The following is a 60948-nucleotide window of genomic DNA, read 5'->3' on the forward strand; positions in this document are numbered from 1 at the left end:
CAGAAACATTTATCTCTGTTTTATAGAACCCTAAGGTCCTGTGTGATTAGGTCAGCAGGAGCACATTTCCTGCAGGCCTGTTTGTTGGATTTGGGGGAGCCCTTGTGGGTTCCCAAATATTTTCTTTTCTCTGCTGACTTATGCAAGAAACTCAGGAGTTCAAGTGTCATCCTATTAACTAGAGACTTTTAGAGTATGCAAAGGAAAAATGGCTCCATCTTTTTGACTCATTGGAAAGTAACCTTTGCAACTGAGTGTCTTATCAACCAGCAGGCCCTGTGGGGACAGAGGACACATTGCTGAGAGACAGCCAGGCCCTTCTATTGCTGATGCATGCACTCACAGTCTCAGCTGAGTGGTCTTGTTCAGTGGGTCTAGGACTCTGTATGGAACTTGTTCAAATGCCAGCTCCTGGAATAAGGGGTATAGCTCATTGATAGAGGGTATGCTTTGTGTATATGAGGCTCTGGGTTCAATCCCTGGTTCAGAACATACAAACAAACAAGATGCAGAGTCCTGAACTTCTAGGAGATTCTTATTTGACCAGGATGTTATTTTATCACTATTGTTTTTTTTTTAATTTTATTATTTTTGAATTTTATTTTAATTAGAGGAAAATAAAGAGAGGGGAAGGGAGGCTGAGGGAGAGGGAGAGGCGCCAGGCAGTGGTGCACCTGGTTAAGTGCACACACTATAGTGCGCAAGGACCCGGGTGCAAGCCCTTGGTCCCAACCTACAGGGGGGAAGCTTCACAAGTGGTGAAGCAGATCTGCAAGTGTCTCTCTGTTTCACTCCCTCTCTATCTCCCTCCCCCTCTCAATTTCTCTGTTTTTCTTCAATAATAAATAAATAAATTTTAAAAAGAGAGGTAGAGAGTGGGAGGGAGAGAGGTAGTGGGGGAGGGGAGAGTGGCGAGCACTCCTCAGCTCTGGCTTATTTTGGTGCTAGGAATTGAATCTGGGACTTCAGAGCCTCAGGCATGAAAGTTTTTTGCAGGACCCAGCAGTAGCACATCTAACAGAGTGCATGTTACAGTGAACAAAGATCTGAGTTCAGTCTCCTTTTTCCCATTTACAAGGAGGAAGCTTCTGAGCACTGAAGCAGTGCTGTGGGTGCCTCTCTGACTCTCTTCCTCTCTGTCTCCCCTTTCCCTTTCATTTGCTCTTCATCTCTATCCAAAATAGATAAATAAATAAATAAATAAATAAACAAGTCATTAAAATAAGTCCAGGTGGTGATGCATCTGGTTAAGTATTCACATTACAGTGCACAAGGACCCAGGTTGAAGCCCCTGGCCCCTACCTGTAGAGGGAAAGCTTCACAAGTGGTAAAGCAGGGCTGCAGGTGTCTCTCTGTCTCTTTCTCTCTCTACCTCCTCCTCCCCTCTTAATTTCTCTCTGTCTCTATCCAATACTAAATACATTTTTAAAAATTAAAATATTTTGGGGGTTGGGTGGTAGCGTAGCGTATTAAGCGCACGTGGCACAAAGCGCAAAGACCAACTCCCCACCTGCAGGGGAGCTGCTTCACAGGCGGTGAAGCAGGTCTACAGGTGTCTGTCTTTCTCTCCCCCTCTCTGTTTTCATCTCCTCTCTCCATTTCTCCCTGTCCTATCCAACCAAAGTAACAACTGTTGTTGGCAACAAGGGCAACAAAAATGGGAAAAAACGGCCTCCAGGGGCAGTGGACTCTCGGTGCAGGCACAGAGCCCCAGTGATAACCCTGGAGGCAAAATGAACGAATAAATAAAGAAGATATTTTAAAAGACTTTTGCATAGCCATTATGCTGTCTACCCTCTCCATTATGTTTATTATATATATATAATTTTTACCAGAGCACCGCTTAGCTCTGGCTGGAGAATGAACCTGAGATTTCAGAGTCTCAGGCATGAAAGTCTTTTGTATAATCATTATGCTGTCTCCCCAGCCCTGGCCAGGATGTTATTAACAAATGCCCCAGTGGTTTCATGCAGGCCATCTTTAAGAAAGAGTGGTTTGAACAGAAGGAACATTGAAGTCATTTTAAATAAATAATGGCTGAAATTGTTCCAGATTAAACAAATGGATCCTAAGCAGGATAAACCTGAAGGAAGTCTCACCAAAGCACATCATAATAAAATTGTTAAAGTGAAGAAGCAAAAAGAGAAGTTTTGATAAAAAGCAACTAAAGGAATGTAAGAGAAAGCTTTTACAACATGGAGGGTGGGTTGAGAGGAAGTCCTGGATTTAGGTAAGAAGGCCCAGATAGGAGAAGGTGAACTTCAAGTTCAAAGACAATCATCAAGGCCTTGATGGTGTCCTAAGGAGCAACCCACAAAGCCCAACACTGGGCAGGAGCCCAGGCCCTGTTTCATAAACTAATCTCCTCCCCACCTGCTCCTTCAAGAGAAGCCAGATTGGCATCCCAACCCAGCCTAGTTCTCAGAAATCTCCGGGCTGTCACTGCATAGCTGAATGCTATGCTCTCCCTGCTGGGAAATATCTCACAGGTATTTCCCAAGCCTGGCTACTATTAGTGCTGTGAGCTGGCTGCCTCTGGGGAGACACAGAGGCACCATGGCTGACTGTCCAGGGACATAGCTCTGGTGTCTGAAACCTGGCTGACCCTTCAGTTAAAGCTGGTCGTGTGACCCGTATGCTCCCAGAAAGTATTGACTCAGGTTTCATGGCTGCTTTTGTTCCTCCGGCTGGGCTCCACAGACACAAAGCAAATTTAATTTTATTCTAAGAAGCCAGTATATCAGTAGAGTAGGGAGAAAGAGCACAGGGGAAAAAAGGAGGGAGTGCCTTATAAGGAGGATATTGCTCAGGCTAACAAGAAATGCACCTCTGGGGACTAGAGAGAGCTGGCAGCAAAGGTCAAAGCCTGAGGCCTCAAAGAGGGATTGCCCTATAGAGTTATATCATTATCAAGTCCCTAGGGCATAGCAACAATATTAGCCAATGTCCACCAGACACTTATTGGAAGCCGAATCATAGTCTAGGTGCTTCTTCTTCTTCTAGCGTTTGCCCTTCTTCCAGTAGCCAGTCAACAGCGTCAGGTTGAGCCTGATGTAAAGTTTCGAGACCTCCTTTGAATCTGGAGCGGTGGCAGTCATTGACTATGTGGGTCATAGTCTGTCTGGAGCCGCAGGGGCAGTTCGGGTCGTCTCTGGCTCCCCAGCGATGGAACATAGCGGCGCACCGGCCATGGCCTGTTTGATAGCCATTGAGGAGGGCCCAATCATAACGTGCTAGGTCAAAGCCGGGTTGACGCTTGCAGGGGTCTGTGATGAGGTGTTTGTTCTTTACCTCAGCTGACTGCCAACTCTGTTTCCAAGAGTCTGGAACAGAGAAGTTCAGTGTAGGCATAGGGGACCAGATTGGGTGACGAGACGTCAAGCGTTGGACAGGGTGGGCGAAGATATCCGCGTATATTGGCAGGTCCGGTCGAGCGTAGATGTGGGAAATGAACTCAGATAATGCCGCATCCTGACGAATATCTGGCGGGGCGATGTTGCTAAGAACTGGCAGCCATGGAACCGGGGTGGAACGGATGGTTCCAGAAATTATCCTCATGGAGGAATATAATTTGGAATCGACCAAGTGGACATGGGGGCTACGGAACCATACTGGGGCACAGTATTCTGCAGTGGAATAGCATAATACCAGAGATGATGATCGTAGTGTGGAAGCGCTCGCGCCCCATGAGGAGCTGGCCAGTCTTGCAATGATGTTATTCCTCGCGCCCACCTTTGCTGCAGTTTTTATGAGATGTTCGTGAAATGACAGGGTGCGATCGAGAGTAACGCCAAGATAGACTGGCTGGGCTTCATGCCGGATTCTCGTATCGCCAAGCTGCACATTAAGCTCACGCGAGGCTGAGGCATGGTGTAGATGGAAAACAGATGATACCGTTTTTGCAGTGCTAGGGATTAGTCGCCATTTTTTACAGTAATCAGATATCAGAGACATGTCTTTCGTGAGTGTTTCCTCGAGGATGCCGAACTTGGATGCCTGAGTTGCACAGCAGATGTCATCGGCGTAGATGAACTTCCTTGAAGCAGTTTCTGGGAGGTCATCTAGGTGCTCAAAGTGCCTCAACTAAGTTTTTTTGTTGTTGTTATTTTATTTTTCTCCAGGGTTATTACTGGGGCTCAGTGCCTGCACTACAAATCCACTGCTCCTGGAGGCCATTTTTCCCCCATTTATGTTGTCCTTGTTATTATTGTTATTTTTGTTATTGCTGCTGTTGTTGTTGGACAGGACAGTGAGAAATTGAGAGAGGAGAGAAGACAGAGAGGGGAAGAGAAAGACAGACACCTGCAGACCTGCTTCACCACCTGTAAAGCAACCCCCACCCCTGCAGGTGGGGAGCCCTGGCTTGAACTGGGATCCTTGTTCCAGTCCATGCACTTCGCTCCATGTGCACTTAACCCGCTGCGCTACCACCTGACCCCCACCTCATCTAAGTTTTTTAGATAGCATGATGGTTATGCGAACAGACTGTCATGCCTGAGGCTCCAAAGTCACAGGTTCAATCCCCTGCACCACCATAAGCCAGAGCTGATCATGCTCTGGTTAAAAGAGGGGGGGAGGGGAATGAGGGAGAGGGAGAGAGACCATAACAACAAAGCTTTCTCCAATGTAGTAGGGGCCAGACTTGAACCTGGACCACACATGGCAAAGCAGCACTTTATCCAAGTGACCTACTTTGCCAGCATTAACTAACATTTTAATTTTTTAACTTTATGTGATAGGACAGAGAAATTGAGAAAGAAGGAGGACAGGGAGGTAGACAGAGAGAGAGAGAGAGAGAGAGAGAGAGAGAGAGAGAGAGAGACCTGCAGACCTATTTTACCACTTGTGAAGCTTTCCCCTTACAGTTGGGGAGCAGGAGCTTGAACCAAGGTCCTTGCCTGTGATAACATATGCATTTAACCAGATGCACCACTGCCTTCCCTCCCAACTAACTTTTTAAAAAAATTTTATTTATTGGATAGAGACAGCCAGAAATCGAGAGGGTGAGGGGAGATATCGAGGGAGAGAGACAGAGAGATACCTGCAGCCCTGCTTCACCACTTGCAAAGCTTTCCCCCTACAGGTGTGGACTGGGGGCTTGAACCTGGGTCCTTGTGCATTGTAACATGTGTGCTCAACCAGGTGCACCACTCCTCACCCCCCCAACTAACTTTTAATATTTATTTAGCTAGTTAGTTTTGGCCTCCAGAATTATCACTGGGGTTTAGTGCCAGCACTATGAACCCACCATTCCCAGTAGCCATTTTTTTCCTTTTCATTTAATAGGACAGAAAGAAATTGAGAGGGGAAGGGGAAATAGAGAGGGAGAGAGAGAGAAAGATAGATACCTGCAGACCTACCTCACCGATTTTGGAGCGACCCCCCTGCATGTGGGGAGCAGGGGCTCCAACACAGGTCCTTTCCCAGATGCTTGTGCTTAGTACTATGTGGTTAGTTTAAATGGGTGTGTCACCACTCGGCCCTCCCAACTAACTTTAAAAAATATTTATTTTAATTATTTCACAAGACGGAGATGAGAAAACCAAAGCACCTCTTTTATATATGATTTTGGGAATCAAACTCAGGACCTCATGCTTTTTAAAAAAATATATTTTATTTTTAATTTTAAAAAATTAGTAATTTAATATTGATTTACAAAATTATAAGATAATAGGGGTATAATTTCACTGTTCCCACCAACAGAGTTCGGTGTCCCCATTCCCTCCACTGGAAATTGCAGTAGTTCTCCCAAGGTCACAGATATGGGTTGACTATTATTTCTGTAAATATATATATATATATATATATATATATATATATATATATATATTCTTGCCTGTGTGTGTGTGTGTATATAATTCTGCCTTCTTTTTCCTTTCCTTTTTTCTTTTTTTTAAACCAGAGCACTGTTCAGCTCTGGCTTATGGTGGTGCGGGGGATTGAACCTGGGACTCTGGAGCCTCATGAGAGTCTGTTTGCATAACCATTATGCTATCTACCCACTGCCCTTCTTTTTCCTTTCTAAGTCACACCTACACCTATTACTGCTTCAGAGTGTCCTTTCTTGTTTCCTCTTCTCTCTTGGTCTTGATGGAATTGGAGTTCATCAGGTCATCTTCCCCTAACATTTCTCCCCCTATAAAAATAATTTATTTTAATGAGAGTATACAGAGGGAAAGATGATAGATACCAGAGCACTTTTCTGCTCTGGTTTATGGTGGGGTTGAACCTGGGGCCTCAGCCTCAGGCATGAAAACCTTCTAGATCTCATGTTTTTAAGTCTAGAATTCTATCACTTTGCCAATTCTAGGTTACATTCCATAACTACTTTAATCTCCCACAACAACCTAATGAAGATATGGCACAGAAAGGTTAGTGATCTACCAAGCTAGCAAGGGGCAGAGCCCTGGCTCATCTTCCAGAGGACATCACCTTTTCACAATGAGCAGGAAAAGACTGCCACTGTGGGTGGGTGGAGAAGCAGCTGTTGCACTAGGAGGACTGACAACCCCTCCTGCCCTGGGCATTTTCTTTTGAACATTTTTCTCAAGTTGAAATGTTCAATTTGCATACTAACAGAAAAAGAAACATCAGCTACTTGTTTAGATATGTCCAGGGTGGAAACAAAAGTGTTGTCAGCTCCTGCCATCCACCATGAACTAGGCCTGCCTGTCCCATTGCCATCACACACATGTTCTCTCAGTTATCTGCCTGCCCTGCCCTTCTCCCACCAAGCCCTGGGTTTCAACCCTTCTCTGGACTTCTCTTTTTTCTCCTTACTAAAATTTCTGAAGATTCAGCTCAAATCTCATGTCTTTCAGAAAGCCCTCCATGATTTTCTTGGTTGGAACAACCCTGTCCCTGACCTGTATAGAGACAGAATGCTGTCAGCATGGGTCATACTTCACTTTGGGTAAGATCACCTCTTATACACAAAGAAGACCAGACTCACATGCAATAGCAAGAGCCTTTATTAGCAAGCTTAAGCTTGGGCCGCTGACACCCTTCCACGCAAGGGGAGAGGGGAGAGTCTGCGACCCTGATCATTTTTCATCCCACCTTTTTAAAGTTATCACAGGGTGGGTAGAGGTGGAAATATTTATGCAGAACAAGGAACAGTTGGTTTCAGGTCAACGGCTGTTCTTATTTACCTCTTCATTCCCCCCCTTGTCTTTTATAACCTCTGGGGCCCAATCTTGGGCCAATCTCTGTTTCTGACTACTGTCTCAGTATCCAGGTGAGGAACAGTAGTAGCAGGAATGAAGATTAGAGTCGCCAGGAGAGAAAGTCTGCAGAATCACGAGCAGAGCAACCAGAGCTTTAGTGGGTGTTTGGGGACAGACTCGAGTCGCCATCTGGTCTTGAACTCTCCTGCCTCTGCTGCACGGACGTGGGAGTGGTGGATCCACGGGCCAATACCATCCACCTTCAGGGCTGTGGGGGTGGCAAGGATGACAGTATAAGGTCCTTTCCACTGTCTTTTCCACCAGGGCTCGAGTGTCTCTTTTTGGTGGCATCTCACCAAGACAGAGTCTCTGGGCTGGAAGAGATGAGGGTCTGGAGGGGGTGCAGCTTCATATATTGCTCTCATTCTTGGCCACACACACTTTTGGGCTTGAGCTATTTTCTGTAAAGAGGCAAGTAGGTCTTGATCATTAATATCAGCAAGCAAGTCTGATCTCAAGGCTGGGATTGGAGGGGGACGACCAAACATGATTTCGAATGGGGTCAGCTTTGCAGTATAGGATGTATTCCTTACTCTATAGAGGGCAAAGGGAAGGAGAGTTACCCAGTCTATGCCAGTCTCTCTAGTTAAGTTTGTTAAGGTCTCTTTTAGAGTTCTATTCATCCTTTCTTCCTGTCCTGAGCTTTGGGGCCTGTAGACACAAAGTAATTTCCATTTTGCTTGAAGGACACGTACCAAGTTCTTGTTTACCTGGGAAGTGAAGGCTGGACCATTATCTGAGCTTAATTAAAGGGGCATACCAAACCTGGGAAAAATCTCTTTGAGTAGCTTCTTCACGACTGTCTGGGCCGTCTCCCTCTTGGTCGGGAATGCTTCAGTCCATCCTGAAAAGGTATCTACAAACACTAACATATATTTATACCCATATTTTCCCAGTTTTACCTCAGTGAAGTCTATCTCCCACTAGGCGCCTGGTCTGGATCCCTTCTCACACACCCCGGGAGTTCTAGGTTGGTTGCTAGCATTTATAAGTCTGCAGGCTTTGCATTCTGCAACTATTTCCTTAATCAGTTGGCTCTTGTTGTGGATTCTCAGGCTGGCTTTTTGCAAAAGTTTGGCCATTTTTCTTCATCCCAGGTGGGTAGTTCTGTGTATATGCTGTAGCAGGTGTTTGGCCACGGCTTGGGATTAGATGAGTTCACCATCAGCTGTCACCCACCAGTTACCTCACTTGTCAGCAAGAGGTAACTTTTTTATCTGGAGCTCATACTTATCTTGCTGTGGTATCTGCTAGGAATTTCCATCTGTCTGATTTGGTGCTTAGTATAGGCATTATCAATCACAAAGGCAAAGTCGCCAATTTCTGGAGGGCACATCTCTTCATATTTGCTTGCAACTAACATAGCAGTAACAACCAGCTGCAGCATCTTCTTGGGCACAAGATTGTTCTGCATGAACCAATCAATAATAGAAACAATCATATACATAGTCTTCTGCAGCAACCTGAATTTCATTTGAACCTGCACTAGCCAGTCAATTAAGATGGCTCTCATGTTTTCAGTGACTTATCGACCCAGTAGGTATTTTGGCTTAACTGCTTGCTCTTCCTCAAGTTGTCTCAGGTAAACATAGATATCTTTCACACATTCACTACAGAGGTTTGGGTCAGCTCCATCTTCTGCATGCACATCACTCATAGCAAGAATTATATCAGAGAAAGCTTGGCACAGATCATCTTCTGCTGGAGCACACCCGGATGTCTCCATTGGAGCTTACAGAGGGAGCATCCACCAAAATAGGCTCAAGTGAGAGCTTTTCTTTTCTCAGAGGCTCAGGTTCTAGCTCAGGTTTGGACTCTCACTCCAAAGGCATGGGTTGCTTTTCCCTTTTCCCAGGTTCAGCCATATTTAAGGTAAGGATAGGAACTGGCATGGAGTTGGTGATCATAACTACTGGTCCTTGGGGAAAGTAATGGTTGCTCCCATCCCAGAAAGCAGGTCTCTCCCAAGAAGAGGGTAGGGGCATTCAGGAACAAGCATAAAAGAATGAGATACCTGTCCCCTCCCCAAGTCCACAGTCCTCCAGGTGGTCCAGGAATATTGTTTCATACCAGTCACTCCTTGTACCCAAGGTCTTTTGTACCCAAGGTCTTTTGTTTGGATAGTTTTCTCATGGTTTGGGTTAACACTGAATGTTGAGCCCCCATATCTACTAGGAAGCTAACAGGTTTCCCCTCTATTTTTAAAGTTACCCCTGGGTTTGGGGAGGGGTCCCGAACCCCATCAGCCCTAGTCACTGAGCTCGCCCAGTTCTAGGATTTTTGTCTTATTGCCCCCAGTGTCCTTTTGTCTCTCTTTTTTTTTTCTTGGACACTCTTTACAATATGCACATTGATCTTTAAGGAGCTTCTTTTCTCCCTCCCCATATGGACCTGTGCTCTTTTCAAACCTTTGGGGAGTATGGGCCTCTCGGCCTTCCCACCAAGGGCATTCTGCCATAGCTGTTAATACCTTAGTGGGGTTGCAAGTCTGTCACTCGTTAGCTGCTGTCATTATCCGTAATTGGCATTCTTCAGGGGTTTCTTGATAAAGACTTTCTCCACTACTGCCAGCAGTTCCTGTAAAGACTTATCTGTTTATCTATTTTCTGGAGTTTTTTCTGGATATCAGGGGCAGCCTGGTTTAAGGTTATAATTACTGCTGACTTATTCACTGGAGCTTCTGGATCTAGGGGAGTGAACATTCGATACACTTCCATGATTCTTTTATTTTCTTTTTTTAAAAAGATTTATTTATTTATTTATTAATGAGGAACATAGGGGGAGAGAGAAAGATCCAGACATCACTCTGGTACATGTGCTGCCAGGGATTGAACTCAAGGACCTCATGCTTGAGAGTCCAATGCTTTATTCACTGCGCTACCTCCCGGACCACTCCATAATTCTTTCTAAGAAGGCAGCTGGGGTTTCTGTCTTTTCCTGTTGCACACTACTAACCTTGACCAAATTGGTGGGTTGGTGTGCTGCCACCTGAAGACCACCCATTAGAGTCTGGTGATAGACCCCGAGCTTCTCCTTACCTTCAGGTGAGTTAAAATCCCAGGTAGGTCTTATCAGAGGGAAACCAGCATCTATCAGGACTGAGTTTAAGGTGGGGTTCTCGTCCACCCCAGGCACAAGTTTTTGGGCTTCTGAGAGGATCCTTTCTCTTTCTTCCGTGGTAAAAAGAATCTGTAAAAGCTGCTGACAATCGTCCCAGGTTGGCTGATGAGTAAAAATAACAGAATCTAACAGGTCAATGAATGTTGTTGGTTTTTCTGAAAACTTAGGGTTCTGTATTTTCCAATTATAAAGGTCACTAGTGGAAAACAGCCAATACTGCATCAACTGTTCACCATTCTTGTTCAGGGTCCTAGGGCCCAAAGGGGCAGGGCCACTGAATCGGGGGTCCTCTGGGCTGTACGGGCTCTTGCATGGTGAGGGCTCTGTAAGTCCTGGCCTGCTGCCGGGAGTTCCTGTGGGAGGTTGGGGGTGGTAGGGAGGAGGATACTCTAGGAGGTCTTCTTTGGGACCACCTTGGAGAATAGGGTAGGAGGGGGAAGTAAGAGGGGGCACGGAGGGGGCAGTAGGTTGACGATGAGAATCCTTTAAAGCAAGAATGGTGGGTTGCAAATCCTGTGGAGAAAGAAAAGGTTTTAGCCAAAGGGGTTGGGGGGGGGTTCTCTACCAGATCCTGCCAAGTGAGGATATAAGAGTTCTGGTCCGAGTGTCCTGGGTGTCCAAAGATGATATCTTTGGTGGCATAAATAGTAGGCAGGTCCCAGGTTCCTTCTGGGGGCCAATCGGTAGAGAAGGTTGGCCACTCATTTTGACAGTAAGTGATCATTCGGTCCTGTTTTACCTCTAAACCCAAATTATGAGCTCTTATGTTTGACTTCTTTAAAATGACCCAGGACCATAGTCAGAGGAGTCGAAGTAACCTGACTCATGATTTTGGACTCAAGAAAGACAAAACTGATAATGAATACAGAGACAACACACACAAAGAAAATGACCGAGACAACACACTAAAAAAAAACTCCAGTGGCCCAGCTGCCAGCACTCTGAGCCAACAGATGCGAGGACAGCCTTTTGCTGCTTAGTGGGTACGACCCACTCTCCCCTTCAAAATTTGTGAGGGGGATCCAATCCCCTACAGCAGGGCCTGAGGCGTCTCCCAAGACCCTGGACCTGGAGCTGCTCAGCATGTCTGCCTTTGACTTTAAAGGGGCTCTCAGATACCTGAAGTTTGATGGGTCTTGAAGGCTCAGTGAGGCTGGTGTTCCTTTAGTGAGATGGAGATCCCGGATGAGCCCCAAATGTTATGCCCAGAGGTTTGAGTCCTGATCTCACGCAAAGAAGACCAGAATCACATGCAATAGCAAAAGCCCTTATTAGCAAGCTTAAGCTTCGGTCACCGACACCCTTCCATGCAAGGGGAGAGGGGAGGGTCTGCAACCCCGATCATTTTTCATCCCACGTTTTTATAGTTATCACAGAGTGGGTACAGGTGGAAATATTTACGCAGAACAAAGAACAGTTGGTTTTGGGTCAACAGCTGTTCTTATTTACCTCTTCAGATTTCTCAAAATATGGATGGAGCCTGCCCATGAGCAGCAGGTCCTGGTAAGCAGATCTTTAGCTGGTCCTGAGGGCATATTTCTTCTTTGACTTAAAAACTTTAGACTTGGGGGTCAGGTGGTAGCACAGCTGGTTAAGTGCACATGGCATAAAGCACAAGGACCCACATAAGGATCCAGGTTCCAGCCCCCGGCTCCCCGCCTGTTGGGGGAGTTGCTTCACAGGTGGTAAAGCAGGTTTGTGTCTATGTTCTCTCCCCATCTCTGTCTTCCCCTCTTCTCTTGATTTCTCTCTGTTCTATCCAACTACAACAACAACACTGGCAACAATTAACATTAACAACAACAAGGGTAACAACAAGGGCAACAAAATGGGGAAAATGGCCTCCAGGAGCAGTGGATTCATAGTGCAGGCACCAAGCCCCAACAATAATCCTGGAAGCAAAAAACAAAAGGCAAAAAAAGAAAATAAAAAAACCCTAGACTTGTAGATACCATAATTTTCACTTAGAGCAAGAAGACAAGATGTGAACATGACATAAGGGATTTTGATCTCAAAATCTATTTTCTTGGGCACAGGAAATGACTCATCCAGTAGATTGTGTACTTTACTATGAATGAGAACCTAGGTGTGAGACCCTGGCTATCACACAGGAGAACCATCAGATGCTTAGTGGAAAATATTAGCAGAACTCTTTTCCGCATAAATTTTTTTTCATTTTTTTAATTTAAAAAAGGAGACATTAAGAAAACCATAGGATAGTAGGGGTACAACTCCACACAATTCCCACCACCAGATCTCTATATCCCATCCCCTCCCCTGATAGCTTTCCTATTCTTTATCCCTCTGGAAGTATGGACCCAAGGTCATTGTGGATTGCAGAAGATGGAAGGTCTGGCTTCTGTAATTGCTTCCCCACTGAACATGGGTGTTGACAGGTCGATCCATACTCCCAGCCTGCCTCTATCTTTCCCCTAGTAGGGTGGGTCTCTGGGGAAGCAGAGCTCCAGGACACATTGGTGAGGTCCTCTGTCCAGGGAAGTCTGGTTGACATCATGCTGGCATCTGGAACCTGGTGGCTAAAAAGAGAGTTAACATACAAAGCCAAACAAATTGTTGAACAATTATGTACCTAAAGGCTGGAATAGTGCAGACGAAGTGTTGGGGGTACTCACTGCAGACTGTTGTGTACTTTTGCTTTCAGGTATATGTTTTTCCCTAGTTTATGGATACGTGTGAACATATGCTCTATCTCAGGGGACCTGGTCTCTATCTAGGTTTTGGGACTTTGTTAGGAAGTGAACCACCTAGAATGGAATTAGAGAATACTATGAAAGGAAAGGTCTCACCTGAGTAATAAAGCTGAAGGCTTATCATTCCACATGTGAAGTCTCTGGACACAGTCTGAAGTGAAGCATGCTGAGGTGGTACTCGTTGCGTTGATTAGGTTGTGTTTGGCGGATGCAATATTATTTGATGTGAAATGTGAAAGCATGCGGAAAAGTGCGCCCACCCTGAGGTTCCAGGACTGGGGGAAATATAGGCTCTATAGTGGAGATGTGAGGTTCCTGCTGTCTTAGGGTTCAAAAAGACAATGGATAGTTATTGTTATCATCACATTATTTGGTAATTGGGTTAACTTTGAAAAGTCCCTTTGTTAGGATTTGCTGTATAATACCCAACATCTTATATATAGCTGTGCCACTGGTTGCTTCTGTTCTCCCTGGTCTAGGCTTTTGAGAGAGTCAACATATCAAAGACTCAGCCTATCTATTAAAAAGACTCAGTCTGTGCTTTAAAATGTTCGAGACATACAATCAATTTCCCCCTCTCATATGAATTAAATAGTGATTTATATGACTACAATTTAATAGGAGTGTACATAAACACCATTCCCACCACGAAAAGACTGTGTCCCATCCCACCCACCCACCCCTGCACCCTGGGAAGCTGGGAAGCCAAATATCCAGCCTCCCCCTCACCACAGGGTTTTTACTTTGGTGCCCTAATCTAGATTTAGTCAAATCCTGCTTTGGGGGAGTCGGGCTGTAGCGCAGCGGGTTAAGCGCAGGTGGTGCAAAGCACAAGGACCGGCATAAGGATCCCGGTTCGAACCCCGGCTCCCCACCTGCAGGGGAGTCGCTACACAGGCGGTGAAGCAGGTCTGCAGGTGTCTATCTTTCTCTCCTCCTCTCTGTCTTCTCCTCCTCTCTCCATTTCTCTCTGTCCTATCCAACAACGACAACAACAATAATAACTACAACAATAAAACAACAAGGGCAACAAAAGGGAATAAATAAATAAATTTTTTTTTTAAATCCTGCTTTGGTTTCCCTTTCTGTTCTTTCTCAACTTCTGTTGATGAGTGGGATCATCTCATACTCATCTTTATCTTTCTGACTTAGCTCACTTAACATAATTCCTTCTAGTTCCATCCAAGATGGGTCAGAGAAGGTGGGTTCATTGTTCTTAATAGCTGCATAGTATTCCATTGTATATATATACCACAGCTTTCTCAGACACTCATCTGCTGTTGGGCACCTGAGTTGCTTCCAGGTTTTAGCTATTATGAATTGTGCTGCTACAGACACAGGTGTACACATATCTTTTTGGTTGGGCATTATGGAATCCTTGGGGTATATCCCCAGGAGAGGAATTGCTGGGTCATATGGAAAGTCCATGTCTAACCTTGTGAGAGTTCTCCAGTTGCTCTCCAGAGAGGCTGGACCAATTTACATTCCCACCAGCAGTGCAGAAGGGTTCCTCTGTCCCCACAGCCTCTCCAGAATTTGTTGCTACTGTCTTTTTAGATGTATGCCATTCTCATAGGAGTGAGGTGGTATCTCAATGTTGTCTTTATTTGCATTTCTCTGACAATCAGCGACCTGGAGCAGTTTTTCATATGTCTGTTAGCCTTTTGGATCTCCTCAGAAGTGAATGTTTTGTTCATGTCCTCTGCCCATTTTTGGATGGGGTCATTTCCTTTTTTGGTGCTAAGTTTGCTGAGCTCTTTGTATATTTTGGTTATTAGTCTCTTATCTGATGTATGGCATGTGAAGATCTTCTTCTATTCTGTGAGGGGTCTCTTTGTTTGTGTGATAGTTTCTTTGCTGTGCAGAAGCTTTTCAATTTGTTGTAGTCCCATTGGTTTGTTTCTGCTTTAGTCTTCTTTGCAATTGGGTTTGTTTAATCAAAGATGTCCTTGAGGTGTAGGTGGGAAAGTGTTCCACCAGTGTTTTCCTCTAAGTATTTGATAGTTTCTGGTCTAGCAACCAGGTCCTTGATCCATTTGTAGTTGATTTTTGTTTCTGGTGAGCTAAGGTGGTTCAGTTTCATTCTTCTGCATGTTTCAACCCAGTTTTCCCAGCACCATTTATTGAAAAGAGCCTCCTTCTTCCATTTAATACTTTGGGCCCCCTTATCAAAGATTAGATCTCCATAGGCGTGGGGGGTTAGTACTGGGCTTTCAATTCTGTTCCACTGGTCTGTGTGCCTATTTTTGTTCCAGTACCAGGCTGTTTTGATGATGATGGCCTTATAATATAGTTTGAGATCTGGGAGTGTGATGCCTCCATTTCTGTTTCTTTTCCTTGAGATGGTTTTGGAAATTCTAGGTTCCAGATAAATGATTGTAGTTTTTGTTCTATTCTCTTAAAGAAGCTTGGTGGAACTTTGATGGTTATTACATTTAATTTGTATATGGCTCTGGGGAGAATATTCATTTTGATGATATTTATTCTTCCAATACATGAGCATGGGATGTCTTTCCATTTCTTGGTATTATTTTCTATTTCCTTGAATAGTGACTAATAGTTTTCAGTATACAAGTCTTTCACTTCTTTGGTCAGCTTTATTCCTAGGTATTTTATTGATTTTGCTGCAATAGTGAATGGGAGTGATTTCTGGATGTCTTCTTCTTCAGATTTAGTGCTTGCATAAAGAAATGCCACTGATTTTTGTACATTGATTTTGTAGCCTGACACCTTATTATATTGCCTAATAACTTCCAGTAGTTTTCTGCTGGATTCTTTAGGTTTTTCTATGTATACTATCATATCATCTGCAAATAGTGAGAGCTTGACTATCTTCCCTTCCAATGGATTCCTTTGATTTCTTTCTCTTGCCTGATTTCTATGGCAAGAACTTCTTAAACTATGTTGAAGAGTAATGGTGATAGTAGACATCCCTGTCTAGTCCCCGATCTGAGGGGGAAGGCTTTCAGCTTCTGTTCATTGAGTATGATGTTGGCTGTAGGTTTGCTATGTATGGATTCCACTATCTTGAGGAATTTCCCATCTATTCCCATTTTTTGTAGAGTTTTGAGCATGAATGGGTGTTGGATTTTGTCAAAGGCTTTCTCTGCATCTATTGAGATAATCATGTGGTTTTGGCTTGGCTTTTATTGATGTGGTGAATGACATTGACTGACTTACATATGTTGAACCAGCCTTGCATTCCTGGGATAAATCCCACTTGGTCGTGATGAACAATCTTTTTGATATACTGCTGTATCCGGTTGGCTAAGATCTTGTTTAATATTTTAGCATCTATGTTCATCAGAGATATTGGTCTGTAGTTTTCCTTTTTTGCTGTGTCTGTGTCCCTATCTGCTTTTGGTATCAGGGTGATGTTGGCTTCTTAGAAGGTGGAAGGGAGTGTTCCTATTTCTTCAATCTTATAGAAAAGCTTTAGAAGTATGGGTATTAACTGTTTCCTGAAGGTTTTGTAGAATTCGTTTGTGAAGCCATCTGGTCCAGGACTTTTGTTGTTGGAGAGTCTGCATAAATTTTAAAGACATCTTCAATGAAATGAATCCAATTACAAAGAAGACTAAGGCAAGCATAAACCCATGAGACTACATCAAATTAAAAAGCTTCTGCACAGCTAAAGAAACTACTACCCAAACCAAGAGACCCCTCACAGAATTGGAGAAGATCTTTACATGACATACATCAGACAAAAGGTTGATAACCAGAATATATAAACAGCTTGCCAAACTCAACAACAAGAAAACAAATGACCCCATCCAAAAATGGAGGGAGGACATGGACACCATGTATATTCACCACAGAAGAGATCCAAAATGCTGAGAAATACATGAAAAAATGCTCCAAGTCTCTGATTGTCAGAGAAATGCAAATAAAGACAACAACGAGATACCACTTCACTCCTATGAGAATGTCATATATCAGAAAAGGTAACAGCAACAAATGCTGGAGAGGTTTTGGGGAAAAGGAACATCCTACACGGCTGGTGGGAATGTCAATTGGTCCAGCCTCTGTGGAGAACAGTCTGGAGAACTCTCAGAAGGCTAGAAATGTAACTACCCTATGATCCTGCAATTCCTCTCCTGGGGATATATCCTAAGGAACCCAACACACCCATCCAAAAAGATCTGTGTACACATATGTTCTTGGCAGCACAATTTGTAATAGCCAAAACCTGGAAGCAACCCAGGTGTCCAACAACAGATGAGTGGCTGAGCAAGTTGTGGTATATATACACAATGGAATACTACTCAGCTGTAAAAAATGGTGACTTAACTGTTTTCAGCCGATCTTGGATGGACCTTGAAAAAATCATGTTGAGTGAAATAAGTCAGAAACAGAAGGATGAATATGGGATGATCTCACTCTCAGGCAGAAGTTGAAAAACAAGATTAGAAAAGAAAACACAAGTCGAACCTGAAATGGAATTGGCGTATTGCACCAAAGTAAAAGACTCTGGGGTGGGTGGGTGGGGAGAATACAGGTCCATGAAGGATGATAAATGACATAGTGGGGGTTGTATTGTTAAATGGGAATCTGGGGAATGTTATGCATGTACAAACTATTGTATTTACTGTTGAATGTAAAACATTAATTCCCCAATAAAGAAATAAATTTTTTTAAAAAAAGAAAAACAAGATCAGAAGAAAAAAAAACACAAGTAGAACCTGAAATGGAATTGGCGTATTGCACCAAAGTAAAAGACTCTGGGGTGGGGGTGGGTGGGTGGGGAGAATTCAGGATGAATGTAAAACATTAATTTCCCAATAAAGAAAAAAATGAAAAAAAAGAGTTAAACAGATTCATTAGCTGAACTCACTGTAAGTAAATCCCACTTGAACCCTCATTAGGCATTGGTATACATCTCATTTAAACTCTCTGCTCCCTATCTCCTCTCCTCTCTCAATTTCTGTCTATCCTATCCAATAAAATAGAAAAAGAGAGAAACAAAAATAAAGTGAAAAAAGTGGGGGGCCAGGCAGTAGCACAGCTGGTTAAGCACACATGGTACAAAGCACAAGGACCAACATAAGGATCCTGGCTCAAACCCCTGGCTCCCCACCTGCAGGGGAGTCACTTCACAAGCAGTGAGGCAGGTCTGCAGGTGTCTATCTTTCTCTCCCCGTCTCTGTCTTCCCCTCCTCTCTCAATTTCTCTGTCCTATCCAACAACAACAACAACAAGGGCAACAAAAATGGGGGAAAATGGCCTCTAGGAGCGGTGGATTCGTGGTGCAGGCACCGAGCCCCAGCAATAACCCTGGAGAAAAAAGAAAGAAAGAAAGAAAGAAAGAGAGAAAGAGAGAAAGAGAGAAAGAAAGAAAGGGAGAAAGAGAGAAAGAGAGAAAGAGAGAAAGAGAGAAAGAAAGAAAGAAGGAAAGAAGGAAAGAAAGAAAGAAAGAAAGAAAGAAAGAAAGAAAGAAAGAAAGAAAAAGTGGCTACCAGGAACAGTGGATTCATAGTACCAGTACTATTAATAGTACTTCCCCTCCTCTCTCCATTTCTCTCTGTCCTATCTAACAACAATGACAGCAATAACAACAATAATAACAATAAACAACAAGGGCAACAAAAGGGATAAATGGTCTTCAGGAGCAGTGGATTCAAGTGTAGGCACTGAGCCCCAGCAATAACCTGGTGGTAATGAAAAAAAAAAGGGAGAGACATGTTGGGGATAGATAATAGATGCTGGGGAAATAACTTGGGACTTCACACATGGAAGTCCTGCACTTTACTACTGAGGTCTTCTGTCTTGATTTTTCTGTCTGACAGCCTCTGGCAAGCAGAGAAAACCCCTCAGGGTTCACTCCACAGTAGCAACTTGTATGGGTGACCAACAGGAAGGGGGATTGGATGGGGATAAGGACACTATCACTTCTGGGAACATTTGTTCCAAAGAGCTATCCCTTTGTGGAGCCAGGAAATGCATGACCATTCTTCCCTTTGCTTTCGCTGTCACAATCTTTATTTACACTAGTCCACCCATCTCTCACTGCCACAGAAGCCTCAGGTCCATGTTCTCCTCCTATGGGGATCTGGGAAGACTTTGAAGAAGGCTCAATCCCATGGCTGATGTGCCAACTTGAGACTCCCAACAGGGTCCCAGGCAGACTCGACCCCTCAAAAGGAACAAGGGCTTCTCTTGGACTCTTTCAGGGCAACATTGTTGTAACCTAGTGCCTAGCTAGGTGGGGTAGGTGTGCTGGTGACTCGACTACTTGATCTGCAGGGCTGGGCAGGGAGCAGGCTTGAGTTTCACTAAACCCAATTCAGCTGTTTTACTCCTACAGCTAGAGAGTAAGGGCTCGAACCCAGGTCCTTGTGCACGATAATATGTGTGCTTAACCTAGTGTGCCACTGCCCAGTCCATCTCTCATTTCCTCCATACATACATAAATCTTCAAAGAGAGGGGAAATGGGATGGGTGTCAGGACACTGGGTTGAAAGCACACATTACAGTGCTCAAGGACCTGGGTTCAAACCCTGGGTCTCCACCTACGGGGGCGAGGGGAAGCTTCACAAGCAGAGCTGCAAGCATCTCTCTTACTCTCCCTTCTCTATCTCCCCCCTCCCTCTCAAATTCTTACTGTATATATCCAAAATAAATAAATAAATAAATAAATAAAATATTTAAGAGAGAGATGAGAAAAGCAGGGGTTCGGGAAGTGGCGATCCAGTTGAACACACAAGTTTCTTTCTTCTTTTTTTAAAAATTTTATTTATTTATTTTCCCTTTTGTTGCCCTTGTTGTCTTTTTGTTGTTGTTGTAGTTATTATTGTTGTTGTTATTGATGTCGTTGTTGTTAGATAAGACAGAGAGGAGGAGAAGAGAGAGGGGGAGAGAAAGATAGACACTTGCAGACCTGCTTCACTGCCTGTGAAGCAACTCCCCTGCAGGTGGGGAGCCGGGGGCTTGAACTGAGATCCTTACACGGGTACTTGCACTTTGCACCACATGCGCTTAACCCTCTGTGCTACTGCCCAACTCCCGAGCACACAAGTTTCTATGCACAAGGATATGGGTTCAAGCCCTTGACCAAACCTGCAGGGGGAAAGCTTCACAAGTGGTGAAGCAGGTTTGCAGGTGTCTCTCTTTCTCTCTCCCTCTATCTCCACTTCACCTCTTAATTTCTCTATGTCCTGTCAAATACAATAGAAAGAAAAAAGGAAAGAAAGAAGGAAGGAAGGAAGGAAGGAAGGAAGGAAGGAAGGAAGGAAGAAAGGAAAAAAGAAGTAGCTCAGAAAGTGACAGATTCATAGTGCCATCACAGAACACCAGCAATAATCCTGATGGCAATGAAAGAGAGGGCAGGGAGAGGAGAAAAATAACCAGGGTGGTGGAGCAATGGTAGAGCACAGGACTTAAAGGCATGGGGTCTTGTGTTTGATCCCTGACACGGAACATTCCAAATACTTGATTCTCTCTCTCCCCACATACATTCCCCTCAATTGTAAATTGATAAATAAATAAATATTTTAAAAGTAAACCAGATCCATTTTTTAAATTATCTTTACTTATTATACAGTCAGAAATTGAGAGGGTTAGGGGGAGATAGAAAGGGAAAAAGAAAGACACAGCATAGCTTCACCACTCTCAAAAATTTCCCCCGGCAGGTGGGGACTAGGGGCTTGAACCCAGGTCCTTTCACATTGTAAAATGTGCACTAAGCCAGGTGCACCACCACCCAGATCCCAGATTAACTTGTTTTTAATGAGAGAAAAAATGAGGGAAAGGAAATTATGGTATCACTCTAGCACAAAATATGCCAGGAATAGAACTCAGGATCTCATACTTTTGAGCCCAACACTTTATCCACTGCACTACCTCCTGAGGTTGCAAATAAATCTTTCTTAAAAAGAAAAAAGAGACCTGGGGACATCTTGCTCAATAGAGCACATATTTTACAATGTGAGAAGACCAGGGTTTGAGCCTCTAAGACTACATGGAAGTACCATGTGAAGGGAAAAGTTTCATGAGAGGTGGAATGATAATGTGGTGTCTCTCCTCTCTGCCTCTTTCTCTCCTCTCTGTTTCTATTCCTCTTTATCTGATAAAAGAATATGGAATCTGCAGGAGCAGTAGACTTGTGCAATCATGAAGTTCCTGAAAAGCCCTGGTGGCCAAAATGCAGACAAAAACCAAACCAAAACAAAATCCTGCAGTTTGATGTAAATCCAGAGACAAAAGCTGACACTGGGCCTCTCTCCTGATCTCACATTCCTCTGGAGTATCCTCAGCTTGGTACATCTGAGTTGAGTTCACCTAAGAGCTGACGGTGGAGAGGAGTCCCACATCCTGGAAGAGGGAGTGTGCATTAATGTATACACATGTGTATATGCTTATCCATGCGTACATGTATGTGGTAGTGTGCACCCAAAGTACATATGGGCACAACTGCCTGTCTGTGCCCTTATGTTGCTCATGCTTGCACCCATTTATATGCACCTGTGACCATGTATGTTACCTGTATGTGCTCATATGTGTATGCGCCCTGAATGTGCAATGCAGAGAAGGGAACAGAGAAAGGAGTGGATTCCATTTTTAGTACAAAGTTGCTAGACTGTGGGAAGGTAGGCACCAATGTGTTGGAGAGACAGAACTATAGATGGGGCAATCATCTTTCTTCTGACTGAGACCCTGGCTGTCCTTTATAGGGTCACCTCCCAGGGCAGCCGCCTTTGCCAAAAGTGCCCCCTGAAGCTTTGACCAGACTGGGTTTCCCAGGAGGAAGGTACAGGTTCCTGGAAGACCTAGGCAAGGATGAGCTCAATTTCCACAACGTGAGAGGGGCACATGGAGATGTGAGGTGGGGACAAGAATTCACTTCTGTTCCTCCAACTGAGCATATACCTCCCCCATGGGAGGCCCTGCCCTAGAACGGGAAGGATGCAAAATGAGGATAGACCTGGGAGATCATAGGTCAACAGATCCCCAAAGACCATGAGGTTTCAAGAGGGTAACTTTTGAGTAATACCATAATGACTGGGAGAATGACAGAGGAAGGAAATTAGAGGGGAGAGGGGCATTCCAGGTGGGCAGAAATATCCTGAGCAATGACACTGAGGCAAGGAAATGCAGGGTGTGCTGACCAAAGTCAACACTCAAGATGAAATTCTTCTACGTTACCTAGTTCGTATACATGGAAGAAATCCATGGCCCAGAGAGAGAAAGTTCTTGTAAGACCCAGAAACAGAAGCAAGGTCTCCTGACTTCCAGGACAGTGCTCTCTCCTCTCCTCCAGAAAGTCTACGTGGAAGAAAGCCAGGAGTCAGACTGTTGATTCTGCTTATTTTGCTTGCTTGCTTGCTTGTTTTGTTTGTTTGCTTGCTGTTTTTCCACTAAATTTATCACTGGTGCTTGGTGCCTGCATGACTCCACCATTCTTGGTGGTCATTTTTTCCTTTCTTTTCAACAGAGCATGAGAGACAAAAAGAGATAGAGAAGATAAAGAGGAGAGACCCTTGTAGCACTGCTCCACTGCTTGTGAAGCTTCCCCCGAAGGGGTGGACCTGGGACTTGAACCCAGGTCCTTGTGCAACCATCTGATCCCATTGTCTATTTTATAATGATATGATAATGATGATAATAGTAATGATAAAGATTTTTTTGATGTTTAGTTACGAGAGAGGCAAGCCAAAGCACCCACTCTGGTGTCTGCAGTGTCAGGGGTTGGATGCAGTCCTACATCCTAGAAGAGTGAGCGTGTAATAGTGTGTACACGTGTATATGCATATGCACCTGCTTGTCCATATGTACATGTATGTGGAACTGTGCACCCAAAGTACATGTGGACACGATTATATGTTAACTGTATGTGCCAGGAGTGTATTTGCATGCAAGTACTGCACTTCATCTGCTAAATCACCTCAATAGTCACTTCCTTCCTTCCCTTTCTCTTTAATATTTTGTTTTTAATGAGCAACAGGTAGAGAGATAGATACCAGAACTCTGCTCAGCTCTGGATTTTGGTGGTGCTGGGGATTGAACCTGTGACCTCAGAGCTTCAGGCATGAAAGCCCTTTGCATAATCATTATGTCGTCTCCCTGGCCTGTCACTTCCTCTCTTATCCACAGTTAAGGAGGGCCAAGTCAAGGGTCCCTCGACTTTTTTTTCCCCACTAGGGCTATTTCTGGGGATTAGTGCCAGCACATAAATCTACTGCTCCAGTGGCCAATCTTCTTTTCTTTTCTTTCTTTTTCTTTCCTTCCTTTTTCTTTTTCTCTTCTTTGACAGAAAAAAAGAGAATTGAGAGCATAGGGAAGACAGAGAGGGAGACAGAGAGGCATCTGCAGCACTTGCTTCACTGCTCCTGGACTAGGGGGTTTAAACCTGGGTGTCCTTGAGCTTAAGCAGGTGCAACACTGCCTGGCCCCATCCACGCTCCTGCTCTTTTTAATGTGGTGCCAAAGATAGAGCTCAGGGCCTCATGTGTGTTCTTTCTAGGTCTGAGCTGCTTCCCTGACCCAATTTTTAATGAAACAAAGACCAGGATGGGGTGGGGTGGGGTGGGAGTGGAGAAAAAAAGAGCGAAAACACTGTTCTACCTTTCATGGAGTTCTACCAGTTTCATTTTATTGCTCTTATGTGGTGCTGGGAATCAAACACAGGCCCTCGTGCATGCAAAACAACTTCTCTAGAACAGAGTCATCTCGCCAGCTCCAAGGGTCCTTCCTGCTTCTTGGCTCATTTGCCAGTGGTTAATTGTGCAATGCTGAATAAGTCACCTTACTTCTCTGTACCCCCTACCTCCAATTCTAAGTGGGCATATGACCTAAGACTCCCCTAAGACTGATACTTTTGAGTCCCTGGTGAGCTAAGGTTTGTCCTGGCCCTCCTTCAACCCCAGGACTTAGCAGGACTAAAAGCACATGCACTTCTAGCCTATGCAATTAATTAAATGGTTCTATTTTGTTTTGTCATAATGAAGGAAAGAAGGAATGAGAAGCTCCAGGACTCTTCTACCACTCTACTCAGAGAGCCACAGCCTCACCTCAGCCAGGGCAGAGTGAAGGAAGTTCAGCATAAAGGCCTTGAAAACGAAGGTGGGAAAGATAAAAGTCATAACCACACAGAGGTCCTGTCTCCTCCATGTCTCTGGCACCCTTCCTTTTAAGTAGCCTTGGCCTTACTGAATACTGCTGTGGTGAGGCTAAAGGAGAACTCCCCACTTCCTGCAGAACCTGGTGGCAGCTGGGCCCATGGGGAACCCTGACAGACCTCTCCATCACTCCTGATTTCCTCACTCATTACCCCTTAGCTTCCGGAAATGTCCCAAGCCCTCCTGTTCCAATCCTGAGGGACTGGACTGGGCCTAGAACCTCCTGTTTCCCATGTAAATGATTTGAGTAACCCTTGTCAATTTTTTTTTTGTTTGGGGACCGGGCAGTGGTGTATCTGGTAGAGCGCACATTGCAGTGCACAAGGTTCCAGGATCAACCCCCCATCTCTACCTACAGGGGGAAAACTTCACAAGAAGTAAAGCAGTGTTGCTCACTTCTCTCCCTCTCTCTCTCTCCTTTTCTCTCTCTCTCTCTGTCTGTCTCTCCCTTCCCGCTCAGTTTCTCTGACTTTATTCAAAATAAATAAATATTTTTTAATATTAACAGAAAAAAGAGAGAGAGAGAGAAACCAGAGCATCAGTCTGGCATGTGCATTTCCAGAACTCAAGCTCAGGACCTCATATTTGCAAGTCCAGTGCTTTAGCCACTGCACAATTTACTGGAGCACTAACCATCTTTTTTTTTTTTTTCTTTTCTTTTCTTTGAGCTCTGGGACTTTACACCTATACAATACCACTCTCAGTGAACTCCCTTTTGCCATCCAATTTAAGACAGAAAGACACAGAGAGGAGAGTCACCACAGCACCATAGGTGCTTCCATGTAGTACTAGAGGCTTGAACCTGAATCCACATGGTGTGTTAACTACGAAGTGAGCCATCTCCTGGCCCATAACTCAACTGCTTTGATGGCTCCATTTCATGTTAAAATTTTCATTGTTCACTTATGTCTTCTTTTAACATTTTAAAAAAATTATCTTTATTTATTATTTATTGGTAAGAAAAAGCCAGATACTGAGAAGGAAGGAATGCATAAAGAGGAAGAGAGACATCTGCAGTCCCACTTCACCACTTGCAAAGCTTTCCCCCTGTAGGTGGAGACTGGGGGCTTGAACCTGGGTCCTTGTGCACTGTAACATGGACACTCAACCAAGTGCACTGCCACCTGGCCCCTCCACCTATGTATTTGTGCTAGTGGCTGCATTTATTTTTAACCTCCTAAAACACACACACACACACACACACACACACACACAGACACAGAGAGAGAGAAAGCTAATGTGTGGTGAAAGAAATAAGGCTGGGAAGAGAGCATAATGGTTATGCTAAATCACTTTCATGCTTGAGGCTTTGAGGTCCCAGGTTCAGTCCCCAGTACCAACATAAACCAGAGCTGAGCAGTGCTCTGGTAAAATAAAACAAGTAAATAAATTGGGCTGTGGTAACTTCTGGAAAGGGGGCTGATAGGAAGAGGGAATAAAAGGACTCAGGAGTGCTGGAAACGTTCAAAGTCTTGATCCAGGTGATAGCTTATGACAGTACAAACATTTGTCAAGATTTAAATGGCACACTTAAGCTGTGTCTATTTTATAGTTGGTAGGTCATAACTCAGTCAAGCTCTACTAGCATCTAAAAGTCACATGTACAAAAAAAGACACTGTACAGACATGCCCACATTAATGATGGTGGCAGGAGCACTTGTGATCTCCACACCCCACCCCCATGCTTGTTGGTCCCATGCAGTCCACAGGGCTTCCCTTGATCTATAACATCCAGAGACTGGCACCTGGATTTCAGACAACATGTGCTCCTGCTCCCTACATTTTTTTTCTTCTTGTAACTGACTAATTAATTTTTAAATATTTATTTATTCCCTTTTGTTGCCTTTGCTGTATTGTAGTTATTATTGTTGTTATCGATGTCATTGTTATTGAATAGGACAGAGAGAAATGGAGAGAGGAGGGGAAGACAGAGAAGGGGAGAGAAAGACACCTACAGACCTGCTTCACCGCTTGTGAAGTGACACCCCTGTAGGTGGGGAGCCGGGGGCTCGAACCGGGATCCTTACGCTGATCCTTGTGCTTTGCTCCATGTGCGCTGCACTACCGCCAACTCCCTGACTAATTAATTTTTTAAAATTGCCACCAGGTTTATTGCTGGGACTTGGTGCCTGTACTACGAATCCACCACTTCTGGCAGCCATTTTTTTCCTTCTATTTTATTTGATGGGGCAGAGAGAAATCAGGAGGGCAAGAGGGTGGTGGTGCAGCTGGTTGAGCACACAGTGAACAAGGACCTGGGTTCAAGCCCCCAGTCCCCACCTGCAGGAGAGAAGCTTCTTGAGCAGTGAACAATACTGCAGGTATCTCTTCCTCTCCATCTCCCCTTTCCTCCTGATTTCTGGCTGTCTCTATCCAATAAATATAGATAATAAAAAATTCAACAAATATTAAGAGAGAGAGAAAGAGACACCTGCAGACCTTTTTCACCACCTGTAAAGCTTCTCCCCTGCAGGTGTGGAGCAGGAAGTTGAACCTGAGTTCTTGTGTATGGTGATGTGTGTACTCAGCCAGGTGTGTCATCAATCACCCAGCACCCTAACTAATGTTTTCTCATAAAAGGGGTAAAACGAGAAGAGTACCACTCTCACATGTGCCATATTGGGAGTCAACTTCTGGACTTCATGCTTTTAAGTCCAGAACTCTGCCACTGCACCACCTCCCCAAGCCACTTGCTCCCCAGGTTTCTCTATATACAGAGACCAGGGGTGGAAAGGAGCCCAAGGGCTTTGCAACCTGGACTTTCCCATCAGTGCAGCCCCTGAGCTGGACTTTAACTCATGTCCTGGTAAGTGGAAGGAACAGAAAACATACCCATTTCCCCTTTCTGGGAGGGAGTTTCCATGCTGGTCACCCCCTCCACTCTCAGTAAAGTCTAGCCTGGGGTGGGGGGATGTCCCCAGTGAAAGTCAAGGAGAAATGAGCTCCAGTATCCTTGCTAAAATTAACCCACTGAAAAATACAAAGGGTAGAATCATATTTTACTTTAAACTTAAAGGTTACTGGACAGTTGGAGGCAAAGGGGAAGGTGGGAGAAGGGAGAAGAATATTGGAGGTGGAAGAACCCTGACAGTACTCTTCCACCCCCAATCCCAGCTGTTTCTCTTAGGGGTGCTTGGCAGAGTTTATGTGTTATGTGGTGTGTGTGTGTGTGTGTGTGTGTGTGTGTGTGTGTGTGTGTGTGTTGGCGATTTCTGGGAAGGGGTCTCTGTTCTGCTAACTAGAGTTTGCAGGATGGAGGGGACAGGAATCTGGTCAATCATGGGTTCTCCACCACCTCTGCTCTGTCCCCAACCAAGCTCTCCTGCAGGCCCTGGCCTTCTGCAGCAGGGCTGCCCCACCCCGGTGGAATTGGGGTGTGGGAGAAAGAGGGGGAGCTCCAGCCACACAAAGGACAGAAGGGTGTTACTTCACAGTCCCTGTCTCTGTCTGATTTCCGCTCTGCCCAAAGAGATGGGGAGGTCCTCAAGGGTGGGTGCGGTCGAGCAGAGAGGAATTTCCCTGGAAACGGGAAGTACAAGATGTGTCAGTGTGGGATCCCAGCTCTGGGAGCCGGAGCTGCTGAGTAAAAGGAAGAGGCCCTGCGAACCGCCCTCCCCTGCTCTCCTCCCACCTCAGCTCTGCCTCTGCGGGTCTCCTGCAAAGGCCCCACTGCAACAGGACCATTCTGCAGCTGACCAATTTTCTAAAGCAGTAGTATGGGAAATCCACTTTGAACTGAATGTGCTCCCTGTTTTAGGCAGCTGTGCAGAGCTATGGGTGCTGGCTCTCTTTTATGCTGGCAACAGCCAGTCTCAAAATGTTGAAGTGATTGCTCTCCTTATTCACAGGCAACCAAACGATGTTTACATTTGCCGTAGTCCTCACCTGGGATTCTCCAGTGGACTCATGTGACACAGTCAGGATTCCACGTCATCCTCTGGAACACAGAAAATATCTAGATGACTGTCCAGGTAACAAGGAGAGAAGATCTCAGGAAAGGGATCTTGCTAAATAATGTAGAACATACAGTCACCATATAGAATCCTGGGAAAGAAAAAAGAGCACTGGATTTAAAGATGAAATTTGGGGTGGGGGTAAGAAGCATAATGGTTATGCAAAAAGACTTTCATGTCTCAGGCTCAATCTCCCACACCATCAAAAACCAGAGCTGAGGGAGTCGGGCTGTAGTGCAGTGGGTTAAGTGCAGGTGGTGCAAAGTGCAAGGACCAGCGTAAGGATCCCGGTTCGAACCCCCAGCTCCCCACCTGCAGGGGAGTCACTTCAGAGGGGGTGAAGTAGGTCTGCAGGTGTCTATCTCTCTCTCCCCCCTTTCTGTCTTCCCCTCTTCTCTCCATTTCTCTCTGTCCTATCCAACAACGATGACATCAATAACAACAATAACTACAACAATAAAACAAGGGCAACAAAAGGGAATAAATAAATACAATAAATACTAAAAAAAACCAGATCTGAACAGTGCTTTGGGGAAAAAAAGTAAAATTTAGACTATCAGTTATGACTTTTGGCCAAATTTTACCATTCTAAGTTTCAAATAGTAATATCCATCTCTACAAAATACACGTAGCAATCCTTGATGGGCCAGCGAAATAACTTACTTGATAGTGCACTGCTCTACCATGTGCATGACCCAGCCTCGAGCCCAGCCCATACCACATAGAAGGAAGCTTTGGCCCTGTGGTCTCTCACTCCCTCCCTGTCTCTAAAAATGAGCAAATAATCCTTCACATTCAATTTGTGTGGAGGTGGCTCAGTGGATAGAACTGCATGTGTGAGACCCTGGGTTTGATCCTTGGCCCTGATATGTCCAAGATGTCTTCTGGTGTGTATTTCTCTCTCTGTCTTTCTTGATCCTTAAATAATTAAGTGAATCTTTAAGAAAGAAAAGAGAGGTTGCAAGATAGCACATGCATAACTATTCACAAGCTCCTGAGTTTCAGTCCCAGCAGCATATAAGAAAACCTTGGTCAGCACTGGAGGAGTTCTATGGAAAGTAAAACAGTGCTGTGGTGTTTCTTCCAGTTTCTCTGACTTTACCTTTCTCTCCTTTCTCTAAAAAGAAATGAATGGAAAAAAAAAACAGCATGGGTGGGGCGAGGGGTTATATCACATGTATCAAAGGTCCTGGGTTCATGTCCCAGGAGAAAGAGAGAGAGAAAAAAGAGAAAGAGAGAGAGAGAGACAAGAGAAGAGAAGGAAAGCTGGGCAGAGGTGCACTCTGTAGTATGCACATGTTACCTTGTGCAAGGACTTGGGTTCAAGCACCCATCCCTACCTGCCCCGCTTTAAAATGAAACTTCACAAGTGGTAAAGCAGTGCTACAGGCATCTTTCTTTCTATCTCCTCCTCCATCTCCCATTTCCCTTTCAATCTCTCTTTCTGTCCTATCAAATTTTAGTATATAAATAAAAATTTAAGAATTTAAAAATTTAAAAAGAAATAAAAGAATAGTTGTCTGAAGCTGTGGGTTCACTGTACAAGCACCAGGCCCCAACAATAACCCTGGTGGCACTTCAAGGGGTGGGGGGCAGTTAGTGGCATACTCAGTTGAGCACACACATTACCATGCATAAGGACCTGGGTTCAAGAACCTGGTTCAAGCCCTTGTCCCCATCTGCAGAGGGGAAGCTTCACAAGCAGTGAAGCAGTGCTGCAGGTGTCTCTCTTTCTCTTTCCCTCTCTCTATCCTCCTTTCTCAATTTCTCTCTGTCCTATCAAACAAAAAAAATGGGGGGAAGGCTGCCAGGAGCAGTGGATTTGCCATGCAGGAAACTCAGCCCCAGTAATAATCCTGGTGGCAAAAAATAAAATAATAATAAAGATTTTATTGCCAGCAGGGTTATGGCTGCAGCTTGGTGCCAGCACTATGAATCTACTACTCTGGGCAGCCTTTTTTTTGGTTTTTTTTTTTTTTCCTATTTTATTTGACAGGACAGAAAGAAATTGATAGGGGAGGGGAGACAGAGAGGGAGAAAGAAAGATAAGACACCTGCAGAAACTGCTTCACAGCTAGTGAAGCATCCCCCTGGTAGAGTGTACACTTCATTATATACAAGGATCTGGGTTTAAATCCCCTGGGAGCACTATGTAAAGGGGAAACTTCATGAGCAGTGGAATTGTGTCATAGTGTCTTCTCTTTCTGTCTTAACTTCTACCAATGAGAGAGAGAGAGAGATGGAGAATCCATGAGAGTGGTGAAATCAAGCAGGCATATAGCCCCCAGTGGAAAAGACCCCGGTAAAAAGGAAAAGGAATAGCCCCAGGTCCTTTGCATGTGCTGGCTTCTGTTCCTCAGGTCCTGAACCTTCAGGTATTTCCATACTGGCTTGTTCTTGTTATCTAGGGCTCAGTTCAAACATAACTTTCCCTAGATCAGTCTTCCCTGAAAACCCACACCACCTCATTACTATCAATCTCACTGCTCTATTTTATTTTCTTTCTTTTCTTTTCTTTTTTTTAAGACAGAAAGAAATGGAGAGAGGAGGGGAAGACAGAGGGGGGAAGAGAAACATAGACAACTGCAGACCTGTTTCACCTCTTGTGAAGCGACTCCCCTGCAGGTGAGGAGCCCGGGGCTCAAACACAGATCCTTACGCTGGGTCCTTTCGCTTCACGCCACGTGCGCTTAACCTGCTGTGCCACCACTCCACTCCCTCTATTTTCTTTGCTTTTTAAAAATATTTATTTATTTTCCCTTTTGTTGCCCTTGTTTTTTTTTTGTTGTTGTTGTTTGTTTTTGTTGTAGTTCTTATTTTTGTTGTTACTAATGTCGTCATTGTTAGATAGGGCAGAGAGAAATGGAAAACAGAGAGGGAGAGAGAAAGATAGACACCTGCAGACCTGCTTCACCACTTGTGAAGGGACTCCTCTGCAGGTGGGGAGCTGGGGGATGGAACCGGGATCCTTACTCCGGTCCTTGTGCTTTGTGCCACGTGCGCTTAACCTGCTGGGCTACAGCCTGACTCCCTCTATTTTATTTTCATTGCTCTTCAGCACAAAGTGGAATTATCTTGCTAATTTACAACTTGCTAGTTTACATCTTGCTTGTTTATGGCCTATCTCCCTGCCCAACTGCCAAGCATGTAAGTTTCTTGAGTGCTGGGACCTCTGTGGGGTTCAATGACTCATTCCTGGTGATCAGAAAAGTACCTGGCAAACATCCTGCTTACCATTTCTGAATGAATGAATGAATGTACTTTGGGAAAAGCATCCTATTTAAGTAAGTGGCTGACTCTCCCACAGGCCTCTCTGAGCCAAAAGGCAGTGAATGTGGGTTAATGGGGGCTCAAGAGAATGTTTTGGGCCCAATCCAGGCCTAGCCCTGAGGCTCCCACATTATTGAAAGCCGTGAAGCTGCTTGGGATTCTCACTGCCTTGGGAGAAAGATCAGCCCTTTTTCTGACATGCATGGGGTTTTGCACCATCTGGATCTGCCTGGCTCTGGTCTCAACCCCCTGGGCTCCCCAATGTGCACTCTATGTTCAGGACAGACAAACAACTCAATGTGCCCAATAGAGACCACAAGGCTGCTTCACGCCTTTGTGCCTCTATACACACTGTTCCTTCTACCTGGAACACGCGGCACCCTTCTCCCTCTGCCTGGAAGCTCCTTTCAGTCTAGAAAGGCCCTCCTCAAAGGCACTTTCCCTTGTCCCTTTGAGGACATCCAGTCCCCAGCTTGCCTGGGCATTAGAACGATCTGTTTGTGCTTCTACTCAAATAGCCCATGGGCACAATCCCTGGTGCATACAGTAGGTGATTACTAGATGTTCCAGCATTGCTTTGGGACTTTGAGTCCTGGTTACTAAACATCATTCCTGTAGCACACAGTAGGTGTTCATTAAATACCCACCGAATGCATGAATCTGAGGAATTGTGACAATGAGAGAAACTGGAGGCACAGTGAGAAGTGTGTGTGTTTGGTGTGGGGGGTAGAATGGAAAAAGTTTCTTCAAAAACAGGGAGAGTGTCAGAGGAAAGAAGGAAGAGGACATTACACAAAGAAAGTCCTTCGAATGGACATGCAAAGAAAAAAAAAGCAAAATTAAAAAGCAAACATGGATGGAGGTATGTAAGAAGGGCTCTCAGTGAATAAGGAGAGAGTGAGAAGGAAGGACAAAAGAGGAAGAAAGAACTAAGCTCACACAGGACAAAATGTGCTCATGAGAGCCGCTGAGGACAGGAAGCCAGAGACCAGGATAAGCTGAGTAACTACAGGATGTCTGGTGTCCTTGCTTCAGTCCTTGGGGGTAAATAAGGGTAACACAGCTGGCTTAGTCCTGTTCCCTTCCTGGGGTGAAAGGTCACGCACCAACAGGTTTTAGTACATCTTAGGAAACACTTCCTCTCTCCCCTCAGGGGAGGCCTTGTGTTATGCAACAGAGCACCTTAGACATCATAGTTACAAGTCTAGTGTCATGCCCTTGGGTGAGCAATTTAATGGCTCTTACCTCAGCTTTCACGTCAGGAAAGTGGGTACTCTTCTTGTTTTAGAAAAACATTCTGTTCATTCTGAGTTAGGATAGCTAAGTGAAGTGGGCACAACTGCTAGGGATGGTTATAATAGTGATCTCTCACAAATCCCTGCTGTGACAGGTTCTGCAACCCGACCATATCACCTAGTGTTACTAGGTTCAAGAGAATGAACTGAGTTCAGAACCTTGGAACATAATGGCAGTCTTTGGTTTAAGCCCCCCTCCCCCAGTGCCAGATCAGTACAATGAGTCTGAGAAGTTTCTTCTCAGGTGAGCAGGTAAACAACAGCCAAGAGACAAAGAGACAAAAGTGGCTGTGATCTGTGCCCCTATTAAATGTCCTCTTGGTCTTCCTAACTTCACCATGTCAAAAGGGCTGAAAATGGTTTTCTAGCAGTCAGATCTTACCCTCTGGTACAAATGGGCTCTAAAGAAACAGTGTTCCTGGAATAATTTTGAAGAGAGGAGCTATAATAACTGTGACTTGAAAATTGGAGGGCTTACCATTTATACATGGCCTAAACAACCTGACAGACCATGTTAGAGTGCAGGCACTCAGTGACTTCAGACAGACTGAATGTCCACTCCAAGTCTGTCACTTCTTTGAGTCTCAGTACTCAGTACTGCTAAAGTGTTTAGTAAGCAGTACTGTTGGAGGGGGGTAAGAATAACACTGACCTCCCAGAGTTGTTATAAAGAGTAAATAAACCCAGTGCTAAGTCCCTAGTTGGTAATCAATATTAGCTATTACTGTGAATAATAATACCTTTAGCTCCTGGAGGAGGAAGACCAGCCCATAAACATATCCATCTTGGATTATCCAAGCCACATTGAAGAGACTAAACTAGTCACCTCTAGAAAATCATTAAGTCACGGAATGTCACATTTCATTTTGCAACTCCCACTAGGGATGTGTAGCTCCTGGAGTAAGAGAATTGCATATGTTCTCTGTGATAGATGGATGAAGCTCACAGATGAGTAAGTTTGCCAAGCTTTCCTGGGGGCCAACTTAAATAGACCCTTTAGCTCATGTACCCAACTGGGATCAAGAACATTGCTGAAGTGCCTGGGAAAACAGAGATAGCAAGGAATGGGGGAATCAACTTCAAGGACTGGAAAACCCTCAGACCCAACTTGAAGTCCACAGCCTTGGAGGCAATTTCAGGACTGGATGATAGCAGGAGGACTGGAGAGCGGCTCCCCCCCTCCCCGCCCCCACACTTCTCTGCCCAACACACAAGGTTAGAACTCACTCCTCTCTACACAAGAGTTTAGGACTGATCTCTGGTTAGGATGGGGGCATGTGGGTGACAGGCAGATGACATTCAGGAGTGACTGACAGCAGGATGCCACGGCTGAAAAAGGAAGTATAAATATAAAGCAGCCAGTGTAGGACTGGACAGAGGCCATATGAAACACGGTACATTCCGGTCCCAGCGTAACAAACTGTACCAGCCTTTCTGAGAGTTGGGAGCATTGAAAAGGGGAGGGAAGAGAGCAGAGGTTCCTTCGAGGTTGGCCCTGCCACCTCCTCCCCCACTTCTCCCACAGCTCTGGCACCACAGGGAAAGTCCTGATGTTCCTTTTGCAACCACAGGAAACCTACTATCCCTGCTCACACTCTGTACCCAGTGTTCTTCTCAGCAGTTCCAGACTGGGAGGGAGTGGAAGCTGGGGGAGGTTGTGCCGGCAGCCACAGCAGCCCAAGTAGCATCAGGGAAAGTGGCAAGCTCTGGGACACTGACTCACAGAGTCACAGCGTGTGAGCCAGTGAGCTGTGCAGACAAGGGAGGGACAGGGAAGGAAGTGCCTTGCCCAAGGCCATATAGTAAGTGGTTGACCAGGGTGGGACCAGAGTGCATCCAGAGTTAGGCAGTACTGGGCAGCTCTCCTGGGTGTAGCTTGTAGGAGTGGCAGACCAGGGAACAGTCAGTGCCCAGAGACTGAGGGTGGGGAGGTCACATCCAAGGCTGCCTCTATGTTCTGGTTGACTCTGGGCAGGTCTGGCTTGGGCACCAACCCTCCACTCCTCCCAAGCCTCCCTTCTCCCTTAAATATTAAAGATAATGCATGTAAAGTGCCTAGCATGAGGCTGGCCTATGGTGATGTCAAGCAGAATGAGTCACCTTCACTCCTCCTCTCTCCTCCTCCTCCTCCTCCTACACACACACACACACACACACACACACACACACACACACACACACACACACACACGGCCTAGAACTTCCTGGGATCTTGCTCCCATTTCTCACCTTCTCCTTTCTTCCTAGAACATTTACACACAGTTGGTACTCACCACCTGCTGGCTTGGGTTATTATTTAACCTCACAGGCCATGTTCTTGTCTCTTTAACTTGCCTGCAAATTGCCCAAGGGCCGGGAATTATTTCAATCTGCCCAAATTGATCTAACATCCAGTCCCGTGCCAAGCATGGCTTGTGGGGGATGAGTTTGAGTGATGCGGGGAGGCCTCAAAGAGGCAGACTTTGTTTCTGCCTCAAGGACTTTCTAATCTGGTTAGAAGAACAGACTTAGTAAACAGATCCCTTGAATATGAGACAGGCCACAAGCTGTTCCCCCCAGAAAGGTACAAACTGAGCATGTTGTGAGTTTGGAGAGGAGTCAGATTTGACTGGCGATGCTCCAAGCAGGTTTTTTGAGCTGGAACTTGAGAAACGGGCACCCCTGGCATGGAAGATGGTACAGCAAATGCAGAAGTAGGAGGGAGGGAGCACAAAGAGCTTCAGAAAATCCTGCTGTGAAATTTAAAAATTACTTATCTATTTTTTAAAAAATGTGTGTTATCTTTATTTATTTATTTATTGGATAGAGGCAGTCAGAAATCTAGAGGGAAGGGGGTGATAGAAAGGGAGAGAGACAGAGTGACACCTGCAACACTGCTTCACTGCTTGTGAAGCTTTCCTCCTGCAGGTGGGGACCAGTGGCTTGAACCTGGGTCCTTTCACATTGTAACATGTGCACTCAACCAGGTGCACCACCACCTGCCCCTTACTTACTTATTTATGAAACAGAACTAGAGCATCGCTCTTGCGGAGTAGCTAAAGAGCTGGACTTCAAATGTCAGGCTCCAGGTTTGAAGTCCAGCTCTTTAGCTGCTGTGTCACCTCTCAGGCTTCCCTCTACCTTCACCCCAATCATTCATCAGCTCTGACTTATGGTGGTGCTGGGGACTGAACCTGGGACATCAGAGTCCCAATAATAAAAGTCTTCTCGAGGCAGAGGAGATACCATAGTGGTTATGCAAAATGACTTTCAAGTCAGATGCTCCAAATGCCCAGGATCAAACCTCTGCACCACCATAAGCCAGAGCTAAGCAGTGTTCTGCTCATTGTTTCTGTCTCTGTGTATGTCTTTCACTTTCACTCATTAAAATAAGAAATAAAAATTTTAAATCATTGCATAATCACCATTATCTCTCCAGCCTCTGTTATGAACTTAAAATTTTTTTTATATTTATTTATTCCCTTTTGTTGTCCTTGTTGTTTTATTGTAGTTATTATTGATGTCGTTCCAGAGGATAATTTCTGGAACCATCCGTTCCACCCCGGTTCCATGGCTGCCAGTTCTTAGCAACATCGCCCCGCCAGATATTCGTCGGGATGCGGCATCATCTAAGTTCATTTCCCACGTCTACACTCGACCGGACCTGCCAATATACGCGGATATCTTCGCCCACCCTGTCCAACGCTTGACGTCTAGTCACCCAATCTGGTCCCCTACGCCTACACTGAACTTCTCTGTTCCAGACTCTTGGAAACAGAGTTGGCAGTCAGCTGAGGTAAAGAACAAACACCTCATCACAGACCCCTGCAAGCGTCAACCCGGCTTTGACCTAGCATGTTATGATTGGGCCCTCCTCAATGGCTATCAAACAGGCCATGGCCGGTGCGCCGCTATGTCCCATCGCTGGGGAGCCAGAGACGACCCGAACTGCCCCTGCGGCTCCAGACAGACTATGACCCACATAGTCAACGACTACCACCTCTCCAGATTCAAAGGAGGTCTCGAAACTACATCAGGCTCAACCTGACGCTGTTGACTGGCTACGGAAGAAGGGCAAACGCTAGAAGAAGAATAATTGATGTCGTTGTTGTTGGATAGGACAGAGAGAAATGGAGAGAGGAGGGGAAGACACAGAGGGCGAGAGAAAGACACCTACAGACCTGCTTCACCGCCTGTAAAGCGATTCCCCTGCAGGTGGGGAGCCAGGGGCTCTAACCGGGATCCTTATGCCGGTCCTTGCATTTTGCGCCACCACTTTGCACCGCTTGTGCTTAACCTACTGCGCTACCGCCTGACTTCCTGTTGTGAACATTTTTTTTTAAAAGATTAATTTTATTGATCATATATCAGAGAGAGTTTCACATGTGACAGAGAGAAAGAGAGAGAGAAAGGCAGAGTACAGCCTAATACATGAGGTGTTGTCAATTGAACTCAGAACCTCAGACATGAATGAGAGTCCAACGCTCTACCAGTTGAGCCATTTCTCAGGTTGCCTGGTGTGAATTTGTAATGACAATCCTAGCAGGGCCCAGTGGTTTCCCACAGGGTAAGTGCTCAGTGTGTAAGCCCCCTATTGTCCTCCTGGGTTTGGAGATAGTGGAACCCAAAGAACCAGCATCCAGTATTATCTTTCTGCAGAAGGATGAATAAAGTGAAAACTGAGTAAGCCAGGGATTGGAGCTGCACTGAGGGAGGGGTCAGGCTCCAGTCTGGGGTGGTCTTCCTCCATCCTGCCATCCACTTGCACTCACTAATGCCCCTACACTTTCTACCATTGGTATCACGCCAGGGGGTTCCCATTCTTTTTTTTTTTTTTTTTGCCTCCAGGGTTATTGCTGGGGCTCAGTGCCTGGCACCATGAATCCACTGTTCCTGGAGGCTATTTCCCCCCCTTTTGTTGCCCTTGTTGCGGTTATTATTGTTATTGTTGATGTCGTTCGTTGTTGGATAGGACAGAGAGAAATGGAGGAGGGGAAGACAGAGAAAGGGAGAGAAAGACATCTGCAGACCTGCTTCACTGCCTGTGAAGCAACTCTCCTGCGGGTGGGGAGCCGGGGGGCTCAAACCGGGATCCTTACACTGGACCTTGTGCTTTGCGCCACTTGCGCTTAACCTGATGCGCTACTTGCGCTTAACCTGATGCGCTACCGCCCGACCCCCAGGGGTTTCCCATTCTATCCAAAAGAACTGGGCTTGGTCTGCCAGCCCACTGAAAATCCCTGAAACCTCTAGGCTCGGGTGTAGAAAGCAGGAGGCAAGAGGGGCAAGGGCCAGCCAAGATCCCAGGGGTAACTCCACCCGGTTCTCTCTGCACCGGCTTCCGTTGTCACGTGACAGCATCCCAGGTCTCCCAAGCCTGGGCTCGCAGTGCTCCGGGTCTCCAGCCGCCGGGACCGAGCGCGAGCCGGGCTTGGACGGCAGCAGCCTGGGTGGCTCCTGTTCCCTCGTGGAATTGCCAATACCTGCGCCCCACCCGAGGCCCTACACACTCCCGGGGTTGAAAAGCGGGGCTCAGGTGGGGAGATGGATAGGTCTGGGCGCTCTAAGGCTGGTGACCCGGCAGGGCTGCTGGGGCAGGGGGCTTCCGGGCTGGGCGCGTGTGCCTGGAGTGGAGCACCAGCCTGCTGCCTGCTCTGGCCCCCGCTTGCACCCGCGAAGCTAAGGTGGCAGCGGAGGCCGCGGCTGGGTGGCGGGGCGGTTGCGCCCAACGAGCGCGAACCGCGAGCACAAACAGGCCGAGGAGGCTGGTGTGAGCGCCTGGGCCGCGTGCCAGCGCGCTGGGGCTGGAACACAATGTCCCGGGCGGGCGGGCGGGGAGCGAGAACAGCCTGACTCAGCAGCTGGGTAAGTGGGTGTGCTCGCTCACCAGATCAACCGCTCTCTCAGCCTGCGGTCAGCGACGACCCGGCTCTCTCCGAGGCTCCACGGGACGGGTGGGGCGAGCGCACCCCCCACCCCCGCCTCCTCTGCCGCCCCAGCCCGCCTGCCTCCCTGGGACCTCCACCCTGCAACATTTCAACATCCCTCCGCTGTCTCACCCCCCTCCTATACATCCCCCTGCCCGAAGACTAGCAGAGTCCACCACCCTACCTAGGAGGGGCACTTCCCTCACCCCACCAACAGGTGTGGCCTTGCTTATAGCTGCTTTGTACTTGTTCCATTTCCCCGAACCCCCACCATTGCGGAGACTTCTGGAGGTCTTGGCGTGGAGGATGTAACTCCTAGTGGCTACAGATAGAGGCTTGTTTTCAGGATAGTGGGGAGCCCAGGATGAGGGTGCTAAGAAGAATGGAATATAAAGTAAGATCAAACCCCCCACACACACACACAGCCCCACTGGTGTCCTCGGTTGACCCAGAGTTCACAGTCTCTTCCTGTCCCCTCCCCTCAAAACCACTAGGCCCTTAGATTTCCTCAGAGGGAGGGAGAAGCAGGTGGAGAGGTGCTTTGAAGCCTGAGATCCTGCGTTTCTGCCTTACCCACCCTCCCACCCAAAGCCACAACAAAGACCCATGGATCCTGCCACCCAACCACAAAACTTCTCTTCCTCCTCAGCTCCTGTGACCTGGTGCTGCCAGTGAGGATGACAGCCCTAGGGCTGGGAGCTCAGAAGGTAGCCCCAAGCAGGAATCTTCCTGGGGGTGGAGTGGGGAACATGTTCTCCCCTACGGGCCTCCTGGGGTGTCTGTAAGGTGCCCAGAGGACATGCTGTGCTTGGAGTGTGCCAGTACAGGCAGGGAGAGGCTCCATCCTCTGCTGAGTCCCAGGAAAGACCCTGGCAGTCAACACTGGCCTGGGCTCCAGGGCCTTGAAGGGTGGGGTTAGGGGAGGGACCCCAGACTACTCAAGTACCTCACCTGGGCCTCACACCCTGGGGGCCATCTCATGATATCTCTGGCGCTGCTTGTAGCCAAAGGTGAGGAGACAGATTCCAGCACAGGCCTGGGCTATGGACCACCTTCCCACACATCCAGGCATATGTCCCACACCTGTCACACCCAGCCAGTGTTCACTGTGTGTTCCAGATACAAGCAGCTTCAGTGTCATTGCTACCAACCTTTTCCTTATATATGAAATCTACCCATAACATCTAAGGTCATTGGTTATTTGGAATATGCCTGCATACCTATAGAGACAGAGACATTCTCACAAGACTGTCTTTTTGGATTTCCCTTTTTCCCTGTCTAATTACCTACAGAACATCTATCCTCATGTGACCCGGAAGTGACAAACTCAGCCTCATGTCCCTAACACTAGCTTCAAACCCTTACCTAGCATGATCTTCTCATTACTCAAACTTGCCATGAAGGCAGACGATAAAACTACATATATACCTGGACTGAAGACCCCACCAATGTGTCCTGGAGCTCCGATTCCCCAGAGACCCACCCTACTAGGGAAAGAGAGAGGCAGACTGGGAGTATGGACCGACCAGTCAATGCCCATGTTCAGCGGGGAAGCAATTACAGAAGCCAGACCTTCTACCTTCTGCAACCCACAATGACCCTGGGTCCATTAGGGATAGAGAATGGGGAAGCTACTGGGGAGGGGATGGGATATGGAGATTGGGTGGTGGGAATTGTGTGGAGTTGTACCCCTCCTACCCTATGGTTTTGTTAATTAATCCTTTCTTAAATAAAAAAAAACAAACTACATATATATTGTGGTCCAGGAGGTGGTGCAGTGGATGAAGCGTTGGACTCTCAAGCATGAGGTCCTGAGTTCAATCCCTGGCAGCACATGTACCAGAGTGATGTCTGGTTCTTTCTCTCTCTCCTTCTATCTTCATGAATAAATAAATTAAATATTTTTAAAAACTACATATATATATATATTTGTTTTCACCATCCTATGTCTTGATTCATTGTCAGGTTCTTCTCTTTACTGTTTTTATTACAAGAGGGCCCCCCCATCACCCCTTACTCTCTAACACCACAGATTCTACCTTTGCCCCAAATTCCTACAGCTGCTGCCATACTGTCCTTTCTAACCCAGGCTTTTCCTTCCTCCTACACACTCCTCTGGAATAATCTTTCTCAAACATTGTTTATTGTGTAGGTTATCAGGTCATACTCCTTCACCTAGCACATTGGATACACCAGCTGCTAACCTGTGTGTTCCAAACAAAGAGACCTAGATTCACTCAAAGTGGGCCGGGGCCATGGAGCAAGCACAGGACCTACTGCATAACAGGGAGAGTAGCAACTGTTCCACAAGTGACTCACTGATTTGGTTGAGCTCCTTTCTCTCACTTCCAGCTCTCTCTTCTGACTGGTCTTGCCATTCCCATCACACCTGTTGGTTTCCTGACTCTCACTTAAGTGACTCCCAATTTTTGTCCTTTTTTTTTTTTTATAGTGGTGACCAAAAAAAAATGAGGACAGAGAGGAGAGAAACCTGTAGTACTGCATCATTGCTTGTGATGCTTACCTTTGCAGGTGGGGATGAGGGATTGAACCAGGGTATATTGTTCATGGTAATATGTGCACTGTATGGAGTGAGCCACCCACCACTCTACCCCCAAGGAGTTGCCATTTCTTTGTTTTCTTCAGAGAAGGGTGAGAAAGGGAGAAACTGAACATGTTAACATCAAGGTGTTGTGCCAAATGCCTACTGTGAAGACCTTAAGTGCAGAATCTGTGCACTCCTGGGAAGATAAAGGAAACTATAGAGGCAAGTGGGAGCAGAAAGGAGAGTGGGCACTACTGGTGGCTTTGGGCTTTACAGAGGGATCCTCTCATTACTGAAGATTCCAGTCTGCCTAGTTATAGGGCCCTAGTCTGATGCCTTTGGATTGTTCATTTCCTGGCACTGGGGGGGGGGGGGGGGTCTCTGCTTTCTCTCTCTCTCTCTGCTTTCTCCCCCGCCCCCACAGACACACTAGTGATTCTTGTTCTATCACCATTTCACAACCCAGTTCCAAATCCACCTCCTCTATGAAGACTGCTGATCTCCAATCCACTTGGGTCATTTTGTCATCAATGTTCTCTGAAAACTGCCTTCAGATCCCCCCCCTCTGTATTTTGATACTTAATTATAACTGGTAGCATTTTCAGCCCCATAAACTATTGCAAGCCAGGGTCAGTGTCTGTTATTTATTTACTGTCATCTATTTATTTTGAAGTGGAAGCATGAAATAGACAGCAGGACCTTAGAGGCCACATAGACCAGGGTTTGGACCCTGGATCCAACACTCAGTTGTGTGACCTTGGGCAGGTCTTTTATCCTCTTGGAGCCAGCGTCTTCTTTCGTAGAGTGAGGGGGCCAAGACTACAGAGAATATAAAATGCCAAGAAAGTGCCAGTTACAAACACACACACACACACACACACACACACACACACACACACACACACACACACACACACACACACAGACTGCTGAACGTGAGAAAGCGACAACTATTAATAACTCCGCTGGCTGCACAAACCTAAGGCGGGATGCGTGGCCACCCTAGGCTCACTGTTACCGGCTGGGATAGAGCGCTGCAGTACCCCGTTCTTTGAACAGAGGTACCTAGTGCAAGCTCAACCTTTCTTGAATGAACCAACCAACACACTAGCCCTTCCCACAGCTGCTTGGGGCTTGGACGAGTGAACCAGAGAAGATTGAAAAGCCCGCCCCTGCCGCCTCCCCACCCCCATCCAGGTCCTTAAATCTTCAGACCTGTCTCTGAAATCTTTCCTTTTTCTGCCGCTTCCCTCTCACCCCCAACCCCCCCCCCCGCTGCCATGGAGACGCTGACGTGTGCGCGAGGGGTGGGGCCTCTCCATCCTCTCCCGGAGCCCCCCGCCACTTATCTGAACCCCGGGGCGGGAAAGGACTAGGGTGGGCTCCCAGACCCCAGCGACTTCCTCCCGGGCCCTTTGCTGATGGTTCCCGCTTGGCCCCTTCCCCGGGCACTCCAGCCCACTGCCTGGGTCCCTGGAGTCTCTTTTCATCCCCGACAGACCCAAGGACCCCAAAATTCAGGGTCCAGAGTTCGGCCCAGGCGCCCCGCTTCTCAGGCAGCCCTCGGGCTCGCTCGGCGTCTCGGGGGGTGGATGCTAGGGTTAGGCCCCCAGGGGGCGCCCAGGCGCCGCGGGGCGCGGGGAGGAAGGAGTTAAACAAGGTGCCGGCGCGGGGCGCGGCGGGTCTGGGGGAGGGGAGCAAAGGGAAAGTGAGAGCGGGGGTGGAGGGGGGGCGGGAGCGAAAGAACATCCTGTGCCCGTCGCCGGATGCGGGGGGGAGGGGGGGAGGTGTCCCGGGGAGGGGGGAGGGGGGAGGGCGCGCTCGCGGAGGCCCGGGGTGGGGAGAGGCGCGGCCTCCGCCGGGACCCGTCCTCCTCCTCCTCTGGGGGCGCCGCCCCCTCCGCGCCGCTGCTTTCGCCACTTTCTTCCTGTCCCCCTTGTCTTCGTCTGAGCTGCGAGCGACCGAGAGGCCCCAGAATCGGGTTCCCCAGGGTGGTAGCTGGGGAGGAGGAGGGACCTTCATCTGGGCGCTGGCAGCAGCCTCCCCCACCCCAATCCCGGATCTCTCAGCTTTCTGACTCTCAGCTCACACATGTTGTGCACCGAAAGTCACAGCATACAAACACTCTCATTCAGTCCCGGCAGAAGCTTTTACACAGTGATTAAAGCACCCTATTTCGGAGGAGGAAGCCGGGACTCAGATATGCAATTAGCCGAAGCCCCTCCAATTCCTTCTGGGTTTTCACAACATTATAGAGCAGGCCGATTTCCCTCTTAAGCTCACAAGCACTGGGTCACCCTCGGTAATGGTCTGTTGACATAGAGCATTTTAGACTTATCTAATTAACTAGGCTGACGTTCAACAGTGTCTTGGTCAAGAGAAAAAGGAGATGGTTTTAGAGTTGCACGCAGGGTGCCATGACTTTAATTTTTTTTTTTACTTTTTTCAAAAATTATGTATTTATTTGGATAGAGACAGCCAGAAATCAAAACGGAAGGGGGTGGTAGAAAGGGAGAGAGAGACACCTGCAGCACTGCCTCACCACTTGTGAAGCTTTCCCCCTGTAGGTGGGGGTTATTTTAATGTTATACCAGAGCACTGCTCAACTCTGGTAGTGCTGGGGATTGAACCTGGGACCATAGCTGCCTCAGGCATGGAAGGCTTTTTGCATAACCACTATACTATCTCTCCAGCCCCTAGGAATGACTTTTAGAAACAATTTCAGGGAACTAGTTTTTAATTTCAGGGAATGTACTAGTTACAGTATTTTTTATTTTTACTATTTTTAATTTTTATTTATTTTTTTATGAAAAAGCTGCAGAGAGAATGAAAGACCAGAACACTAATCAACTCTAGTATACGCTGGTGCTGGGGACTGAACCTGGGACCTCAGAACCTCAGGCATGAAAGTATGTTACATAACCACTATGCTATCTCCCCAGCCACTAGGATTGACTTTTTAGAAATAAATTATCTCAGGGAACTGGAAATGTAGTAGCTATTTATTTTTATTTTTATTTCTTTTTCTTTTTTTTAATATTTATTTTCCCTTTTGTTGTCCTTGTTTTATTGTTGTAATTATTGTTGTTGTTGTTGTCATTATTGGATAGGACAGAGAGAAATGGAGAGAGGAGGGGAAAACAGAGGGGGAGAGAAAGATAGACACTGCAGACCTGCTTCACCACCTCTGAAGTGACTCTTGGGGAGCCGGGGGCTTGAACCAGCATCCTTACATCGGTCCTTGTGCTTTTCCATGTGTGCTTAACCTGCTGAGCTACCACTTGACCCCCTCATATCTTTACTTTTAATTAAAGATGCAGAGAGAGTGAGAGAAACCAGAGCACTGTTTAGCTCTGGTTCATGATGGTGCTAGGAACTGAACCTGGAGTCTCAGTACCTCAGACTTGGGAGTCTTTTGCATAGCCATTATCCCCAGTCTGCTGTTTTGATGTAGGTGTTTGCTGAGTTTTCAAGGTGGCTTCTAGGATGTGGTTTAGGGGTAGACCATTTGCTTTGTATGTATGTGGACTTGGACTCAACCCCCCCCTCCCCCGCCCCCCCCCCCCCACACCAGACAAAATTCCATGGATGGCACAGTAAGTACTTTGCTCTTGCCCCCATCTCACTTAAAAAAAAAAAAAAAAAGCTCAAGGCAGGTTAGTGGGTTGTAGAGCTGGGTTGAGTGGCCTGAAGACTGTGCAGGGGAGGACTTGAGTGAAGTGCCTGCCAGGCTTCATTGAGATCCCCCACCTATGTGATGACTGTTTCCCACACCCCAAGTTTTTTGTCCAGATGAAACCTGGGTAGAGTAGTAATTATTTCGTAGTCAATATTTGGTGGCCTCCATATGCTGGGCATTGCTCCAAGTATTTTACTTAATCCTCTGAGCCCTGTGGTAGTATTATTCCCATTTTACCCATGTCGAAATCGAAGCACAAAGACCACAAAACAGTGTCAATGGTTGAACTGTTTTTTGTTTTATTAATGAGTGAGCAAGAGAAAGACTTAACATCACCACTCCTGACAAGATGTAAGCATCAGTCTTGACAGTGAGGTGGGAGCTGTGTGTGAGCACAACCCAGTTCTACTATCTAGGTGAGGGCAAGTAAGAAACTAGGTTCTGGCTGTGTATAAGGAAATATAGAAAAGATCTCTGAAATACAGTCTTTGGCTCTGTATTCATAGGATTGCAGATTTCTCTTCAGCTAAGGTTTTTGGATTTGACAGAAAAAAAGCAAAAGAAAGAAAATAAAAGCCACAAGAACATTAAGCTCCCACAAGCTTCCTAAGAATGTCCAAAACATACCTACTATCTATCATCACCATCATTTTAATAAAGCAAGTTTTCTCTCTTCTCTTTTTTCTTCTTCCCCACCAGGGTTACTACTGGGGCTTGGTGCCTGCACAACTCCACTGTTTCACAAGCCTTTTTTAAAAAAAAAATATTTACTTATTTATTTTAGATAGAGATAGAGAGCAATTGAGAGGGAAATGGTAGACAGGGAGAGAGAGTGAGAGACCTGAGCACTACTTTGTTGGTAAAGTTTTTACCTAGCAAGTGGGGATTCGGGGCTTAAACCCAAGCCCTTGCATACTGTAATGTGTGTGCTTAACCAACTGAGCCACTACCCAGCCCCTCTTTTCCTTTCTTTTTTGATAGAAGATGAGAGGTAGGGAGACAGTCTGGGAGGTGGGGGGATGGAGAGAGAAAGAGAGAGAGGGAGGGGAGCAACTGTAGCACTGACCCATCATTTGTGCTTCCCTCATGCAGGAGGGGCTGGGGGCTTGAACCTGGGTCCTCTAGCATGGTTATGTGTATGCTCTACTGGGTTTCTGATCACTCATCCCCCCAAGCAAGTACATTCTAATGCTCAAAATAAGAAAAATATCATCTGAATAAAAAATGATCATTCCCAAGAAAGAACAGTCACTGACTCCACCAATATTCATTCCTTTGTCTCCTCCCCCCAACCCCCTCCCGTATGCTATGGGCTAGTATACATGCCACATGGTGAGAACTCTGCTTCCAATCCCTCTGAGTCATTTGAGGGTAGGACCACAAGTAAAGGCCATTAGGGCCAGTAGATGGCTCATCTGGTAGAATGTCTGGTCTGCTACACTCATGATCTAGGTTTGCACACAGCCCTCACCACACTAATGAAGGTTTGGTACTGTTGTTTCTCTCTCTCTATTTTTTAACATTTATTTTTTTGAAAGGACAGAGAGAAATTGAAAGTGGAGGGGAGAAGATAGAGAGAGAGAGACAGAGAAAGAGAGAGAGGCTTGTAGCACTGCTTCCCCACTCATCAAGCTTCCCCCTGCAGTGGGGACCATGGACTTGAACCCCAGACCTTGCTATTTTAGCATATGCACTCAAATCCATTTCTTTATGAAAAGATTTTCCCAGAGCAATGAAACCCCAGTGACAACGGAAGAAAGAAAGAGACTTTAGATGTAGCAAGGAGGAGTTACAGTGCATCCTAGGAGGTAATACACTGAATAAAGCACTGGACTTCCAAGCATGGGGTCCTGAGTTTGATCCCCAGCATCAAATGTGCCAGAGTGATGCTCTGGTTCTCTCAGTCTCTCATTTTTCAAGCCCAAGTTTAGTTCAGAGCCCAGAACCTTCTCTTTCTCTCTCTCTCTCTCTCTTTCTTGCCTTCAGGGTTATTGCTGGGGCCAAGTGCCTATACTATGACTCCATTGCTCCTGGCAGCCTTTTTTCCATTGTTGTTATCAGTATTGTATTTTGTTGTTGTATAGGACAGAGAGAAATGGAGATGAGGAGAAGACAGAGGGGGAGAGAAATATAGACACTTATAGACCTGCTTCACAACTTGTGAAGCAACCGCCCCTGCAGGTGGGGAGCCAGGGGCTCAAATTGGTATCTTTGCAAATTGGTATCTTTGCACCATGTGTGCTTAACCTGGTGCACTACTGCCTGGCCCTGTCTCTTTTCTAACAAAGCTCAAAGCCAGGCAGCCAGACACCCTGTTCTGATGCAACCATGCTCAGTGTTGGCTCTGGGTCTGAGCCTGGCTTGGAGGCCTGTCACTTTCCTGTTCTGTACCAGCAGGTAAGACCCCAAAGCATGGGGTAGTAGGTGTAGGAAGGGCATAGGAAGAGAGGGTCTGGCCTCACCTGCTTTGCCTTAGTGATAGAGACCAAGGTCTCCAAAGGTGGGTTCTCATCTTGTTGAAGAGTAAGATTTCTGATCCCACAGGAGGCCTTAAGCTTCTCCTCCCCTGTGTGTGCATGTGGATAGGGTAGGAAATTTAGAATAGCCATGATGTAAAGGCACCTACCCAGATCTGTCTTCCTTTGTTTCTTGCTTCCATTCTTTATTATTTTTTCCTCTTCTTCTTGCCACCAAAATTATCACTGGGGCTCAATACCTACATGATGATAACGCCTCCACTCCTTGCTGCCGTTTCTTTCTTTCCTTGTATTGCCCCCCCCCCTTCCTTTATCTAATGCAGACAGAGAGAAATGGACAAGGAAGAGAGACACCGGAAGTACTGCTCCATCACTTGTGAAGCTCACTCACTGTAGGTAAGGGACCAGGTGCTTGAACCTAGGTCCTTGTGCATGGTAACAGTGGGCTCTACCATGTGCACCCCCACCTGGCCTATCCACCTGAATTTTAATCCTGGAGCTTTAGAATGATAAATTTGAATCCTCTGAGGTCACAAATGTAGGCACTGAGACCAGCTAGGACACTTCCTTAACTCTCCTGGGCCACATTGATTAAATAGTTCTGAAGCCCTGGTATTGTTGAGACTTTGCCACTCTTTTGTTATTGGTGAACAATGAATATGACTGAACACTTACTAAGTATAGGACTCTGTATTACATGTTGGAAATGCAAAGCCAAGTGCCTTCAAGAACTTTTGGTTAGACAGTGAAATGTATACAGCAGGGGGATTTGCAGAGGCTGGAAGATAATGGATTTACTCACGGCTCTGCCAAATGTTATGAGGCCTCCTCACCTTCTTATCCTCTGATGGAAAGGGGTAGGGGGTCATTACCTGCAGAAAAACAGCTGTGGATCTATGAAGAGGTCAAAATGGGAGGGTGGGAGAAGTAAGGGGCTGGGCGGCTAGTAGACATACCCAGACACCCCTCCCAGAAACTTCCAAAGGCCTCTGCTGCCCTCTAATGGAAGAATGGCAGCCTCTGGAGCCCCCACCAACTTAATTTCCCCACAGAAAAGGTGATGCAAAGGACCTAAACTTTTCACTGCCCTAGAATTTTGAGCTTCCTTCCCTCCAAAGCTGAACCTTCTTTTCTCTTTCCGGAGAGTCCTGATGGTCCCATTTCCCGACCACCAGTATCTGTCTCACTGTCGTTTCCCCAGCTTCCTTTGTCACCAGATTCCGATTCTGGTGCCTTGGTTCCTGGCCTTGTCAGGGTTCTGGTTCCGGAAGGCCTCTTCCAGTTGCCTGGGGCCTCGCTCCCCCTGTGCCAAGGCGGCACTGAAGACATGGGCGTGAGCATCCCACAATGTGTGAAGAAATTGGACTTTCGTAAAACTATAGTGGGCCTCGCCACAGGTGCCGGAGCCATCTACCTGCTCTACAAGGCCATCAGGGCAGGCATAAGATGCCACCCACCCCTCTGCAGCAACTCACCTGTCTGCATCGCCCGTGAGTGTCCGGACCCTGGGGAAAGGGCTCTGCCCCAGGAGGCACCTGCTCCCGAGGTCTCCAGTGTGGGAGGGCCCAAAGGTGACTCCTCCAAGTTCCTGTCTCCTTCCTTTTACTCTTTTCTCTCTTCCTCAACCCCACCCTGCAGAGTCCCAGGCAAGCCCCAAGGCCAGCCAGATAGGTTAATTCAAGGACCCTGGTTGGTGGGTGGCACTTGAATGGATCCTCATAATGTATCAGGCAGGTCTTCAAGTTCTATATTTGCCCAAGAATACCTTTGCTTAGACACTTGGCACCAGCTTTCCAGCTCTCCTCCCAAGAGAAAGCTGGAGGGTCTACATATCCAGAGCTTCCATGAATCTTTACGGCACCTTTGTGCAGAGTAGAAGATGGTACCTACCCTGTGAGGCACTTTATTGCCATCTGTTGGACTACCACTGTCCTATACTGATTATGATGAAATGCTATATGTTATTGCCATGTGCCAGAAAACGGTGATGTGTAAATATACAAAGCTGCAATAGTTTTGATATGATGTGGTGCCCTTGTGTAGTACACGCCCTGTTCCACTGTGCACGGTGGTCCTGCGTGCAGCAAGATGGTTTCTCTGAAGAGGCAAGGCAGTTTGAGCCCCAAGTTCCTCTCCCCTACTTCCCAACCCCATTCTGTCGTCACTTTCTGAGTCCGCAGCCTGAGCTGGGCTGGGTGGCTGTCTAGGCCTGGCAATTGAGCGGGAGCGGCACGGACGGGACTCAGGTGAGCTTCGGAGGCTCCTCAACTCTTTGGAGTGCAAACAGGACCAGTTCACCAAGGGTATGATCCTGCACAGTATCACGCGCTGTGTGTACTTGCTGGAGAACGAGGTGAGGGAAGGGAAGGGAGCAGGAGGTCTTTCTGCCCCCTTGACTGGCCATGTTATGTCCTGGGACCTGCCTCTGACTGATGGTGGGAGGGAGCATGTTCAGGAGTCTTGATGATACTGTGTGTGTGGGAGGTGGAGGGCAGTGGACCCAGGACCTCTGCTTCTTCTGTCTCTTCCATCACTCTTGTCACACTCTAGGCCTCTGCCTGCACTGCTGAGGACATTGATTTGGTGGGCAGCATGCTGGATGACATGGACAACAGTGTCAAAATCCAGGCCCTCAACACACTTAAAGCTTTCTCTGGCATCAGAAAATTCAGACTCAAAATCCAGGTGAGTCCAGGAGCAGGCAATGAGGTGGAACACACAAGATGCCCATAGTCCACAGGTTCTTCAATGGTCTTGGATAAATGATCATGTTCCTGAAACTTGCTGTGTCTGGGTTTATAGCGTAGAAACCTGAAACTTGCTGTGTCTGGGTTTATAGCATAGAAATATGCTTTTCAGGGCTGGGCAGTGGCACATTCAGTTACACTTGAATTACCATGTACAAGGAACTGGGTCTGAGCCCCTGCTCCCCACCTGCAGGGGGACACTTCACGAATGGTGTCTGTCTTTCTCTCTCCCTCTTCCTCTCTACCTTTCCCCTCTCAATTTCTCTCTGTCCTGTCAAATAAAATAGAAGAAAAAGAAGAAAGAAAGAAAGAAAGAAAAAGAAAGAAAGAAAGAAAGAAAGAAAGAAAGAAAGAAAGAAAGAAAGAATGAATCCACAAGCTGGGAGCTACAGATTTGCAGTTGCTGGTACTGAGCCCCAGTGATAACCCTGGTGACAAAAAAAAAAAAAGAAAAAGAAAAAGAGGTTTTTCTCTGTGTCTTTCTCTCTCTGCATCTCTCTCAAAAATAAAATAAATAATTTTTTTAGAGTATCCACTCTTCACAAGCTAGTTTTTTCAAAGCACTTATTTATTTATTCCCTTTTGTTGCCCTTGTTATTGTTTTATTATTGTAGTTATTGTTGTTGTTATTGATGCCATTGTTGTCGGATAGGACAGAGAGAAATGGAGAGAGGAGGTGAAGACAGAGAGGGGAAGAGAAAGATAGGCACCTGCAGACCTGCTTCACCACTTGTGAAGTGACTCCCCTGCATGTGGGGAGCCGGGGCCTCAAACTGGGATCCTTATGCCGGTCCTTGTGTTTTGTGCTACCTGCGCTTAACTTGCTGCACTACCACCCGACTCCCAGAAAGGTTTTCAAGCATTAACCTGAAATAGTAGTTGGGATGGTTTGGGCAGGGAAATGTCTCATTAATTTCCTACAGATACTTTTAAAAAAGAAATACGGTTTTCCTAGTAAATAAATAGGAAAATTGTGGCCAGATTCCTAGGAAAATAATAAGAGCATCTGCATCTCAGGATGATACTGAACTAGGGAGCTTAGATTTTCTTTGAGCCCAAACAACAGAAAGCCCCTTTAAGGTCCTCTTTGTTGTCAGCCAACTGTCTTAACACACTGGGTGTCTTACAGTTCAATTGAATGCTGGCACTAGCTACCTGGGGTTAGTGCAGACCGACAGATTTAAACAAAGGGTAAGGGTTCAGTTCCATAAAATTGTCCCCCATTTCAGATGACAGTTACAAGTCCCAATACTTTTGAGTGACTTCCATATTTAGAGGTTCCCACAACCTCCTCCTCAGGTTTCCTAACCCACCAAGAACAGCTCACAGAACTCAGGAAAACATTTCACTTACATTTATGGTTTGGTATATTGGATTATTGGAAAAGTCATGATGCATTTTTGCATAGTAAAGTGGAAAAATACATTGTGACTTTTCCAACAAGCCAATATACCAGAGGTGCAAACAAAGTTAAGAAGAGATGCTTAGCAAGGTCTGTGGAAAGAGGGCAAGGCTTCCACATCCTCTTTGGGTGTGCCACATACCTAGCACTTCAGTGTTTACTCAGAAGCTATTTAATCTCTGTCACTCAGGGTATTTTTTTTTATGGAGGTTATATTTAGTAAGCATAATTTTCTTCCCCAGCTCCACTATCACTTTGCTAAGGGAATGCTGATTTATAGGATCGCTGTCACAAGAGTACATTTCCCTAAGATAGATATCAGTATATTTCAACGTCTAACAAACCATTATCCTTCTCCACTAAAGGGACTTAAGTCCCAATCTCCCTTTAGTAATTCTTCCATCTTCTGAGTTCCCAAATCTACTGTGATAGACTGTAATCCATTACGATTCAATTTGTATTGTCCTTTTCTTTCTTCCCTCCTCTCTTTTTTCCATCAGGGTTATTGCTGGGGCTTGATGCCTGCAAGACAAATCCACAGCTGCCAGCAGCCACCCCATCCCCCTTTTCCCTTCCTTTTTAATTTTTTTTAATTTGATAGAACAGAGAGAAATTGAGAGGGATTGGGGAGATAGAGAGGGAGAGACATCTGTGATAGAAAGAAGTACCAGGTGTCAAGATGCAGAGAGAGAGACAGAGAGATAGATACACATCTTCGAGAACCAAGGCAGGTTTATTGGAGGAAAACTGGAAGTGACCAGCAGACAAAGAAGTCAGACCAGGACCAGTGGACAAGAGTCCAAGCTGGCACCATTTACCACAAATCATTTTATACTCTGGGAAGAGTGATAGGGTTGTGTAATTCTGGGGGAAAGTAGGAGGTTATGTAGTTGTTGTGGCTTAGTCATATCTTGTTTTGTTTGGAACTTTAGGGACTGTAATGGTCAATTCCTCATTCCAAGGTCTGTGACCGAAGCTCCAGGAAAGGTCAACAACTCTAACAGTCACTTCCTCATTCCAGGATCTCTCAACCTGCAGACCTGCTTTCTCCCTGCAGGTGGGGAGTAGGGGCTTGAACCTTGCACATGATAATGTGTGTGCTCAACCCACCACCAAGCCTGCTTTGTTTCTGAGTTCATCTGTGAGATCATCTGGTATTTGTCCTCCTTCTGGCTTATCTCACACAATATGATTTCCTCTATTTCCATCTATGTTGTAGCAAAGGGTAGCATGGTTAGTTTTTTACAACTGTGTAGAATTCTACTGTGTATATGTCATTTTGTAGGCATAATTGATTAATCATTGGTCACTGATGATTGAATTCAATCCCCAACAACTCTTTTCTCCTTAAAGGGGTAAAGAACACTGAAAGTTCCTCCTTCAAAATATTACTTGTTCTTTTTGGTCACTAGCCCTGCATTTGGAAACTTTCTAGACACTGTCACCTTATTCCCATAATTTGGGATGACAGAAAGAGGCTCATCCTGAATAACAAAAGGCATTCCTATCAGGAAATCACAAAGGTCACATGGGGTCTGGAAGTTCGAACCTGTGTTCTTGAGGGTTGTAACATGTGCTCTACTGGATGTACCACTGCCTGACCCCCCACTTAGAATGTTTTTTTAAGTTTCTTGTGCAGAAATATACTGTAGCTGGCCTTTAACATCCAGATTTGAAAACAGTTATCCTTAATTGTGTGGATAGCTTTGATTTCTCTTTTCCACCACTGCATTATGCTAGTTTGTGAATACTCTACAATAATGTTTGTCCATGGTGGTCACTCAAGTTGTCTCCAGGTTTCTGTTAACCACATGGTACTGTGGGCATGTCTTTATACACCTCCAGGGTGGGTATGCAGGAGTGGCATGGCCGGGTCAGCGGAAATTTCCAACTTCACTAGCACTGCATGAGTATTTTTGTTGCTCTTTACCTCCCCAACACTTGATACTTTCACATTTAATTTTTTTTTTTTTGCATCACATTTCTCTTGGTAAAAAGAGCGTAGGCCTCTACCCCCAATTTGCCAACTGCCTCCACTTCATCCCTGAATCTTCTCAGCTTTCCATAAGACTGACTCTTGAGCATCTCAGAATTACTAGGAGGAAGTATGGATCAACCTATCACCACCCCTGTCCAGAAGAGAAGCAATTCCAGAAGCTAGACCTCCCAACCTTCTGCACCCCATAAAGATCTTTGGCTCATACTCCCAGAGGGGTAAAGATTAGGGAATGGGATATAGAACTCTTAAGTAGCAGGAATTGTATGGATTGTACCCCTCTTATCCCACAATCTTGTTGATCATTATTAAATCACTAATAAAAAATAGCTTTAAGCATACACAATGGAATACTAGAGAAAAAAGAAAGAAAAGAATTACTAGGAGAGCTGGTTCTAAACAATCTAAGGATCCTACACTGAGAGAGTCAACTCAGTTGAGATCCTTGTATGCCAGGATGCTATGTTACTGTCTCTTTGTTTCCATTTCTTGGTCCTGAGTACTTGATCTTTTGCCTTCATACAAACAGCTACTCCTTGGCCTGGCTTCTTTGGTCTCTGTCCATAGGCTGACTCTCCCCTGACCTCCAGAACCATTGTGAGTTGGCCCACTTCAACTGCTTAGAGGTCCTCTAACCCAGCAGGTCCAAACTGGGTGTTGGCACTAATCCCTAAGTCAGACCACCTTCTCCAGAGAGAGTTGATCCTGTCTACACCCTGCTCGGTCATCCTCAAAGCTCTCAGCATGAAAGGCATGATCAGTTCCACTTTGTTAGCCAGCCCTTGTCATTTACACCCTGTGATTAGTGCTCTCTCACTACCTGGTATTTGCATCTGCTGACCTCTGCCTTGCTCACTCCTTTCTGCCCTTTGGGTCTCAGCAGACAGGGAGAGGTGTGGGCAGGGAGGAGCAGAATACTAATAGGGATGCCATATGGTCCCCACACCAGGAGTCTTGCCTCCCACTTACACGGTTCAAAAAGCCAAAATTTGTGAGGATATTTGTGTTTGGTATTGCTTCTCCATTCAAGCATTGGCATTTCCAAAGATGTATATTTAGCACTTACTTTGTATGAATTGTACTAGACACTCAAGAAATATCAATGAAGGGAACAGAAAGAATTTTTTTTTGTAAAAGTATTTTTATTTACTTATTATTGGATAGAGACAGAGAAATTGAGAGGGGAGGGGGAGAAATACAGAGGGATACCTGCACCCTGCTTTGCCAGTAGTGAAGCTTTCCCCCTAAGGGGGGGCAGGGGGGGCAGGAGCTTGAACCTCAGTCCTTGGACACTGTAACATGTGTGCTTAACCAGATGCGCCACCACCTGGCTCCAGGAAGAATTTTTTTTTTTCCCTTCAGGGTTACTGCTGGGGCTCTGTGCCTGAACTACTAATCCACTGCTCCTGGTGGCCATTTTTCCCATTTTGTTCCCCTTGCTACTCTTGTTGTTGTTGTTATTGTTATTGTTGACATTGCTGTTGTTGTTGGATAGGACAGAGAGAAATGGAGAGAGGAGGGGAAGACAGAGAAGGGGAGAGAAAAAGACACCTGCAGACATGCTACACCACCCGTGAAGTGATCCCCCTGCTGGTGGGGAGCCGGGGGCTCGAACCAGGATTCTTACTGGATTCTTAAGCTGGTCCTCGCTCTTTGCTCCATGTGCACTTAACCCGCTGCGCTACCATACCCTCCCCCCCCAAAAAAAGAATCTTTATGCTGGTGGAGTTTATGTTAAAAAGACAGAACAGGCAATACTCAAATAAGTAAAATGTATAGTGTATTTCATGTGGCCAGTGTAGTGTGGAAAAGTAAAGAAGTGGGTAATAAAGGCTAATATAGTTTCAGGGGTTGGGCGGTGACGCACCGGGTTAAGCGCACATAGTACTAAGTGCAAGGACCCTCGCCAAGGACCTGCTCAAGAATACCACTTGGATCCCCGGCTCCCCACCTGCAGGGGGCTCGCTTCAAAAGTAGTGAAGCAGGTCTTCGGGTGTCTATCTTTCTCTCCTGTTCTCTATCCCCTTACCCACCTCCTCTTTCAATTTCTCTCTGTCCTATCCATTAAAAAAAATGGAAATAAAGGCCACCAGGAGCAGTGGATACGTAGTGCAGGCACCAAGACCCAGTGATAACCCTCATGGAAGAGAGAGAGAGGGAGAGAGAGAGAGAAAGAGAGAACACCAGAGTATTGTTTTGGCACATTCTATGCCAGGGATCTAACTCAGAACCTCATGCTTGAGAGTTCAACCTGCTGTCTGCTGCAGCACCTCACAGGCTTCAGAACCTATGATTTGATAAAGAGTTCCTAGAGATGACACCAAAAGCACCATACAGAAAAGAAAAATGGATAAACTGGACTTCATCAAGATTAAAAGTGTTTGTTTTGTGAAAACCCTGTTAAGAGGATGAAAACAACAACAACAACAAAAACAAGTTTAGGGTGATAGCGCAGCGGCTTAAGCGCATGTGGCGCAAAGCGCAAGGACCAGCGTAAGGATCCCGGTTTGAGCCCTCCGCTCCCCACCTATACAGGGGAGTCACTTCACAAGCGGTGAAGTAAGTCTGCAGGTGTCTCTCTTTTTCTCTCCCTCTCTGTCTTCCCCATCTCTCTCCATTTCTCTCTGTTCTACCCAACATCAATGACATCAATAACAACAACAATAATAACTACAACAATACCTTCTGCAACCCACAATGACCCTGGGTCCATGCTCCCAGAGGGATAGAGAATGGGAAAGCTATTGGGGGAGGGGGTGGGATATGGAGATTGGGCGGTGGGAATTGTGTGGGGTTGTACCCCTCCTACCCTATGGTTTTGTTAATTAATCCTTTCTTAAATAAAAAAGAAAAAAAAATTAAAAAAAATAATAAAAATAACTACAACAATAAAACAACAAGGGCAACAAAAAGGAATGAATAAACATTTTTTTAAAAAAGTTCCACACTAGGAGAAAGTATTTGACAAAAGCTGTATATATAGATTATATATAAAGAACTCTTAAAACTCAGTATTAAAAAATAATAATTGATTAGAAATGGGCAAACGACATGAAGAAAGGTTCCACTGAAGAGGGTATAGTGATTGCAAATTGGCACATGGAAAAGGTGTCTAACATCACTAGTTATGAGTGAAATGAAGATTTAGACCCTAGTGAACTATTTGTATCTATTAGATGATCTAAACTCAAAATTAGCAAACATACCACGTGCTAGTGAAAGTATAGAGAAACTGGGTCTTTCTTCTTTCTTTCTTTTTTCCTGGGCAGAGGGAGGGAAAGAGAAAGAGGAGAGATACCACACTATCGCTCTACCACTTCTGAAGCTTCCCCTATGTAGATGCTATTCTGTGGTGGCCAGGGTTTCAGACCCTCATCCTCATACATACAAAGTGTGCACTCTACCAAGTGAGCTATTTCCTAGACCCCTGTATACCACTGTTTAAGACAGGTCCACCTGGACACAATCAAAATATCTCTCAGTAGATGAATGGGAAAACTGGCATACCCATGACATGGAATACATACTGCTCAACAATAAAAAGAATGACATATTGATATCTTAGGTCAATCTCCAGATCATTGTATTGAGTGGAAAAATTAGTCTTAGAAGGATATAAAACAGAGTCTAGGCAGTGACACACTGGTTAAGCATACATGTTACCATGCATGGGAACCCAGGTTCAGGCCCCTAGTCCCCACCTGCAGGGGGAAAGTTTCACAAGCAATGAAGCAGTGTTGCAGGTGTCTCTACCTCTACCTCCCTCCTTCTTCCTCTTCCTTTTAAATTTCTGTCTCTATTCAGTAAATTTAAAAAAATTGTAAAGAAAGAATTTCAAAGAAATGGAAGTGATCAGCTGGGTCTGACAATGTTGAGAATCCAAGTTAGACCTATCTTTTGGGTGTGACCTTAATAGTTGGGATTGTGGAGAGTGAAGGCAGAGGCTAGATCAATGATGGGAGTCACCCTATAAAAACAGACTCTTCTCTCCTCCCTGCTCCCATCCCAGGAACACTCCATCAAGGTACTGGAACTGGTCTCTACCATCTGGGACTCAGAGTTGCACATCGCAGGCCTCAGACTCCTCAACAACCTCCCACTGCCGGACTTCGTGCATCCGCAGCTGCGACGGGTGATGCCTGCCCTGATGGAGATTCTGCAGTCAGACTATATTCTGGCACAGGTGCCTGAGGACCGTGGTCCAGGCCCTGCCCTCCTACCTGTCCCTGGTGCAGCACCCAGAGAGAGAAGCAGAAGGTTTTCTTCCCTGCTCAGGCCCAGATTTAACCTGCCTTCTCATGATTTCCTCTTTTCTTTGTCCAGGTGCAAGCCATTCGACTGCTGAGCACCCTGGCACAGAAGCAGGATCTTCTCTATGATATTCTCAACTGCCAGGTGAGAAAGAAACTGAAGAAGGGGCTGGTGGGTGGTGAATAGCAACTAAGAATCTCCTAGATTCTTAGAGTTAGTCCTAGCGGAATTATCTTGTTCTCCTTCTTGCTTCTATAGTAGATAAACTGAAAACCACCCACTGTACTGTTCTCCCAAAAGGATGAGTCTGTTCTGTTAGGAGAGGGAATCCTCCTTTGTGTTGTCTTCTGCACCCTGAGAGTTAGGAACAAAGGAGAACTTCTCAACAGAAGTTAAGAGCTGACAAAAGAACTCACTTGGCTATTGTGCTGCTTTGGCCATGTGTGCAACCCAGGTTTGAGCCCAACTCCCACCACGCTGTGGTCTCTTTCATGCTCTCTCTCTCTGCCTATCTATCTTTACCTAGAAAAAAAAAAAAAAAAGAAGGAAAGAAACTAACAAGTTAATGTAGGTATTCTAATATTTTAAGGCTGGGGGAGGGACTTAAAAAAATTCATTCTTAGGAATAGGAAGGTTCATTACACTATACTCATTTAGATGATAAAGCAGCTCTAAATTTATTTTTTAATATTTCTTTCTTTATTTTTAATGACAGACAGAGAAACACACTCAGAGAGCTACCAGAGTACTTCTCAGTTCTGGTTTATTGTAGTTCTGGGGACTGAACCTGGGACTTCGGAGCCTCAGGCACGAAAGCTTTTTGTATAACCATTATGTTGCCTCCCCAATTTACAACTCTAAATTTATATCCACCTAATGACATAACCCTTGATGGAATTACAAGGAAATTTTTCTCTCCAGCTTATTGAAACACAATTTTTAAAATTATTTATTTTAATGAGAGAAATACAGAGAGAGAGAAAAACAGAACATTGATCAGCTCTGGTTTATGGTGGTGCTGGGAATTAAACCTAGAACCTGACAGCCTCAGGCATGAAAGTCTTTTGCATAACCATTATGCTGTCTGCCCAGCCCTAATGAGACATAATTGACAGATAACTTGTAAGATGTTAATTTGTTAAAGGTTTATTTATTATACACGAGAGAAGTATTCTTCGCATGAGACAGAAAAGGAAAGACAGGCTAGAGCACCACTCTGGTTCATGTGGCACTAGGGCCTGAGCTGGGAACCTCGGGCACGCAAGTCTGATGCTCTACCAGTTGAGCTACTCCCCAACCAGGCTGGTAAGACATTTAAAGTGTATATCATGATGACCTGGTATATGTGTACATTGTGAAAGGCTTTTCATCTTCTAGTTAAATTATATACCTATTACCCCATATGTTTATTTTATGAGAACATCTGAGTCTTAATCTATTAGCAAACCTCAATTTTTATAATATCACACATGCAAATGACTATAATGTAATTACATTAAAGGATGATAACAAGAAGAAAAAACTATATATATATATATCCATATCCTAGATAGTTGCACCTGAAGCTTAGATCTGTCTGTTAGGGGAATTGAGGGGATAGGAAGATGGAAGAGGTACATTAGAATTTCCTGGAGTTTCATTCCGTTCTCTCTCCATCCCACCACAGGTACACCCCAACTTCTTGCACCTGTTCCAGTCCTCACAGCCAGGGAGTCTGCTGGTAGAAGCACTGGTGTTTGCTGAGCGGCTGAGTGAGGGCCGGAATACCCCTCACTACCGAGCTGTGAAATGGCATTACAATGAACAGTCTCTGCATGAAGCTCTATTTGGGGATGAGTCCCGACTGGCAGACCGGCTGCTTGCCTTGGTCATCCACCCTGAAGAAGAGGTTCAGATTCAAGCCTGCAAGGTTATCGTTAGCCTGCAGTGCCCCCCAGATGTGTCGGTCCGGCCTTCCTCCTGCCAGCCCAGTCATTCCTACTTTCATAATGGGGAATAAAATTAAGGAGAGTCAATAAATGAATATGGGAGAGTAGGAGCATGGGGACAGTATCTCTCCAGGGCCTTCCAAAACTGGATGAAGATTTCATTCCTCATTTTCTCTGCCCCAGAATATGCCAACGTGTGGGTACCTTGCTCTAAAACACATCTCCACATTCCTGTTTAGAGGAAAGACTCTCTCCTTGCTGCTTTTTAAATTTTTTTTTTCTCTTACATGTCCTTTAGGAGTTTTATAAACTTAGGTTTTAATTTTAGATTTATGATATATATTGAGTTACTTTTTTTAAAAGTATTTTTATTTATTTATTCCCTTTTGTTGCCTTTGTTGTAGTTATTATTGTTGTTGAATAGGACAGAGAGAAATGGAGAGAGGAGGGGGAAGACAGAAAAGGGGAGAGAAAAACAGACACCTGCAGACCTGCTTCACCACTTGTGAAGCAACTCCCTTGCAGGTGGGGATCTGGGGGCTCAAACTGGGATCCTTATACCGGTCCTTGAGCTTTGTGCCACTTGCGCTTAACCTGCTGCTCTACCACTCGACTTCTATTGTTTTAATTCGGATGTTGAGTCAATGTTTTGGGAAAGTATCAGGAAGAAGGCAGATTTGGGGACAGAAACCAAAGCTAGTCAACAGGAAACAGTGTAGTGTTGAATTTTTCAGGCCAGGTTAGACTGTGCCGTAACAAGTAGCTTCCAAATATCGGAGACTTAACAAGGCCTAATGCTATATCTTTTATTTTTATTTATTTATTATTGAATTCCTCTTCCTCCTTTTTTTTTGCCTCCCCCAATCTTTTTGTTTTATTAATTTTTATTATGTTTATTTATTTGTTGCATAGAGACAGGTAGAAATTGAGAGGGAAGGGGGAGGTAGAGAGGGAGAGAGACAGAGAGACACCTGCAGCACTGCTTCACCACTTGCAAAGCTTTCCTCCAGCAGATAGAGACCAGGGGCTTGAACCCTGATCCTTGTGCATTGTAACATGTATGTTCAAACAGGTGGGCAACCACCCACTTCCAACCCCCAATCTTTTTATTAAGGAAATAATGACTTACAAGAGAGTTGAACATGGAAATAATTTTTTATTTTTTATCTTATTTTTACTTTTTTCTTCATTCTTTATTGGAAGGTTAATGGTTTACAATACAGGTGTTGTTACATGGGTACAATTTCTCATCTCAGTATGATAGGTATCTTTAAAACACTCTCACCCCCAACTTGGGTCCTTATCCATCATCATGTACTGTGACCTCA

General features: G+C 45.7%; 1 protein-coding gene and 1 long non-coding RNA gene across 3 annotated transcripts; both read left to right on the plus strand.

Moving 5' to 3' along the window:
• The first annotated feature begins 38054 nt into the window (after positions 1–38054).
• On the plus strand, positions 38055–41358 carry LOC132538287 (uncharacterized). The gene is made up of 3 exons (XR_009549687.1): positions 38055–38204; positions 39245–39302; positions 41242–41358. It is a non-coding gene; the product is annotated as an uncharacterized LOC132538287 (long non-coding RNA).
• A 7170-nt stretch (positions 41359–48528) lies between these two features.
• On the plus strand, positions 48529–59727 carry ARMC12 (armadillo repeat containing 12). 2 transcript variants are annotated; one of them, XM_007534250.2, is made up of 6 exons: positions 48529–48867; positions 49504–49649; positions 49847–49981; positions 57451–57624; positions 57765–57836; positions 59359–59727. In XM_007534250.2, the coding sequence occupies exons 1-6, from the start codon at positions 48624–48626 to the stop codon at positions 59689–59691; spliced, it is 1104 nt and encodes a 367-aa protein (XP_007534312.1). In that variant the 5' UTR covers positions 48529–48623; the 3' UTR covers positions 59692–59727. The 2 variants fall into 2 exon arrangements, with proteins under 2 accessions (XP_007534312.1, XP_007534313.1); XM_007534251.2 differs by having other exon boundaries at positions 48536–48786.
• Positions 59728–60948: the final 1221 nt, after the last annotated feature.

This window comes from Erinaceus europaeus, chromosome 4 (assembly GCF_950295315.1).
Source record: "Erinaceus europaeus chromosome 4, mEriEur2.1, whole genome shotgun sequence".
Lineage (NCBI taxonomy): Eukaryota > Metazoa > Chordata > Mammalia > Eulipotyphla > Erinaceidae > Erinaceus > Erinaceus europaeus.

Excerpts from the sequence above, each read along its gene's own strand:
- ARMC12 (XM_007534250.2), top strand. The coding sequence starts at position 48,624 with ATGGGCGTGAGCATCCCACAATGTGTGAAGAAATTGGACTTTCGTAAA. Across the intron at positions 48,868-49,503 it reads CAGTGTGGGAGGGCCCAAAG|GCCTGGCAATTGAGCGGGAG; the intron begins GTGACTCCTCCA and ends GTGGCTGTCTAG. Across the intron at positions 57,625-57,764 it reads CAGACTATATTCTGGCACAG|GTGCAAGCCATTCGACTGCT; the intron begins GTGCCTGAGGAC and ends TTCTTTGTCCAG.